The sequence below is a fragment of the Spermophilus citellus genome (assembly GCF_964194105.1).
Source record: "Spermophilus citellus genome assembly, chromosome: 3".
In the NCBI taxonomy this organism is placed as follows: domain Eukaryota; kingdom Metazoa; phylum Chordata; class Mammalia; order Rodentia; family Sciuridae; genus Spermophilus; species Spermophilus citellus.
The window spans coordinates 119,207,477-119,279,565 of NC_138184.1; the positions used below are offsets into that span (position 1 = coordinate 119,207,477).

At 35.8% G+C, this 72,089-nt stretch overlaps 1 pseudogene across 1 annotated transcript; it reads left to right on the forward strand.

Moving 5' to 3' along the window:
- The first annotated feature begins 30,216 nt into the window (after positions 1–30,216).
- LOC308643420 (small ribosomal subunit protein uS2-like) lies at positions 30,217–30,900 on the forward strand (annotated as a pseudogene). Its single transcript has one exon. The product of its transcript is annotated as a small ribosomal subunit protein uS2-like (transcript).
- The last annotated feature ends 41,189 nt before the right edge of the window (positions 30,901–72,089 follow it).

A 72,089-nucleotide genomic window follows, 5' to 3' on the forward strand; every position in this document is an offset into this window, starting at 1 on the left:
GCTTTTTTTAAAGGAAACTCATTGTATTGCTTTTTATTGGATGTATGTTTCATTTCAAATTAAATTCCTATTAGTGAAATTGTGGTGCAACTTAAAAATATTTAAGGCATTTAATGTACATTTCCAATTTCCCTCTATGTTATGTGCATCAACTTATATTTCCCAATATCATGATTTCTGTACCTTTTTAGTAATAGTGTTAGTGGAAAGTTGCAATTAAAATGCTAATATCAGAATGACTTAGCATATACCAGTGATTAGAGCACTACTTGCACTTTTAGTTTCTTTGTTACTTCAACAGAAACCTATTTTGGAAATTACTATTTATTAATCATTAAACTATTGACCATCTTCTCTCTTTTAATCAGCTTTTTCATCACTGTGACAAAATACCTGACAAGAATAATTTTAGAAGAAGAAGAGTTTATTTGATGCTTGCAGTTTCAAAGGTCTCAGTCCACAGACAGCAAATTTCATTCTCTGGGTCATGAGACGAGGCAGAATATCATTGCATAAGAGTGTAACAGAGGAAAACTGGTCAGGACATGGCACGAGGAAGCAGTGGGAAAGAGAGAGCTCCCCTCACCATGGACAAAATACAAACTTCAAAGGCACACCTTCAGTGACCTCTCTCCTCCAGCTACACCTTACCTGCCTGTAGTTACCACCCAGTTAATTTTTATAAGGGAACTGCTGCACTAATAAGGCTAAGGCTTTTATAACCCAATTATTTCACCTCTAACCTTTCTTGCAGTGTCTCAACATAAAAGCTTTTGGGGGACACCTCATATCTAAATCATAATATTATTTATCAAATTTTAAGAAAAAAAACAAGAAATACCTATTTTGAACAAAGGCACCCATCAGAGGGCATATTTCTTATTCATTGTATTACCTTGAAATTTAGATTTTTATTTTATTTGTTTTTAGGCGCCAATTATTCCATTAGCCTTTTAAAGTTTTGTTTTCACTTGTGTTTTGGTCATTAGCTAACAGCTCTGCCTTTCACATAGAGGCATGAGGTGTTCTCTGCTCTATGACTGGTGCTTTAGGCTGTAAGTCCTTGAATTCTAGGGACTGGCCCTTCAAAAATCCCCAAATTCCATTCGAATCAATCTTTCAGTATGTAGAACTCAGAATTAACTGTGAATTGGCTCCATCCCACTTCTTGTACCAGAAAACCCCTGACCCCCAAAGGAAGATTTCCGGGCTCTTCAGCACTGTTTTTGAGGTTTGGCTAAGATACCATGACAGGAAAAGTAGTGGGACATCACATATCGACACAAGTCTGCTTATGGGTGTAGAAGGAGCCAGGCCACGGCAAGAACAAAGGGCCCAGGACTGAGCTGGCATAAAGAAAAACTCTTAGTGTCTGTCTGAACTTGTCTCTACATAAAAATCACCTTCACACTAGAATCCAATAACATTGTCACTTCTTTTCAGTATTTATGTCATTTTCTCAACATCTTAGAGGGATGTATGTAAAGGATGCACAATCTGGTGCTGAAAGTATATGCAATTACATATCTTACTTTTTCCTTTATTTTCAATGTCAGGAACATACATAGTGATGCTATAAAAGTCAATATTTAATAAAATATTGGAAAAAGACAAAATTTGCTAGAAAATTGAAAGAGAAATAAAGCAAAGGTGTCAATATTAATATCCGATAGAGAAAAATTCAAGGCCAACGTAAATGAAAGAGGACAAAAGGGTTATTTCACATTGATAAGAAAAACCCACAATGAAATTTTTATCATGTTCAAGCAGAATATTAAACATGCATCTTTTTTTCCCTGATAGAAATAGTGACTCAAATTTCAATAGTAAAGTTAGATGCTAATATTTTTATAATGTTCCCAGTATATCATGAAACAAACCCTTAGCTAATTAATTCTGTTAATTACTACTAGTTACTTATATAAAGATACATTCTAAACTGAGATATAAAATTTTATTTAAATTTTCAAAAGGATTATAAAACTCAAATTTTAAAAGAATAATAATATATTTCAAGCATTTCAAACATAAAAAGTGTTCAACTCAATATACCTAAGTATGATGAGTAAAAATGGATGTTATTACTACAAAGATATAAGCAATTTATATGATAATCTAAAAGATAATACTTTTAAAAAAATTCACCCTCCTAAATAATTTTTGTTTCATTTTTAAAAAATAATAGTTGGAGCTAATACAAAACTCTGATGCATCTGAGGACAGGAATAGAACTATATAAAATAAACTCTTTTCAAACAAATGATGTTAAATTTGAACACATATATTATACTTAAAATTTCTCTTCAACTACATCTTTTTTAAATTGATAAGCATCCTTATGTGGGTTCATAATGTTGGACTTAAGTAAAATATTAATATCTATGGCATAGACTCAAATATTCTAGATGTTTCCCTGAATACATAGTGTTTTGTGCTCTTCAGACTACGGCAAGTGTTATTTAAACTGTTGACTGACTGTGTCACTAACATGGTTTCCTTCCAGAGTTGATATTTACAGAATATAAGATATTAAAATCATTTTTTGTTTGTTTTTACTCTTTTTTTAGATATAAGTTCTAGGAGAAAGGGAAAGTACTGGGGAATGAAATTAATCAAATTATGTTATGTACATGTACAAATATGGAAAAACAAATCCCACCATCATGTATATTATAATGTTCACTTCCCAGTACTGCAAAAAAAACCCAAAGAAAAGTGACAAAAAATATAGGAAAAAATATAAGAAAATTTCCATAGGGATTTGTATAGTTTTATACCTTTCCTACCTATAATATCTTTCATATAGAAAATTCTTTAAAAAAAAAAAACCTTCCTGACATTTAAGACAATACAAATGGGTAAAAGGGCATCTCAAAACTTTGCTAAAAATGGAAAAGAGAAACAGGAATCACTTTGATGTTCTCTTTACCATGATATTTCCCAACTCTGATGTTCAACATGTTGCCATAGAAGTGATTATTTTTTAACTTCAGTCTGTCCCACTACTCCCTTTCATAAACCCTTTAGGTGCTGGTAAATTATTTGCAAAATAAAGCTCAAAACCCAGGCAGTAACTCCAGTCCTCAGAATTTGTTTTCCATATTCCTTTCTGAGGAATATGGATTCTCTCCTCCCACATCAATATGAGCACATATTACCCAAGAGCACCATAATCCATGCTGAAATCTTCCTTCTTTCTGGTATCATCCAGCTTTTAAAAATAAATTTTCCTTCCTAAGGCCACTGCTCATATTCTGCTCGGCAAACATCTATTCATACCTCAAGTCTCAGTGCAAGCGACATTTTTCATAAGGTTTCTGTGATCCATCCTAACTGAAAAGAGACCCTTTAAAAAAATAGATAGATAAATAAATAAATAAATCATAGAGTCCTGTGTGCCCTATGTGCCATGTGTGCCAATGTTACCATGAGATTTCACATATTATCTACCTATTTACATCAGATTTTTCTGCTGCTATGTCTAAAAGGCCTGACAAGAACAATTAGAGGAGGAAAAGTTTATTTGAAGGATCTGGGTTTCAGAGTTCTACCTCCATAGAGAGCCGGTTCCATTCCTTGGGACTCCAGATGAGGCAGAAAATCATGGCAGAAGAGAGTGGTGGAGGGAAGCAGTTCACATGATGATCAGAGGGCAGGGACTCCACTCAACAGACATATTATATAAACTTCAAAGGCATTTTCTCAGGGATCTACCTCCTCCAGCCACATCCAACCTGCCTGCAGTTACCACTCAGATAATCCCCATGAGGGGTTTAATTCAATGATTAGGTGAAGGCTCTTATAACCCAATCATTTCTCCTCTAAGTCATCTTGCATTTTCTCACACATGAGCTTTTGGGGGACACCTAATGTCTGAACCTTACCACACCATATTAGTCCTCAACGTGAGACTGTCAAGTCTAGGTAATCAAGCCTGTAGGACATGTGCTTCCGAAATGTTGACTTTACTCAACGGTGCTCAGATACTTTAAAGGTCACCTCACACTATTTTAAGTAAATCTCTATTAAGGCTATCGATGCATGTTTTATTACATCTTCTTCCCCTTTGAAGTCCTTGATGCCTAGGTTTGGAGTGCCCTTATAATTCATCATGCACATCAGGTCAATTTTAATAGAGAAAGGGAAGATATTTCATTTAATAATTACATCAAGTTAACATTCAGAACATTCAGAACCTCCATGGGTAAGCTGGTATGCATGATCACTCCTCTGTCATGGCCTGAAGGTTTGTGTTCCCTTTATTAAATTCAAATGGTGAAGTCTTAAGCTGAGTACGATAGTATTTGGAGATGGGGCTTCCACAGAAATAATGATGTTATAGGGTGGATCTGATCCCACAGACCAGTGTCTTTGTAAGAAGAGAAAAAGACAAGAGAACTCATTTACCCTCTCCCTCTCTCTGCTAGTATCTCTCCCTTTTTTTTCTCAGTTCACATGTACATGCAGAGGAAGAGCCACAGGAGGACTCAGCAAGAAGGCAGATATCTTCAAGGAAGAAGAACATCTCCCCAGGGAACAAACTGATCTGCAGCTTGATCTTGGACTTTGGATCTTTGAATTGTGAGAAATAAATATTTGTTGTATAAGACACCCAGTTTGTGGTATTTCGTTATGGCAAACTGAGTAGACTAAGGCATCATGCTAAATTATTATTTATTATGTCTTTTTTATGCCAAAACATAATAGTCAATGCATACAACAAAATTAAATCATAAGAATTAAAATCATAAAAAGTGAAATGAAATTTAAGATAGCACTCTTGTCTAAACTTTAATATAAACATACTAAAAGATAAAATTATTTCTTTATCTATTGGAGATGGGGCTTCCTCAGAAATAATGATTTCTACTATTTCTTTTTTTTTGCGTGTTTATATTTTTTATTGGTTGTTCAAAACATTACATAGTTCTTGATATATCATATTTCACACTTTGATTCAAGTGGGTTATGAACTCCCATTTTTACCCCGTATACAGATTGCAGAGTCACATCACTGACACTTCCACTAATTTACATATTGACATACTTATGTCTGTTGTATTCTGCTGCCTTTCCTATCCTCTACTATCCCCCCTCCCCTCCCCTCCCCTCCCCTCTTCTCTCTCTACCCCCTCTACTGTAATTCATTTCTCCCCCTTGTATTATTTTTCCCTTTCCCCTCACTTCTTCTTGTATGTAATTTTGTATAACCCTAAGGGTCTCCTTCCATTTCCAAGCAAATTCCCTTCTCTCTCCCTGTCCCTCCCACCTCTCATCCCTGTTTAATGTTAGTCATCTTCTCATGCTCTTCTTCCCTACTCTGTTCTTAGTTACTCTCCTTATATCAAAGAAGACATTTGGCATTTGTTTTTTAGGGATTGGCTAGCTTCACTTAGCATAATCTGCTCTAATGCCATCCATTTCTCTCCAAATTCTATAATTTTGTCATTTTTTAATGCAGAGTAATACTCCATTGTGTATAAATGCCACATTTTTTTTATCCATTCGTCTATTGAAGGGCATCTAGGTTGCTTCCACAGTCTTGCTATTGTGAATTGTGCTGCTATGAACATCGATGTAGCAGTGTCCCTGTAGCATGCTCTTTTTAGGTCTTTAGGGAATAGACCCAGAAGGGGAATAGTTGGATGAAATGGTGGTTCCATTCCCAGCTTTCCAAGAAATCTCCATACTGCTTTCCAAATTGGCTGCACCAATTTGCAGTCCCACCAACAATGTACAAGTGTACCCTTTTCCCCACATCCTTGCCAGCACTTGTTGTTGTTGGACTTCACAGTGGCTGCCATTCTTACTGGAGTGAGATGATATCTTAGGGTGGTTTTGATTTGCATTTCTCTGACTGCTAGAGATGGTGAGCATTTTTTCATGTACTTGTTGATTGATTGTATGTCCTCCTCTGAGAAGTGTCTGCTTAGGTCCTTGGCCCATTTGTTGATTGGGTTATTTGTTATCTTATTGTCTAATTTTTTGAGTTCTTTGTATACTCTGGATATTAGGGCTCTATCTGAAGTGTGAGGAGTAAAGATTTGTTCCCATGATGTAGGCTCTCTATTTACCTCTCTTATTGTTTCTTTTGCTGAGAAAAAAACTTTTTAGTTTGAGCAATTCCCATTTGTTGATTCTAGATATTAACTCTTATGCTATGGGTGTCCTGTTGAGGAATTTGGAGCACAACCCCACAGTATGTAGGTCGTAGCCAACTTTTTCTTCTATCAGATGCCTTGTCTCTGATTTGATATCAATCTCCTTGATCCATTTTGAGTTAACTTTTGTGCATGGCGAGAGAAACGGATTCAGTTTCATTTTGTTGCATATGGATTTCCAGTTTTCCCAGCACCATTTGTTGAAGATGCTATCCTTCCTCCATTGCATGCTTTTAGCCCCTTTATCAAATATAAGAAAGTTGTAATTTTGTGGGTTGGTTTCTGTGTCCTCTATTCTGTACCATTGGTCCACCCGCCTGTTTTGGTACCAATACCATGCTGTTTTTGTTACTATTGCTCTGTAGTATAGTTTGAAGTCTGGTATCGCTATACCACCTGATTCACACTTCCTGCTTAGCATTGTTTTTGCTATTCTGGGTCTTTTATTTTTCCATATGAATTTCATGATTGCTTTCTCTATTTCTATGAGAAATGCCATTGGGATTTTGATTGGCATTGCATTAAACCTATAGAGAACTTTTGGTAATATCTCCATTTTGATGATGTTAGTTCTGCCTATCCATGAACAGGGTATATTTTTCCATCTTCTAAGATCTTCTTCAATTTCTATCTTTATGGTTCTGTAGTTTTCATTGTATAAGACTTTTACCTCTTTTGTTAGGTTGATTCCCAAGTATTTTATTATTTTTGAGGATATTGTGAATGGAGTGGTTGTCCTCATTTCCATTTCAGAGCATTTGTTGCTGATATACAGGAATGCCTTTGATTTATGCGTGTTGATTTTATATCCTGCCACTTTGCTGAATTCATTTATTAGCTCTAATAGTTTCTTTGTAGACTGTTTTGGGTCTGCTAGGTATAGAATCATGTCATCTGCAAATAGTGATAATTTAAGTTCTTCTTTTCCTATTTTTATGACTTTAATTTCTTTCGTCTGTCTAATTGCTCTGGCCAGTGTTTCGAGAACTATGTTGAACAGAAGTGAGAGAGGGCATCCCTGTCTTGTTCCAGATTTTAGAGGGAATGCCTTCAATTTTTCTCCATTCAGAATGATGCTAGCCTGAGGCTTAGCATAGATTGCTTTTACAATGTTGAGGTATGTTCCTGTTATCCCTATTTTTTCGAGAGTTTTGAACATAAAGGGATGCTGTACTTTGTCGAATGCTTTTTCCGCATCTATCGAGATGATCATATGGTTCTTATTTTTAAGTCTATTGATATGGTGAATAACATTTATTGATTTCCGCATATTGAACCAGCCTTGCATCCCAGGGATGAATCCTACTTGATCATGGTGTACAATTTTTTTGATATGATTTTGTATCCGATTTGCCAGAATTTTATTGAGGATTTTTGCATCTAGGTTCATTAGAGATATTGGTCTGTAGTTTTCTTTCTTTGAAGTGTCTTTGTCTGGTTTAGGAATCAGGGTGATGTTGGCCTCATAGAATGAATTTGGAAGTTCTCCCTCTTTTTCTATTTCCTGAAATAGCTTGAAAAGTATTGGTATTAGTTCCTCTTTAAAGGTTTTGTAAAACTCTGCTGTATACCCATCCGGTCCGGGGCTTTTCTTAGTTGGTAATCTTTGGATGGTTTCTTCTATTTCCTCAATTGATATTGGTCTGTTTAGGTTGTCTATATCCTCCTGTCTCAATCTGGGCAGATCATATGACTTAAGAAATTTATCGATGCCTTCACTATCTTCTATTTTATTGGAGTATAAGGATTCAAAATATTTTCTGATTATCTTCTGTATTTCTGAAGTGTCTGTTGTGATATTGCCTTTTTCATCCTGTATGCTAGTAATTTGAGTTCTCTCTCTTCTTCTCTTTGTTAGCATGGCTAAGGGTCTGTCGATCTTATTTATTTTTTCAAAGAACCAACTTTTAGTTATATCAATTGTTTCAATTGATTCTTTTGTTTCGATTTCATTAATTTTAGCACTGATTTTAATTATTTCTTGCCTTCTACTTCTTTTGCTGTTATTTGCTCTTCTTTTTCTAGGATTTTGAGATGAAGTATGAGATCATTTATTTGCTGTTTTTTTCTTTTTTTAAGGAATTAACTCCATGCAATGAATTTTCCTCTTAGAACTGCTTTCAATGTGTCCCATAGATTCAGATATGTTGTGTCTGTGTTTTCATTTATCTCTAAGAATTTTTTAATTTTCTCCTTAATGTCTTCTATAACCCATTGATCATTCAGTAACCTATTGTTCATTCTCCAAGTGATGCATGATTTTTTCTTCCTTCTTTTATCATTGATTTTCAGTTTCATTCCATTATGATCAGATAAGATGCATGGGATTATCTCTACTCCTTTATATTGTCTAAGAGTTGCTCTGTGACATAATATATGATCTATTTTTGAGAAGGATTCATGTGCTGCTGAGAAAAAAAGTGTAACTGCTTGATGTTGGGTGGTATATTCTATATATGTCAATTAAGTCTAGGTTGTTAATTGTGTTATTGAGTTCTATAGTTTCCTTATTCAACTTTTGTTTGGAAGATCTGTCCAGTGGTGAGAGAGGTGTGTTGAAGTCTCCCATGATTATTGTATGGTGGTCTATTAGACTCTTGAACTTGAGAAGAGTTTGTTTGATGAACATAGCTACACCATTGTTTGGGGCATATATATTTATGATTGTTATGTCTTGTTGGTGTATGGTTCTCTTGAGCAGTGTGTAGTGTCCCTCTTTATCCCTTTTGATTAATTTTGGCTTGAAATCTATTTTACTTGATATGAGTATGGACACTCCTGCTTGTTTCCGAAGTCCATATGAGTGATATGATTTTTCCCAACCTTTCACCTTCAGTCTATGTATGTCTTTTCCTATCAAATGCGTCTCCTATAGGTAGCATATTGTTGGGTCATGTTTTGTGATCCATTCTACTAGCCTGTGTCTCTTAATTGGTGAGTTTAAGCCATTAACATTTAGGGTTATTATAGAGGTATGGGTTATCCTTCCAGCCATATTTGTTTATTTATGTTACTGAATATGGTTTGTTTTCCTCTTTGATTATTTCCCCCCCTTTACTGTCCTACCTCCCACTGTTGGTTTTCATTGTTATTTTCCATTTCCTCTTCCTGTAATGTTTTGCCGAGGATTTTTTGGCGAGATGGTTTTCTAGCAGCAAATGCTTTTAACTTTTGTTTATCGTGGAAGGTTTTAATTTCATCTTCCATCCTGAAGCTTAATTTTGCTGGATACACAATTCTTGGTTGGAACCCATTTTCTTTCAGTGTTTGAAATATGTTATTCCAGGATCTCCTAGCTTTCAAAGTCTGTGTTGAGAGATCAGCTGTTATCCTGATTGGTTTACCCCTAAATGTAATCTGCTTCCTTTCTCGTGTAGCTTTTAAAATTCTCTCCTTATTTTGTATGTTGGGCATCTTCATTATAATGTGTCTAGGTGTGGATCTCTTATGATTTTGCACATTCGGCGTCCTGTAGGCTTCTAGTATTTGGGATTCTGTCTCGTTCTTCAAGTCTGGGAAGTTTTCTCTAATTATTTCATTGAATAGATTGCTCATTCCTTTGGTTTGGTCCTCTATACCTTCCTGTATCCCAATGACTCTTAATTTTGGTCTCTTTATGTTATCCCATATTTCTTGGATGTTCTGCTCATGGTTTCTTAACAGTCTTGCTGAGCTGTCTATGTTCTTTTCAAGTTGAAATACTTTGTCTTCATTGTCTGATGTTCTATCTTCTAAGTGTTCTACTCTGCTGGTAGTATTCTCAATTGAGTTTTTTAGTTGGTTTATTGCTTCCTGCCTTTTTAGGATTTCTGTTTGTTTGTTTTTTATAACCTCTATCTCCCTGTATAGTTGATCTTTTGCTTCCTGGATTTGTTTATGTAATTCATTGTTGAAGAGATCTTTCATTGTCTGATTTTGCTGTCTAATATCTTCCTTGAGACTCCAGATCGTCTGAAGCATGTATCTCCTGAATTCTTTATCTGACATTCCATCTGCTGCAGATATTACCTCTTCTAACGTTGAGTTGACCTGCATTGCTTGTGGTCCTTTCTTTCCTTTTCTCTTCATACTGTTCGCGTTTCTTTCTGCTTACTGAGACTGTTGCGTTGTTGAATTTTCCCCCTATATATTTGTATTACTCTTGTATAGTTGCAAAGTCTCCCACGCAGGTGCGGGCAGGGGCTCTGCTCGTCCTCCAATTGGGGCACTGTGCCTACCACATCGGCAGGCCGCTGGGCCTGTTCTGCTGGTTGGTAGCAGGTGTGCCTACCTTGCAGGCGTGTGGGGCGACTCTGCCACTCCCAGGTTGCTGGGCCTGACCTGCTGGTGGGTTGCAGGTCTGGCTACCTTGCAGGCGCGGGGGGAGGGCGCACACCTATTTGTATTTAGACAGTTACGCGAAATGGAGGACGTAATGCTTGGGATGAAAGTTGGGGGGAAGGGGAAGGTAGGTGCTCTTGAAAAGAAAGAAGGAGAGGGATATAGATAGCATAGAGGAGAATGGAAAGAGCAGTAAAACTTGGAAGGGGAGAGAGAGAGGGAAAAGGGAGAGAAAAAATTAAAATCAAATACGAAATAAAATTAGGTCTTAGTGATCCATTTTCTTCTCTTCCCGTAGGCAAAGCTGAGTTTTGCCCTCAATGTGTCAACAGCAATCCCTGTAAGGCAGTTCCTGGGAGTCTCTCAGTCCTGTTGGTCCAGAGTCGTTTCACTTCTACGGCCCCTCCTCCCTTTTCTCCTGCCAGCCAGCCAGGTCCTGCTCACCGGAGGCAGTTCCCCAAGGATTTGGTTACACTTTCAGCCCCACCGAGTGCTCTATTTCCCTAACTACTGAGCACTCTCGCTGTCATTCATCTAAGCCCCAGTGCTGTGGAGCTGTGGTCTGGGAGTCAATTGTTTAATTTTTCCGGACCCCTTTGGTGGGCACACCTTCGGAATCTGGCAGCTAAGACCATTGGTGTCGCTGCTGGTGGTAATAGGAGTTGGGGGTCGAGGATCCCCTCTACTTCCCTCCGCCCCTACAGTCACAACCACACTGCTGGTGGTCGGAGGAGTTGGGGGTCTGGAGTGTCCTCTGTTTCCCTCCGCCCCTACCGTCACACCCTCTCAGTTGGCGGTTGGGGGATTTGGGGATGGGGAGTCTTCTCTGCTTCCCTCTGCCCCTACAGTCACGCCCATGTCACTGGCAGTAGGGGGAGTTGGGCGTCAAGAGTCCTTTGGCCCTTATGGTAACGCCCATGGAGAGATTTTGAAGTTTCCCGGTTGTTTGTATCTGGTGTGGGTGGGAGTCACACACCTGCTAAAGTAGATTCCGCTGGGAAGGAATCTCTTTGGACGAACTTTGGTGACTTCCCCTCTCTGCTATGGCGGGCCCCTGGCTCCTTGCCGGAGTGTCCGAAGGGAGGGGTGGAACTGGCTTGTCTCTGGTCTGACACAATCTCTGGTTTTAGTTCCCAGTTCACTATTTCCTAAAGGGTTGGTTAGATTCCCTTCACGCTGTCTCAGGGGGGGGAGCCGTTAACCGGGTGGGCGGGGCTGTTAGTAGAGCCAAGAGGGCACGGGCTGTCTGCTGGGCCAGGCGGGGACACTTCTCGCTGCGCCGGGCCGCCGGGGGCTGCCTGTAGAGCCGGGCAGCTGCGGACGCGTGGCTAAGATCTGGGCGGGCGGGGTTGCCTTTCGCTGAGCGAGAGCGGGGCCTCCTGGGACAGCGAGATGGCGGGTGCCGTCTGCGGGTTCGGGCGGGCCGCGCCGCTCGGGGCCGCCGGCCGCTTTCTGAAGCGGCTGGTGGCCGCGGGATTGTACCTCTGCACCCGCCGGGGGGCCGCCTATAGAGCCGGGCAGCTGTGGCCGAGTAGCTACGAGCCTGGAGGGCGTGGTGGCCGTTCGCAGAGCAAGAGCAGGGCCTCCCCGGGATGGCGGGATCGTGGGTTCCGTCTGCGGGTTCGGGTGGGCCGCGCCGCTCTGGGCCGCTGGCTGCTTGCAGAAGCAGCTGGTGGCTGCGGGACTGGACCTCCGCTCCCGTGTGGCCGGCCAAGATCCACTTGTCTGGGACAAACTGACACTTCTAGTAAACCTACCAATTCCCGGAAGGTCCCCTCTTAACGGAATTTTGCTAGAAGTTCCTCAGTAGGTAGACTGCCGCTGTTCCAATGGCTCTTTCTGATCCCGTTTATGTGGAGACATTGGAATCACTGCTTCCTCGCCGGCGGCCATGTTGGATCCCTCAGTATGCCTACTATTTCTTTCTTTGAGTTACAACTATGTTATTATAATTTCAAAAATATTTACTAAAATCTCAAGGTATTTTTAAATATTTTCAGTGCAACTTTATCTAAGTTGTGGAGTAAAGTTTGAATTGACAGCATATTTTTGGAATAAGATTATCTTATTAAATGAGATAAACACATATAGTTTACAAAAAACACTTGTTGGGATATTCTTTTCAGAATAGAAAAAAAAACCTCTTAGTTAACACATTTGAAGAATTTACAGAAACACTGAGAAAACAGAAAAGCAAAAAGATCACAGAGGAAGAGAAGCTGTGAATTACTGAAGAATGATCAATACTCCCAAGAGAGCAGAGGCTGAGATTCCTGTGGAGCCTGCTGGACCTTGATCCTCCCTCCTAAGGCCAGATAACTCCCACCTGCAGGAAGCTCCTGGAGACAAGACCAACATTATGCATTTTGTTTTCATTTTGTTCTCATTAATGTGTTTCCTTTTAGAAATTCTGTAACAATACCTGCTTTCTTCAGAAATTCACCATCTTAAATTTTAATCCATTGTGGACATTGGTTTTGTTTTCTTGAGACTGTGTCCTCATTTTGGCTTTGTTGCCACACTACACACCCTATACCCTGTTGCTGTTGACAGGAGATTATTTCCACCTTCCTGTCTGGGGCTTAAAGACTCATGGACAGATCAATGTTTATTCTTAGTAACCACTGCCTGTCTTGAGTTAGATTTTTTAGTGCTACTTGTGCTTGGGCCCAGATCCACCCATATTGAAATGCCATTTTGCCTCTGTGTTGAGACTCTGAGAACAATTACATGCCCATCTTTTCTGTACCTCTCCAGATACTGTTTGATGCCTTCCACTTCCTCCATCTTTAGCAAGGCCTATGACCACAGCCTTTTCCTATTACTGAGCCACTTTAAAATGCCTCCCCTTCCTACCTGTTCTGGAATTCACCTTCCCCAGATTACCATTAGCTCTCTCCCATTTCATGGTACTTAAGTGGCAAATCTTAGAGAAGGGCAAAAAAGAAAATCTAGCTTTTGTTTTATTTGGCTAAGGCACTGCTTATTTAGTGGTGCCTGAGATAATCAAGTAGCAAGGAAAGATAATACAAAGAAATCATTGAGATTAAGAAGGAATAACAAGTTTTAAAATACTAAAGGCACTAAATAGAAGTAAATTTTTTATTACATTAGTACTAAATAGAAGTAAATGTTTTGCCTTCTATACCTGCTGAATTATTTTCTGTTTTTTTTTTCCTTCACCAGCTAAGATCTAGCAATGTATCCTGAATTTTTAGCCCCAACATCCATAATGTGACATAATTAAATTATACTTTAAAATTATCAACCTGATTTATTGTGAATGCTTTATAAGCTATATAAATTTTAAAATTGAACCAATTTAATAATTTAAAATACTACTGTGCTAAACAACAACAAAAAATAGATCTATATAAAACTATAGAAAAGGTGAGAGAAAAGATTGGACCTGAGATACTATCAAGGTTCATAAATTTCTATAATATTGCATAGTGAAAAACAGTGATATTCCTCTATGAGTCTATGTGGCAACAATAACTGAAAATAAGTAAGTAATCAAACTCTAATGTTGAAAAGAAAGAGATTTAGCTATGCAGATCATACATCATTGGATGATGTTTCTTTGGTTTGCAAACTGACATTAAAATAGATTTTAAAAATATGATGTCAATTGATATCTTCTGAAAATACTTTTAAAGGCACATAAATTCTGAAATTTTATGTGGCAAATATAAAACATTGCTGTTTTATCATTACATATTAAATGCATTATATATTTCAAAATTACTAAAAGAATAGTTTTTTAATGTTCTCACTCAAAAAAAAAATGGTAAGGTAACAGATATACTAATTAACTTTACTGAATCTTCCTACAATGTATACACAATGGAAACATCATATTATCTGTCAATTAAAAGTAAAGAAAAAAATGAAACAAAGTTGGATATGAGTTATTTTCTGATTCCAAATTATATTACAAAGTGGCAGTAATCAAGATTATGGTACTGGCATAAGCAGAAACACATAGCCCAGTGAAACAGAACAGAGACCGGAAACTCTCCTTTCTTGGTACAATATTACCAAGAAAAAAAATGATTCAAAATCTCTTCAGTAAATACTGTTGGGCAAACTAATGTGAACATACAAAAGAATTAAATCCAACACATCTTACATCATATGCAAAAGTCAGCTGAAATGAATTAAAGATCTAAATATAAGACCTAAAACTTTAAAATTCCTTGAAGAAAACAGGAGAGTTTTTTTGAAAGATTTCTATGTTTCACACCCAAATCTCAGGTAATAGGAGTAAAAATAAAGTATAAATGGCATGTAAAATAATCTAAACATCAAATTAAAAAGATTCCATACTGCTAAGGAAACTATAAATAAAAGAACTACTCAGCATATTAAAAGAGAGAAAACACATGCAAACTTTATTGCTGAAAAGGCATTAATAACTAAAATTTATATGAAATTTGTACACTCTAATAACCAAAAAAATGTTAAAGAATTAAAAATGATCAAAGCTCTCAATCATTATTTTCAAAGAAGACATAAAAATGTCCAATAGTGATATTAAAAGGTGCTAAACAAAACTATTCATCAGGAAAATGGCAATCAAAGCCACAGTGAAATATCACCTCATACTTGTTAGGATGACTACTATAAGAGCAAAGAACTCAAAACACTTAACACCAAAAATAAATAAATACATAACCCAATAAAAAATGGGCAAAGGGACTAACCAGACACTTCTCAAAAGGAGAAATATGATTGGTCAATAAATATATGAAAAAATCTTCAATATTTATAGCAATTATAGAAATGCAAATTGAAATTACAATGAGATTACATCTCACTCCTGTCACAGTGGCAAATATCGAGAAAACAAGTAACAATAAATTTTGGTGAGGATGTGGGGAAAAGGTACAGTCATACATTGCTGATAGGACTGCAAGTTGATGCAATCACTCTGGAAAGCAGTATGGACACTCCTCAAAAATTGGAATGGAACCACCATTTGACCCAATATATCTCACTCCTTGGTATATATACAAAGGACTTAAAATCAGAATACTACAGTGACACAGTCACATCAATTTATAGTATCTCAACTCACAATAGCTAAGCTATGGAACCAACATAAGTGCCCTTCAACAGATGAATGGATAAAGAAAATGTGGTATATATACACAATGTAGTATTACTCAGCCATAAAGAAGAATGACTTCATGACATTCACCAGCAAAAAAGCACACAAAGTTTATGTTAGGAGGAATAAAGTTTGGTTCCCATGGTATATATATGCAGTAAGGTTATCATAGTTAATAATAATGTATTACATATTTCACAATCATTTAAAGGCACAAATAAATAAGTTTGTGAGGTTATAGATGCAATAATTAGACTTATTTGCACATTTCAAATGCCTACATGATTTAAAATATCACTTGCACCTTATAAATATGACAATTGTTATTTGTCATTTAAAACAAAAATTAAATTAAAATAAGAATAAAAAAGAATAAGATATTGTTCTAGCCATGGAGTAAAAAACTTAAACCTAACAATAACCTGATGATATAGGTTTTATTTCTCTAATTTTCTGGAGGTTAAGTAGTTAGTAGTTAGGTAAGTTGAATAAGGTTGAACTGCTTTATGGCAGATGCAATCTAATTTCAGTAATGAAGGATATTTGGCAGCTACTCTCTGGAGCTGAATAAGTGTGCAGTTTCATAAGGTCAAAGGAGAGAGAGAGAGAGAGAGAGAGAGAGAGAGAAACAAAGGAGATATGAAGTTGTCCTGTAGTCAATATGCAGACAAAGGAAGGTAGAGAATTTTCTGATCCCAGGAAAAGAGGCTTCCAGGCAGCAGTGGAATAATGGGTAAGAGCCAGAGTGTAGAAGAGCTGATTCAGATCCCACAAACAGAACTCTGTGAGGATTTGGAAAGGAGAGCTTTGTTCAGGGTGAAGAGCAGTCTGGTGAAAGCACTAAGGGTGAAGAATGAAGCCCAGACTGGATATCAGCCACATCCTCTTCTTCCTTCCCCACAGCTGAGTACCTTCATGCAGCAAAGCACCTTCAGAACTTTTGCTGTAGTCTGGCTTGGGTGCTAGTTCAGAGTCAGAATTTGAGCAGAGTCCCTAGAATCAAAGAGAAGTCAGTGAAATATCAGACTGATGATCCCTATTGTAGGTAGGCGATGCTACTCTGTGTGGGCTGGTGCTTAACACAGCTTTCCTCAGCTTCAGAGCAGCCAGTTATTTCCAACATCCAGTGTAATTGGGCTGTGATGTCATCCTCTAGTGTGAGAAGGGGGAGAGGGAGAGGGGTAGGGTTAGGCTGGGAAAAGAGGAGAGCATTGTGATAAGAGGGTGTGTTCTCAACTGGGGCTTACTGCTTTTCCACATTTCTATCTCCTCTTTTACCTAAATGTCAATCTCCTCATTCACAATTTGTGTGTCTAGATATTGCTAATGTCCCTTCACTTCTTTTCAACTACCTCATAAAAGCTATCTAAGATAATTTATCCTTATGTCTTTTGACATTCCAATTTAGAAGAGTGACTGTCCTTCAAGTTTGTAGATTAAAACATACCTTTGCCATTATTGAAACTAGAAATCTGATTTTCAATGACTTTAGATGACTTGTTAGAAGATTCTGATTTCCTCTGATGCAAAAATTAGCCTGACACTAATCAAAAACCCGTGTTTGTTGTCTCTTAATGAAGCTAGCACTTTATTTCTAATGACAATATTATTCTAAGAACAATGCAATTACAAAACTTTTACAGATCTCTCTGAAATATATTATACATAAAAACCTAATAAATAAATGCAACACATTCCATTATCAAGCTAAACCCAATATTTCAAAATTATTTCATGATTAGCTTTCTGAAACAAACTAATTGGGGGCATGTTTGTTTTGAGGTAGGGAGACCCATAACAGAACAAGCTCTGACTTACTGCTGGAACAAATCCAATTCAATATATTGTTGATTTCAAAGAATAATTGTATACTCTAATTAAATTCATGATTTTAAACTAAAAGTTGGTACAAACAACACCAAGGAGGTTAATAATGCAAAAGAGAGAAAGGAAATTCTAAAAATTGGGGAAATTAAGAATCTTACTGAAGAAAAGAGAATCACTTTAGTATTTATTGTTGCAAATGTTAATTTACTGAAAGGAAGAAAAATATTAATGAATTAAATATACAGACACATTCTAATCATGTGAAGAAAGTGAAGAATTATCTTAAACATCCTTCAACAAATTATAAATGTACATAAGAATTATTTAAATAGTTATCCTTTAAAAATGAGAATTCACTTTTGTAATAAAGCACACATTATTTTTGCCTTCATTGAGAATTTTGTTTGATTCTAGATTTGAAAGTTCACTGCCAATTCTATTTTTTATTTGTTCTAATTAGTTATACATGACAGTAGAATGCATTTTGACACATCATACATAAATGGAGCATAACTTCTCAATCTCCTGGTTGTACATAATGTCAAGTTACACCGTTTGTGTAATCATATATGCACAGAAGGTAATGATGTAAGATTCAATCTATTATCCTCCCTTCCCCCATACCTCCACCTCTCCCTTTATTCACCTCTTTCTAATTCAATAGAACACTTATTTAAAGATAACTAAAACCTTGAAAAACAATGTATTTACCTGTTCTGAAAAGAAATATCAGTGTAAGTTAAAACTTGCCCAAAACAAATAAAATAATTGTAAAGTTTTCTTTTGATTAACAAAATGCTAAGATTTAGATCATAGTTCTCCAATCTTCAGAATTACTTAAGCTATTTAGAAAATTCTTAAAGAGAGAATTTTGGGAGTCTCCATTAAGTAGCCACACAGGATAGCACTGAGTCTGACCAAGGCAACCAAAATAACTGTTTTTGCTATAGACTAAAAATTTATGTCCCTCCTTTATTGCTATGTTGATACTTGATCCCCAATGTGATGGTATTTGGAAGTAGGGCCTTTGGGATGTAATTGGGTCATGATGGTCTAGCCCTGATGAATAGGAGTAGACCACTATAAAAGAGTTCAGAGAGCAGCCTTGCCTTCTGATCAAGTGAGGACACAGCGAAAAGGCTAAATCAAAAAGCTATGAAGAGACCCCTCACAAGACACTGAATCTGCTTTTGATGTATCTTGGACATCTAACCTTCAGATCAACAGAAAAATAAATAAATTTCTGTTGTTTCTGGATCACTCAATCCATGTAATTTTGTTACAACAATGTGAATTGGCTACAATATCTCTTAGGCACTATTTGAGCAGAAGGGAATTGGGCTTGGTTTGGTGATTTTTCTCTATGAAATTCTCAAGGAGTGAGGGTCCCATATTTCTTTGTGACTCCATGTTCACTTATCAATGTAGGCCACATTTTACCAGTTCTTTGTGGAGCTTAAGCCTTCTTATCCACATTCTAAACAACTTTAATACCACTCCCTGGAAGCTGGCCACACAACTTCTCCTTCCAGGTAACACAAAACCGTAAGAAAGCTGAGAAAATGCAAATTTTGCAAGGGCACAAAGGATGTAGGGGCAAGAGCCACCTCAACTTATGATTTGATAAGCAAAGAGGAATACCTAGTGAATTAAGAAGTCAGTAAATATTCAAATATTTTACCTGATCTTCCTTTTCTTTAATGCATATAAAAAACATTCAACTCACAGGGTGAACATTCAGTTTAGAAAGTCAGAAAAGAAAGATATCACTAAAATCTTCACTTACCTGCTATTTCTACTGTAGAGAATTCACAAATATAAAATGACATTTTTTTTTATCTCATGGTTCAATCTAGAACTATTTCTTTTATCATAGGGATGACTTTTTGAGTAAATATAATTTAGTTATAATACTGCTTTTAAAATTTAATCATGACCTCAGATTTAAAGTAATACTGTTAGGATTTAATTAATCGAATTTGGTGAGATTATGCCGATGTGACAATTATGTGTAATGATTTGATAATTGAAAGTTTATCCTTAAGAAAGTGAAAAGCAAGCTGGAATTACTTTTCCTAGAAGGCTCTTTCTGGCTTGGTTGCACTTAGATAGAGGCCCTCATTGACAGAGATGGAAGGGGTGAAGTCTCATTTTACCATTCGCTTTTCCATTCTTCCCTTCCAACTCTTTCTTATTTTGACCCTGATTCTAACAAGAAGGAGAAGCCATAATAGCCCCTGGGACATGCCACTAGAGCAAGGGTGGTGAGTTTCAACTAGCTCTTCTTCATCAAGGATGGTGCCTGTCTTATCTCTGATCCTTTGTAGATCTTTATTTCATCCTTCACAACTATGTCAGGTTTAGTTTCCTTATAAATTTTTACCACATAATATTTTCAACTTTCAGCTTCTACCAATTTTCACTATATTTAATAGAAAAGTTTATGTGTCACATAGGTAATAATAATTTTTAAATTAAATAATTTTTAAATTTTTTTTGCATATTAAGTGAATTCAGCAGACTTATCTATTCCTAATAATAGGCAACAAAACATAATCTTACAGAAGAACATTACTTCGACATGTTGTAAATTAGCAAATACTTGTTATCTGATCTTAATATTTCCCTTATTTTTCAAACTAGACAAAATATTCAGCTGCCTTACTTGATCAGAGTAATGCATCTTATAGCTAGTATTGGAGTGTGTGCATGTGTATGTGTATGTGTGTGTGTGTGTGTGTGTGTGTACTTGTTTGTGTGTAAAAGATCTCCTTCACAGTTTTTGTTCAATTGAAGCAAGCCACCTTCTTAATAAAAGATTCTTCTTTCCAGCAGATTGTAATGATCAAGATTGTCTTTGTTAAAATGAGATATTAAGCAACTAACTAAAAAATGTAGTTAACTTCTTTTAACAGAACATTGTTTCTTACTCATACTACCTATATATAACAGATTGGACACAACACTGTTCTAAAGCGTTTAGACACCAGCCTGGGCTAGAAAGACACCTTTTTTTACTATAGAGGAAAAAGAAAACTATTGTAAATTTTATTCCAGAAAGAAAACATGTTATTTCCATTTCTTTTCACTGAGCAGAGCAAGGCAAAAGCCTCAGCCTGATGCATTGAGATAGGAAAAATATATTTCTTTCCCACTGAAGGATAAGGAATAATTTTGGTGTAATACTACATTGAAGTCTGTCTTTATGGACATTCAGATTATTTCTGAAAACTCACCGAGCCAATATGGTGAGAATCTCCTATCCCTAGGATAGGAAAGCTTTTACACTCTAATTGTATACCCTGGAAATAGACATGATGCTTCCAGTATGTATTTCCCATCAGGACCCTTGACCCCACTTTTTGAGGATGATCTTACTTTCTCATCATCTTACCTTGTTAAACTTGAGAACAATATGGAGAAAATGCTCTTCCTGGGGACTAGTCATTCTTCTCAATCTGTTCCTCTTATTCTCAAAAGTTTGTCAAACAAATGACCATTTAAATTCTGAATAGTCAATCTCTTGACTGAAACTGAGGACAATTGGAAATACAACTCTAACAAAAACTTCATTATTTCCTCAATCTTTCCTAGAAAAAGAGTCAAATTATTTAAGATACTAATAATATTGTGTACCTTGGAGAGGTATTTGCAAATATGAGTTTACCAACATGCTTTCAAAGGTATTTGAGGAAACTTGGCATAATTTGGAAGTTCTGAAAGTTTATTGAAGTTTGACAAATAATCATTACACTTTGAAAAGTTAGACAAAGATTCTGTTTACTGCTGATGTGTAGTAAAATAGAGCCTTGTTTTCAAAAAGGGTTACATAGAACCCTTTATGCACTCAGCTAATAGCTGTTCTATCTGTCTTTTATATTTCATTTTTATATGTGAGGTGGCTTTGCATCTAGAAATAACATGAAAAGCCCTCAGAAATTCAATCTTGTATCTGATGTTCTCTGTAGATACCATTTCTGACCTGAATGGACATTTGGCATATGTTTGAACATAACCATGCATGCTGCTATAGCCTCCTGAATCTGCTAACTCACTTCAATACTCATCGACGCTGAAATATATATCTGCCTTCCAGTAGTTTCCACAGACTGTTCTTCCTCTACCTATCCATCAGCACACAATAAATATAAACCATAACCAATCAGTCCACATACTTCCTTACTGTAAGCCAATTATACTACTTGGGAAAAAATGCAGTTATTATCTGTATTTTCACACATTCCCACTTGGCTTTTCTTTCAATGTGTTGTAATTTGACATTTTCTTTCAAAGTGTGAATCGTTAACTAAATGCAGATTTCTAAGTATCCTTGGTCACTATAAGATTCTCAGTATTCTTCTCATTTTAAATAACTGTTCTTCCATTTTTTGTTGATTATGCATTCTCTTCTGTTTTGCTGTTATCCTTGTTTTGTTTCATTTGCCAGCTGTGTTCTTGAGCTGATTTTTAAAAGGCGCTATCTAAATACCCTATTGTTTAATTGGCCATTTAACATAATTGCTATACATGATAGCTACTAGTCGTGGACAGATAAGAAGTACTGCCTTTTGTATTTTTATTCTAAAAGACTGATAAAATTTTGAAAAGGACACAACCAAGAATAAAGCCAGTGGCCCCCTACTAGACACCACCTTTGCACATTGACATCTATTCATTAATCACCTCTTTGGGTTGAGTTTTTCAATCAGCTACTAATCCATCATTTTGATCATGCACTTTTCTAAATCTCATCCACAAATGCCTAGTCTGACATGATTTGTTCTTTGCAGGTCTATATTCACCTCCTCCTCTAAGGAACCATCTTTCAACTTTAATGATGTTCCTTTGAAAACAAGGCTCTATTTTGCTACACATCAGCAGTAAACAGTATCTTTGTCTAACTTTTCAAAGTGTAATGATTATTTGTCAAACTTCAATAAACTTTCAGAACTTCCAAATTATGCCAAGTTTCCTCAAATACCTTTGAAAGCATGTTGGTAAACTCATTTGCAAATTACTGAGTAATATGGACTGTAATCATTTTGCTGTATTCAGAATAGCTATTGTGCTGTTAGAATTTCCTTCAGCTCTCCTGGGTTTCAAGCTCTTTCATACTGGTGTCCATTCTATTTACCTCCATCTGAGAATAATTCCAGAAACTGCATTCTCATTTTCTCATTGTCAGTCATCAACATAAGAAAGTCCAAGCTGTGTTTTTCCAATCAGTGCTGAGAATATCTGGAAAATAGCCATTATTTCACATTGTCATTCTTGTGGTCAGTTTATTTGGTATATACAGGTTAGACTAGAAAAACAGTGTTGAAGTAAACATATTACAAGGCTTTCATTAAAGTTTTAAGAGAAGACACAGGTCCTGTCATGGAAAGAACACCCAGTATGGGTCCAGACACTCAGAGCCCAAAGATGGCTCTAGATTTTTCTAGTTCTATGTTTGTAGATCAGAAGAGATTCATTGACCTACAACTTGTTTCCTAAAATTATGAAATAAATATGTGGAATATTTGATAAATGAGAAAAGCATATAAACTTATATCATAAAAGAAATACCATGTCAAGGGGCCGGGTGTGTTGACAGCCACCTATGATCCCAAGTAACTCATGGGGTTAGGCAAGAGGAGGAAAGATCAAGGCCAACCCAGGAAACTAGCAAGAATTTGTCTCAAAATAAAATAAAGGACTGGAGATGATAGCTCAGTGGTACAGCTCTCTGAATTCAATGCCCATTACCCTTCACATACATGTAAATGAGGAATATAAGACATGTTGCTATGTCATTATTTGGTATTATCAAGTAGATATAAAATGTAAGGACAGGGCAGAGGAAATAAAATCAGCATATCAAGAACTGAAGAGATAAAATAGATCATATATGCCCTGAGGCCTGAGGTTGTATGTCACTGATTGATTGAGTATATATATATATATATATATATATATATATATATATATATATATAGTATCTGGGAAGTGGACTATCAATACTCAGTAATGAAGATATGTTTATAATTAACAGTGATGTCACAGATTAAGTTAAAAATTATTATTATTTTTTTTTAGCATCAGAATGTCACTCATTGATGCTTTGAGAAAAATTCAGTAGGGTTGTTTTAGCTTTATAGGTCACATTTTAAATGTTTGATAGTTTTTCAAATTCAAAAAATTAATTTTGTTCAATGTTAAAATATATTATGATGTGAAACTGGGAATATATTTTGTTCAATCACTAGTTTTTGTACAATTGACATTGAATTACTTCATGATCAAAATTGTGGACCATTGAACTGGCTTGGGAACATATTTTATTAATGTCCTTTAAGTTGATTTTTAAATACTTAGAGCTATAGTTATAGATTATTTAAAATGTTTTCAATGTAAAGTCATTGAAAATAAATCAAGAAGTTTTTAATACATTAATTTGCAGCACAAGATGTATAAACCTTATTTTTTTCTTTTGTGGTACTGAGTGGTTGTTGGACTTAGGGCTTTGCACATGCTGGGCAAGTGCTCTATCACTGAGATTCATCCTCAGTCTTATGAACTGATTCTTTAGAAAGAGTTTTTTAGAAAGATTTTTACCTACAGAAATATTTCTTCTATTTGGTTGTGTGTGTGTGTGTGTGTGTATGCATATGCATGTACACATTATAATTTATATATATATATATATATATGAATATATATAATATATAAATTAATACACATATAATTATATATGTAATTGTTTTTTAACTGAACTCAGGAGTGCTTAACCACTGAGGCACAACTCCAGCTCTTTTTACTTTTTATTTTGAGACAGGATCTTTTTAAGTTGCTGATGCTGGCTATGAACTTTCGATCCTCCTGTCTCAGAGTCCCAGTATTTTTGATAATCCATTTGCAGTTCATGTCTTTCAAAAATGAGAAAAAATCACTGTTAACGATATTTCAACACATACTTAAACATCTAAAGATAAACAATAATAAAGATAATGACAGTATCTTTTATTGTTCATTTTTAAATTAATGGCTAGTTCATAATTACTAATATTTAAAGAACTAGTTACTTCATAAATAGAAAATGTCTTTTAATTTCAAAGACATTTAAACTATTTAACGAGAAGAGCTTTTTAATTGTATATTCATTACAAGCTAATCACTTTCCTGAAATATTGCAGCATAGTTGATTTTTAATTCTGAGATGTCTATAAATTTATTTAAATCAGCATCATGGCACTGTGCTACAATGATACTTAAGTCACTTCATCATGATTATTTGATTTAGCCAAATTAAAGTCTGTGTCATAAGTTTAAGTAACAGAGTTATATCTCAAGGAATGATCAGTGCACTTAATAAAACTCTACTCAGCATTAACTATTTGTTTCAGTTTTAAACATTTCCTCCAGAACAACCATTGAATTTCATAAGCAAGAGTGAGTGTACACTGTTTTGGGGTAAGATTATAGAAAGAATGAGATAAATGCTGAGAGTAATATGCATGTGTTAATCTAAGTACATGCAAATTTGTGTGTCCTTTAGCTGAGTTCAGATTTTGTATAGGTGCACTCATTTCTTTCTGTTTTTGATACTATTTTGGCAAACTACCAAAACTTAGAAAATAAAGGTCCAGTTGGTCCCCAACATATGATGGTGCAAATGGTCCCCAATATATGATGGTACAAAATGGCTACCCTTAAAATATAAATCAAATGATGCTTTGAGTTCTGAATTTTTACTCTCTCCTAAGATATTACTATGCTCTACCCATCTTAAATTGGGATGCTGGGTTATAGCATCTTCATAGAACTCCTACTCAGTAACAAGATCAGAAGGGTAGATAATAGATATTCTATGATATACTTTGCTGCTAAGCTATGAGTTTAAAGGTATTTTCTACTTACACACACTATTTTCAATTTATGATGAGTTTATCAGGATGTAATTCCAAAGTAGGTCAAGGAATATCTGTATAATTTGGTTATTTTGATTTTTTTCTTTTTCTATTTCTAAATTTTCCTCAAAAAAATGACCAGACTTATTGAAGGGGGAGCAGACACTCCAACATCTCCTTCTCAGCACAGTATGACTTCCTTTATCAAGTGGCAGAGGCTTCATATTCAATTATCATTCATCTGAGACAGAAATATGAAAGCATTTGACCATAGGTCCAAGTGCCCTTCTCCAATTAGCATTAATTTTAATTAAATCTACTTTTTTCTACTTTATGGTTTTTATAATTTGTTTATTAGTTTTCTGGGTGCTAATGATTAAACCCAGGACCTTATGCATGCTAAATACACAGTCTATCACTGAGCTATACCCCAGCTCTATTTTTATGATTTTTATGTCTTCTTAATTAATTTTAGCTACCCCTAGAGAAAAGTATTTCTCTCCTTTTAGTGATCTTCCTTTTTGCAACATGTTTAACATGAAGTTTACCATAAACAAGATAATTCTAGGCCATTTCATTGTCTCTCATTAGAAAACATGCTTATTCAAATCCTTTTTCTAATACTATTGATTATGTCTGGGGTGAGGGTACTAGGGATTGAACTCAGGGGCACTCAACCCCTGAGCCACATCCCCAGCCCTATTTTGTATTTTATTTAGAGACAGGGTCTCTCTGGGTTGCTTAGGACCTTGCTAAATTGCTGAGCTTGACTTCAAACTCATGGTCCTCATGTCTTAGCCTCTGGAGCTGCTGGGATTATACATGTGGACCACCTCACCTGGCCCTTTTTAAGATTTTTGATTGAGAAAATCAAAAGTAAGCAATCATATAAAGTCTTTCCAGGAACTTATTTACCAGAGCATTTGAGTAGAAAATAGTCTTTCCACTGTTACTGCCATGCCAGAGGTTAGGAATTGTGGTCTTCCAGTGGAGCAGAGCCTGCCCCAGAAAAAGCAAATTGGACAGAAAACCTGAAGAACCCTGATGGCAAGCCACATATACCTTTGTCTGTCTGTTTGTTTCACTTATGTATGCAGATGAATTTCTATGTTTCTTTAGCTCAGCTTTGAGTGGATTGGCAAAATCTGCAGTACAGTCCTATCTAAATAGAGGTTAACTATGAGTAAGAAATGCAAATGACAGAACATGAAATTGGCTGTGTTGAAGGAAATCCCTGACAATGAGGATGTCTCTATTTCTAGCTGAGTAATTGCAAATGTCTGTTATGCAGTGGCAAAATATCTACATAAGTTGTTACCTACTTGTTCAGTACTATGAGCCTATTGAGAACTATGTGCCATTGTGAAATAGCTTCTTTAACAATTCTACTAAGGAATAATTCACATAATATACAATTCACCCATTTAAGTGTAAGATCCACGGTATAACAAGTATATTTCACATTTGCTCAACTATAACCATAGCGTACTTATCCTTCCAAAATCTTTCTGTGTATAATCAATCAAGCCATATCTCTCTAACATTCCACAGGCACAGACCTGGGCACTAACTTCCCATTTCCAAACTTGCTACTTTTGAAATTTCATATAAGAGGAAAATAGTGTATATTTGCACTTTATTTCTTTTAGGTACCTAATATTTTATTATGTGTATACTACATTCTGGTCATTTTCCTATCAACTGGTGGCCATTTAAGCCATTTCCCTATTTGGCTGTTACAAATAATACTGTTATGAACATTCAGTTACAAATCCTTGTGGAGATAAAGTGTTCCATTTCTCTTGAGTATATAATTTTTTTTTTTTTTTTTTACCTTTTGAAAAATCTGCCAAGCTGATTTTCAAAAAATGCTACAATATGTTACTTTTCCACCAGGAATATACAATGTTTTCAGTTTTTCCACATTCATTTCAACCTTAATTGGAGAAAAGAGGGGAAGAAAATTTTAAAAAGTGGAACTATTTTAGTATGTTGAATTTTAGCATCTCACTAATGAACATGTGGATAAGCAGTCACTGTTATCTCTATTTTGTGCATTTTTAATTGGGGGGGGGGTGTAATAAAATGCTTGCAATGCATAACTATCATTTACAATTTTTTTTGCAGTGTCACAAATTGTAAAATATTTCTCACAAACTAAGATAAATTCCAGTGAGTGCAAGAGGAGACCCTACAGCAAAGCTAGGATTCAAGTGGGATTTTGATGGAGGTAGAGAACTGAGGGATCCTACTATTCTAGGACTTTCCCTGATTATAAAGCTAATAATTATCCAGGCCTACAGCACACCATTGAGGAGTAGCCATGAGATTGGCTTCTTAAGCCAGAGTTCCAAAGGTCAAAACCAATATGGAGGTGCTGATAAGTAATATAGAGGGCCACACCCAAACACCAACATTATGGATGAGTAGGCACACCTGGATGTGTATTAAAGAACCATACCACTTAAATATGAAATACAAATTGACAACTCATAAAATTTAAATTTAAAGGAAGTTTCATTGCTAGAGATGATTGAAGCCTGGCATTTTCTAAATCAAACTTTGGGCCATCAGATTGAAGGGAGCCAAAGAATGGCATTTTCCCAGAAGTGGAGACCCCTCCACATTTATCAAATTCGAATGTGACCAAGTATGTCAATTTGAAAGTTCATTTTTTTTTTCTAGAATGTGGTTGCAAAGACTTCATCTGCCATGTATCTGTAACATGATGTGCAGACAAGATCCTTCTGCGTTACAGAAGCTGAATGTGTTTGGATCAGCATAATCCTATATTATTTGCTTCATGAATTGACTATGGACAGGGACAACCAAGTGTCTGCACACAGTATTTCCCAAATTGTTTGGGTTGGAAATAGCATGCAACTTGGGTTTAACAAGTCAGAAAGAATTTCAGAATTTTCTTATGATACTAGCAAACATCAGCCTTACTCTGTCTCAGAGAGGAAAGTTCTTCAAATTAGTTGTGGGGCAGCTTTAGAATAAGGCTGACCCTCCAAAAGGTAAAGTAGAGCCAATGATCAAATGGATTATTTATTAGCCTTATACATTTCAACTTTCCTAATAAGGTATCTAGAAAGATCATAAAAGCTGATTTTTCACTAAGTCTGAGCAGAATTTCTCATTGCTTGCAAAGAAAATCTCCTTAGTGCTCCATTTGCAGGGCACAGTTCTGGGGGAAGCCAGACTGACTGGTCAAGAGAGCTTTTACAATGTTTGCTCAGGAACTCATGGATTTATGTAGAAGGGCGAGTGCTGTGTCTTGATTTCTCTTTCTGCATTTTACAAGTGGCAATTTTTGTTCATTATTTTCTTTTAGTCTTAATTGCTGCTTCTCTGTTCTCTTTTTGTGCTTTGAGTAATAGTAAATTTATTGTTATCTCTAATTGGTGGACTGTGAGGCATGACATTTGAAACTAAGGAATACCTAAAACCCAAAAGGAATGCACCCACATACCACACATATCCACATACATATAAAGTTTCTTTCTCTGAGCAAGATATGTGGCTGTAATTTCAAATATGTAAAAGGGACATTCATAAGGACTTTATAGTGACTTTAATAGTGATGAGGATTAATACATGCCATGAAAAGTGGATGTTTAAAAATTATATGTAGGAGAGTCAAGAACTCTGGAGATGGGATCCTTTTCTTGTGAAAATTGGTAATCTGATAGAACACAGTTTTGACTCCTGGTACCATAATACCATGTCTGCTATAGAGAAACAACACATGTGAATGAGGCAGAGACTGGATTCTTAGGACAATATAGGAACTTCTGTGTCACCCATTTGTCACTTGGGAGTCTATTTGGATGTTTTGGTTCATTTTTTGGATTATTACCATTTAAACTGGAATTGCCACTTGCCACAAACTAATATTTAAATTACACAGGAATTTTCTGGAAAGATTTGAGGAAGAATCTCTGGAATGAGAAAGAGCTGAGTGTATTAGTGAGATGAAATGCTACAAAACTTGGAGGTTGAAAGAGATCTTCCTCACTCTGTTGTCTTCATTGTTACCAAAATGCTAGCAGTCAGTATTTTTATCCCAGGTTATTTTCTGAGGAAACTAACCAGGTCAAAATGAAGATCCACAAATACTCATTCTGTAGGTTTCCATAATGTCTGGCTCTATCCCAATATGCTTTATCAAATCAATGAAAGCACAAGCTCTAATAAGATTTAAAAGTTTATCACTTCTTAAATACTAATGGAAAAATAAATATTCATAACTATTTAAGAAATATGTTTTATGTAAGAAAAAAATGGTCCTCCAAGGGGAGAGAGAGAGAATCACTCATAAGAAATAAAAATAGAATATTCAAGGATAATTTAATTTGTTTCCTTTTTAACCCAAAATCATTAGTAGAATTTGGATGTCTATAAAAGTTGTTTGTTAGGAAAAAGGATTAAAAATGTGAAAGTTCATGAAAAAGATGATAGTGTAAGAGGATAAGAAATTTGGATGTTTATATATCTTACAAATAGAGATCATTCAAATTGAAAAAAAAATAAATAAAAAGAGGCAGGAATGAAAAAAAAATTCCAGAAGTGAAAAGAAATGAGTTATCAGATAGGAAGAGTGTCCAACTAATACAAAAAGATACATACATTAGGAATTTTCAGAGAAAATGTGTCAGAGAAAAATAGCACAGCCAGGATGAGGAAGGAAATGGAGCAACACCAGTAGTTCAGCAGCAGCATAGCACATTAGATGAAATTCATCAGTCTTTCAACAATTTAAAGAAAAGTATTTTCAAACTACCAATCAAGAGTGAGACTAGTCTTTTCATGCTACCCAGGGAGAAATCCATACGGCATTATTCATGATTCCCATTGTAACTTAAAAGGAAACTGTCACAATGCCCAGAGCCCTCGATGTCAAATGCAGGAAAAGAATGTCCTCAAATTCCTTGCAGCAGAAACCCACTTAGGTAACACCAATCTTGATTTCCAGATGAAACAATATATCTACAAAAGGAAAAGTGATGGCATCTACATCATAAATCTGAAGAGGATTTGTGAGGAGTTTCTGCTTCTGGAGGAAGCTCATGCCAGTGTTGCCATTGAAAATCCTGCTGATGTGGTCTTCAAGGAATAATGGCCAGGGAGTTGTGCTGAAGTTTGTTGCTGCCGCTGGGGCCACTCCTATTTCTGGCTGCTTCACTCCTGGGAACTGGACTAACCAGATCCAGGCAGCCTTCCAGGAGATACATCTTCTGATGGTTACTGATCTGAGGGCTGACCATCATCAGCTCACAGAAGCATCTTATGCCGACCTGCCCACCATTGCTCTGTGTATCACAGATTCTCCTCTGCACCATGAGGATTTTGCCATTCCATGCAACAAGGGAACTTACTCTGTAGGTCCGACGTGGTCAATGCTGGCTCAGAGAAGGTTTGTGCATATGTGATACTATTTTCTGTTAACATCCATGGGAGGTCATGCCTGATCTCTATTTCTAAAGAGATTGAAAAGAACGAGCAGGGTGCTGCTAAGAAAACTGTGACCAAGGAGGAATTTCAGGGCAAATATGTGAAATGGAACCAAAATTCCAATTCTCCATAGAACATTAATTTTAATATGTGCAACTTACCACTCTGATAATATTTTTATATGCATATTATTTAGGTAAAGTCACATTTAAAAAAAAAGTTGGAGGTGGCTGTGGAGAGTAGTCTTAGCTATGGTATGGAGTGAGGGTACAAAAAAAGTGACAGGTATGCAGGTAACTCTGTAGGACGAAAGGGGGTGTGAGTCACTGATACAGTGGGAACAAATAGGGAAAGTGTGGAACTGAATGACTAGGTCTGTAATTGGAGAAAGTGGATTTTGGCAACTTGATTAATAGAGACAGAAAAGGAGAAGAAATTAAGTAATTGATGTGGTAACAACTTAAAATACTTTTTAAAATATCATAGTACTTTGAAGTTAAGAATAAAGAGTTTGAAAATGTTTCAGTAGATCAGGAGAGCAGTTTGTTCTACTGTTATGAATGTGGAAGTCATGTGTGACCAGATTATAGTTAAAAACTGAGTTGATGGATATAATCTAATGAATGGGATCATGGGAGAGGATATATGGATTAAAGGGAAAGTTGAAGAAAGTGTCTAAAAATAATATCAACTTTTAATGGATAAGCCCAAGAACAGTAGCAATCCAGTTAAGGCATCTAGAATGGTCACAATGCAGAAAAATAAGATGTTGGTGTCACAAAGTTAAAAGCAATACAAATAACAATTTTGATTTCTTTTTGTTGTTGTTCCAAGAAGATATTAGGGACTTGTCAGGTGTCTAGTGAGTATTCTTATAAGGACTGAAGTAATGAGTCAATAAAATCAACAAACAACTGTAGATTGGCAAATGATGCAGACAAACCAAGGAGGAAAGCAATTGTGGAATCATCCGGGACCTCTATGCTTGTAATGCCAGTGGGGTGCTTTATTCACAAGGCAAACTGTAGATGAGACTGAAATATGAAAGTGAAAAGGAATGGCTTGTCATGCTCAGCAGGCCTCATAGTGTAAAACATCAAAACTGAAAAATGATCCATTGTGTACAGGAGGGAAGAATTTAATCCTCAATTTATTGAAAATGTCCTAAGGTCCTAAATGTCTTGTCACCTTGCAAGTTATGGGATGTTTATATACTAAAAGCATATTAAAAATCCATTACCAAAAGTCAATAAGTTTACATATTTCCTAATAAACAAGGAAAATATCACCCTGTATAGAGAGGCAAAATTTCCCCTATGACATTACTGGCATAGACAGATATCTAATCCCTTGGACTTTTCTTTCTGCAGAAAACAAAGCTTTGAGAGAAAAAATCACAACTAAGAATTACTTGGCAATATACTGTGAAAAAAAAGGAGTTATAATAAAGAAAATTGGCACATGGTCTCCACTGATATCAGAAAGCACAGTTTTAACACTTGTGGTACATGAAACTAAATTGCTTAAAAATTAATGGAACGTGATACCATGAATGAATCAAACTGAAATCTCGATCTCATTGTCATATTTTTGTGCTGGTTATATGCTTTAAAATGTGTTGGTAGACATTTAAAATAAAACTACATAGTTAAAAGTATACATTTCAAGATTGAAAATTTGTATACATGCTAACCCAAAGTACCACAGTTGACAACCTTTTAAAGTCCATATATTTAAACCAAAATAGACCATAGAAGAACAAAGTTTCTGGTTTATCTTCAGCACTCAGATTCAATTGTAAAACCCAAAGGAAAGATCAAATTCTCTTTATTATCTGACAATAGTAAGGGCTTTATTCTCCTCAGGGAAATCAGTCATTCAGAAGAAAGACCAGTATACTAATGTCAGCAAACTAACAGATCAACCACACTGCTTAAACAAGAAGCATGTTTTAAGTAAGATTTTAACTCTATTCTGCCAAGAGAGAGAGTTCACTGAACATAACCCCTGTACTTGTAGAGTTGGAATGGAATTGTTATGAACAATCATGACCATAGCAGCCATTTCTATGATATTTGTATTAATATTTAGGTAAGAACTGATTACTGGAAGATGAACCTATGAAGTTTCATTTTATATTTAGTTATCCAAGATAATTCCTTAGCTTACATCAGGCCTATCTCCTGACACTACCCTTTCAATCCCTTCACATCACTTATCACAAACTGGAATTGTATAGTTGGGGTATGAATTTAATAAATATCTAGCACTGAAAGTTAAATTTCATGAGTCTCTAGATTTCTATCCATCTTTTAAGCAGAGGTATTGGCTATCCTTACTCCAGATTATCTTTACAAGGACATTTGTAAAGGTTAGAGATAATACCTCCCATAGGAAAAGAAGTCAGGCAGGCCTAGAGTTACCAATTTAACCAAGCAAAAACAGGTATCCAGACAAGTTTGAATTTCAGGTGAATCATGTCTCATGCAATATTTACACTAAAAACTTACCCATTTTTATTGGAAATTCTCATTTAACTGAACATGCTGCATTTTTATCTGCAAGTCTACTTATTGCCCTTTATAAACAATTTGTTTTCCCTAAATTCAATTCCTCTCTTGTAACATAATCAATGGTGCATGCAAGCAGCACCTGGCCCTCTTACCTTGTCTTAGAAAACCAAGGAAGTGCTGATACTCCAGCTGTTGCTCTTTCTGTATGAATATCTTTCATTTGGATCCACAAGTCTCCAGTCTTCTTCCAGCATCCATAAATTGGTAAGCTCTGTTAGGTCACATATAGAGTAAAATCTGACACATGATGGCTCCTGATATCTAACTACCTCAGTAAAATAGAAACATCTTTGACAGCAGGGACCCTTTTTATTTTGTTTTGTTTTGTTTAACACTGTGTCTGGCATATTGCCCAGTACCTCTCACAGGATGAATAATTGTTATAAAGGTGAGTAGAAGAATAATTGAATGAGCTGTCAATTGACTTTCTGCTAAACTCTGGGAACCTTTGTTATGTAAATTAACTGTATCCTTTATGTTGAATTCCTTTGTGACCTTCTCTTTATCCCTATCTTCCCCCATCTTTCTCTCCATTGTTATTTGCACTTTATATTCATTCCCATCTCTTTCTGAAGTCTTTAGTGTTACCTCCAACCCAGTTCTTGAACTACCACTGAGACATTCTTGCATTAGAAACTTATCAGGGCTTCCATGGGCCCAAGGGAATTGCCAATTTGGTAGCAACTGGTGAGAAACCTTGGTGTCTGAACTCTGAAGTTACACTTCAGCATCTCCAACCCAACTCGAATGTCTGATGCTTCATTAGGGTATTTTAAGAACACCTGGAACTTAAAAGTGACTGGTTAATTTGAAAATGAATAACTGACTGTGCAATCACTCAGACCAGAAATGAGAGCTAAGTTTCCTTGAAGGTATCCTGATCTTGATTCCTCATTACACAAAGGAAGAAATGTGCCTGGGAATATAGGCTGTCCTCACATTTATTAACCTGAAGTTAATGCTGACTTAATTCTATAAGAGTTTTTAAAAAATATTTAAAATCATGGTATATAAATACATACATGCATTAAAGTATAAATATGGTCTATTTGTTCAACTCAAGATGTATCTACATTTATATTCTTATATATCTCTATGTGTTCAGCCTATCCATCCATCTATCTACTGTCAAAATAACTAAGATGTAAAATCTATACGATTATTCAAATAAGCATAAAATTCCAAAGAAATTATTTTACTTATTGTATTCGTCAACAAGCTAACCTCCTTGACTTCCCAGGGATGTCATCTTTCCTTTAAAGTTGAAGGTGATTATGCTACCCCAAAGTATGCCAAGTATACCACTTTGATACAGTGACTACATAGAACAAGAGGTGATTGAGAATCAGCAAGTGCAGAATAAAATCTTCCTGGAGCTTCCTGTGATATGATTAAAGCAAAAAACTTCTGAGAAATGAAGACTGCTGTACATTCCCACTTCCAAGGCACATTTTTTTTGGCCTTGAAGAAGAGAAATTTGGCACCAAGATGGACCTGCATAATCATCATTACTAAAATAATCCTTTTCTCCCATTATCTTCCCTATACACTTACCTCCCCACAGTTGGCTCAAAATTGAAGCCCAAACATAATTTTCAACTTTTGGAATAAAAAACATTTAATGTCTAATGTCTATTTACTTTTGGGGTCTTCATATCTTTTATATGAAAGTCTCTTTTTACAAATAAAAGTATTAACATCAAATAAAATTTGTATGTCCTTTCTCTGTCTAAACTGTCTTTTTCAGTCCAATTGGTCAGGCTGTACTCTCTGAAACTAGCAGAATCAAGGAAAAGTATTTCTCCTTCCCTATGAAGTCTACTCCAGGATAAAAAGAAAGCTTGATAAAGACCGATTTAATTCTTTATTTCTCATTCTTTGTAGAAGTTGTCCTCATTCCATTTATCTTCTGCCCCCTTACACCAAATCTGCTTCATTTCTAAGAATATGAATTCTGGGGTCAGAATGTTCAGTTCATTTTTGTAGCAAACCATGAACTTTAGAGTCAAACAGCCAAGGTTTGAATCTTTGTTATGCTACCCATGAGTTGTGATCTTAGACAGTCAAGTTACTTAGGCCTTCAAGTCTGAGTTTGCTTGACTTTAAACAAGAATAATAACATAATAATTATAAAGATTAACCAAGTTAATACTTGTGAATACTTTTTCCAGTATGTGGTACAAAAAAGAAGTAAAATGAGGGAGAGAACATATTCTTGTGAGGGTTAAGGTTATACTGGTATGTTATAGCATAGTGACTAGATACCACTTTAAACTTTAATGGAATTGTCAATTTATGTACTGGGAAGTTTCACTTCGAAAGCCAACAAGCCTGAAATCACAGATAAGGAAGAGTCCTTGGGTCAGCTCTAGAGAAGTGGTATTAGGGACTGGAAACCCAGGATAAGTACAGTGTTGGATACAAGATTCAGTTCAAGAAGTCAAGGCTTACCAGCATATGTAACTGTCAGAGAATAAAGCTGAATGTGAGGTAATTGTTAAAGCTGTAAACAGACAGGGATTCCAAGGGCTGGCTCTTAGAGGCTGTCAGGTGTGACATGTTTCATGATGGAGAGACAGGAATAAGACCAAACTTGCCAGGAGAATAACACCATTGACTCTTCTTGATTTCAGGAAACAGACAGAAAGCAAATAGTTTTAACAATCTCCCTGCTGAGTTTAACTCCAATGAAGCATTTTAGCCTTTAAAATCCAAGACAGAGTTGGGGATGTAGCTCCAGTGGCAGAATACTAGCCTGTTGAAGCCCTAGGCTTGATACTCAGCACTGACAAAACAAAAAAAACAAAACAAAACCAAACAGCAAAGCAAAACCCCAACAGCAAAAAAGCAAAATACCAAGGCAATTCTGGATGTAGCTGTTTCATTTTCAACCTGTGTTCCTTAGAATCCCAGGATTCAACATCAAGGACAGATATAAGCACAAGGCATGACCCTCACATATTTTAAAACTAGCACTTACATTACACATCTGGATAAGCACATACAAATAGAAACCAGACTTCCAACAGGTGGCTTATACTTGCATCAAGCTCCTGCTAGGTTATCACATTTCTGATTGTTTTGTTTGCATTTGAGAACATGATATGATAAAATTTGCTGGCCCTAACACAGATGGTCATAATGAAACTTCTTTCCTTCAGAAATGCTGAGTAAAGCTCACATTGCAACTCAATCTCTATTATGACACATATAATATTTTTTATAATATAATGTTTGAGAACTAAATATAATATTGTGTTTTTTTCCAAAAATTGTAAGTCCTTAATGAGCTATAAATTTTAAATGTGCTGCTATCCTATGGATTTATTTTTTAGCCTCTTCTAATGTTTGCAATATACCTATTATATAAATTTATTTATTTATTTATTTATTTATTCTAATTAGTTATACATGACAGCAGAATGCATTTCGATTCATAGTACACAAATAGAGCACAATTTTTCATTTCTCTGGTTGTACACAAAGTAGTTTCACACCATTCATGTCTTCATGCATGTACCTAGGGTAATGATGTCCATCTTATTCCACCATCCTTCCTACTCCCATACTCCCTTCCCTTCTTCTCCCTCCCATTTTCCCTATCCAAAGTTCATCCATTTCTCCCATACTCCCCCTCCCCTCATTAGGGATCAGCATCCACTTACCATAGAAAACATTTGGCCTTTGATTTCGGGGATTGGTTTACTTCACTTAGCATTATGTTCTCCAAATCCATCCATTTACCTGAAAATGCCATGATTTTACTCTCTTTCAATGCTGAGTAATATTCCATTGTGTATATATACCAAAGTTTCTTTATCAATTCTTCTATTAAATAGCATCTAGGTTGGTTCCACAATTTAGTTATTGTGAATTGTGCTGCTATAAACATTGAGGCTTCTGTGTCAGTGTACTATGCTGATTTTAAGTCCTTTGGGTCTAAATTGAGGAGTGGGATAGCTGGGTCAAATGATAGTTCCATTCCAAATTTTCTAGGGAATCTCCATACTGCTTTCCAGATTGGTTACACCAATTTGCAATCCCACCAACAATGGAAGAGTGTGCCTTTTCCCCCCACAACCTCATCAACATATATTTTTTCTCATATTCTTAATAACTGACATTCTTACTGGAGTGAGCCGAAATCTTAGAGTAGTTTTGTTTTGTATTTCTCTGATCGCTAGAGACATTGAAGATTTTTTTCATATATTTGTTGATTGATTGTATATCTTCTAAGAAGTGTCTGTTCAGTTCCTTAGCCCATTTAATTGTTGGCTTATTTGCTTTTCTGGTGTTAAGTTTTTTAGAGTTCTTTATATATCCTAGAATTTAGTATTCTCTGTAGCTGATGTACATGTGGTAAAGATTTCTTCCCATTCTGTGTAAGCTCTCTCTTCACCTAACTGATTGTTTCTTAAGCAGAGAAGAAGCCTTTTGTTTGAATCCATGTCATTTGTTGATTTTTGCTTTTATTTCTTGCTCTTTAGGAGTCTTGTTAAGGAAGTTGAGGCCTAATCCAACATGATAAAGATTCGAGAGTTGAGGTTGTGGCTCAGTGGTAGAGTGCTCGCCTAGCAAGTGTGAGGCCATGGGTTCGATTCTCAGCACCACACATAAATAAATAAATTAAATAAAGATGTTGTGTCCAACTACAACTAAAAAATAAATATTAAAAAAAAAGATTCGAGCCTACTTTTTCTTCTATTAGGTGCATAGTCTCTGATCTAATTCCTAGGTCCTTGATCTACTTTGAGTTGAGTTTTGTGCATGGTGAGAGATAAGGGCTTAATTTCATTTTGCATCATATGGATTTTCAGTTTTCCCTGCACCATTTGTTGAAGAGGCTATCTTTTCTCCAATATATGTTTTTGGCACCTTTGTCTAGAATGAGATAACTGTATTTATATCAGCTTGTTTCTGTGTCCTCTATTCTGTACCATTGGTCTACAAGTCTATTTGGGTGCCAATACCATTCTGTTTTTGTTACTATTAGACTGTCTTATAGTTTAAGTTCTGGTATTGTGCCACCACCTGCTTTACTCTTCTTGCTAAGGATTGCTTTGGCTATTCTGGGTCTCTTAAAATTCTGGCAAATTGAATACAAAAGCATATTATAAAGATAGTGCACCATGATCAAGTGGGGTTCACCCCAGGTATTCAAGGTTGTTTCAACATACAGAAATCAATAAATGTAATTCATCACATCAATTGACTTAATGATAAAAATCATATGATCATCTCAATAAATGCAGAGAAAACATTTAAGAAAATACACCACCTCTTCATGTTCAAAACAGTAAAAAATCTAGGGCTAATAGTAACATATCTCAACATTGTAAAAGCTACCTATGTTAAGCCCAAGGCTAGCATCATTGTAAATGGAGAAAAATTGAAAGCATTCCCTCTAAAAACTGGAAAAAAAAAGTCAGGGATCCCCTCTTTCACCTCTTCTAGTTAACATAGTCCTTGAAACTCTGGCTAGAGCAATTAGACAGATGCAAGAAATTAAAGAGATACAAAATAGGAAAAGCACTCAAACTATCATTATTTGCTGATGACATGATTCTATACTTAGAGGATCAAAAAATTCCACCAGAAAACTTCTAGAACTAATAAATGAATTCAGAAAAGTAGAAGGTTATAAAATAAACACCCATACATCACTGATGAATATTGTGAAAGAGATTAGGAAAACTACCCCAGTCTCAGAAAAAAAAATAATAACATACTTGGGAATCAACTTAACAAAAGAGGTGAAAGACCTCTACAATGAAAACTACAGAATGCTAAAGAAAGAAGACCTTAGAAATGGAAAGATCTCCCTTGTTCTTGGATAGGCAGTGCCAATATTGTCAAAATGACCATACTACCAAAAGCACCATACAGATTTAATGCAATTCCAATAAAAATCCCAATGATAGTACTCATAGAAATAGAAAAAGCAATCATAAAATTTATCTGCAATATACCTTTAAAAAGATATCTAATTGAATATTTTCACTCTGACAATAATAGTATTTGTTGTTTATTATTTTGTTAACATTGAGATATCATTTGTCTTTAATTATCACTATGATATTAATATTTACTTAATAATCTTACAACACAATAGAGAAATAGCAATTACTCATAAACTACATTAATATATTTAACTCATTTCCTAAATTATTTTAAAATAATGATACTGTTTTTCAAGAGGTAGGAAATTAAATTAAATTTATAGAGGTAGGATGGATGAAAATAAGACCTACTAATTAAAAATGTTTCAACTCCAAAATAGATGTCACATCAAAATCATAGAATTTGCAGGGAAATGGATGGCATTAGAGCAGATTATGCTAAGTGAAGCTAGCCAAGCCCTAAAAAACAAATGCCAAATGTCTGCTTTGATATAAAGAGAACAACTAAGAACAGAACAGGAAGGAAGAGCATGTGGAAAAGACTACAGTAAACAAAGATGAATGGGGGGAGAGAAACGGAGAGAGAAGGGAAAGCATATGGAAATGGTAGGAGACCTTCAAGGATACATAAAATTATAAGAGGCTATGAGGGGCAAGGGGGAGGGAAAAAAAAGGGAGAGAATTGAACAACAGCAGGGGAGATAGAGAGGGAAGATGGGAGGGGAGGGGAGGGGAGGGGGGATAGTAGGGGTTAGGAAAGGTAGCAGAATACAACAGACACTAATATGGCATTATGTAAAAATGTGAATATGTAACAGATGTGATTCTGCAATCTATATTTGGGGTGAAAATGGGAGTTCAAAACACAATTTGAGTCTAATGTATGAAAGATGATATATCATGAGCTATGTAATGCTTTAAATAATCAATAAAAAATTAAAAAAAAAATAGATGTCACATTTTCCATAAAAGCAAACAGAAATCATGGCATTATAGTGCCTCTGAATCTCTTTCCCCATGTTTTTCAATTGTGTTAAATCATAGTGCAGTTTTTTAATGAAAAATATATTTATTCATTCAAAACCTGTGTGTGTTTGCATGTATAAATATGAGTATATACATATGATTTTGAATAATGTAAAGAAAATATAATTTAAGAAAAAAATAGAGACAATACCATTTTCTTAACTTTAGTATAAATAAGCCCTCAAACTGTGTTTCTTAAAATTGCCTTGAAGGTGACTTTTCTTCATTCACTGTGGATTCTGAGAGAACAAACTTATTTACCAACAATGTTAATGTTCAAACCTGTCACTTCTCCGGCTTTCCCTAGGATCAAACTTAGAAATACCATGCAAGCACAGAACTCTAAAAGTCATAGAGTGTACTTGGGGACTGATAGTACCTAATTATATTATAGCATTTACAAAATATTTTCCTCAGGAATTTTGTGGTTGATTTATCATGAGCATTTAAAGTATTTAAATCTCTTATTTTTATGTAATATAGCTAATATGGAGCCATGTTTAATGTATTTCTTATGTGATAATGAATGACTTTGACTTAGAAATTAAAAATTGTAAAAAGCTATCCTCATCTAGGGTTTGGGATGATCATGAGTATTATTATTATTATTATTATTATTATTATTAATATTATTATTATTATTATTATTATTTGAGTTTCAGAGACTTTGAATGGATTGCAAAACACAATGCTTCTGATTTTTTATGCATAGTTTAGTAAAATGATTTTGCAATTAGGCTAAATATATTTTCCTCAAGAATATATCTTTAAACATTGAAGCATACCATACTTATTTTTATTGTTTCAAGTCTTGGTATAAGTTCTGGAGTAATTATTTTTAGTTTAAAAATTTTATTTTGAGCTATTTAATAAAACACTAATTTTGGAGATAAAATTTTAAATAACAAAAATAGATAATATCAAAATAGATAATTTGCAAAATATAGCAGTCATAAGATATGTCAATCTTTGTAAGTTTTATATTTTATTTTTGAATCATTGTCTTCCAAAACAAGCACAAATTCATTGTTGTACCCATATCTGATTTTTTTTTTGAAGTTATAAATGACTCAGTCAAGATTTGTCAAAGAGAATCTGGGCATTTTTCAAGGAAGAGAATAATCTGAGAAGAATCTTATGCCCTAGATGACCTGGCTCTTCTATAATAGAGTAGATGAACCATTCAGGGGGAAAACAATAAGTGACAAAATGCTTTGTTTATAAGAAGGCAGGCATTGCTGACTATATTATTACCTAGTTAGAAGTTTTCACATTCCTGGACACATCAAGATTTCTGTTTGTCAGAACTTCCTGTGGAACATCATTCCTGGTAAACTGGAATTCTTTTACTTTGACCATCAACGAACCTCACTCTATTAGACTTGGTGGGTTCTAAGGTCTTTAAATTGGCCTTTGTCTAGATTTGAGGCATGCCTCACATTAGAGACAACTATGACAAAGTTGGTTTCCACTTTTTTTTTTTTAAACGGATTTAATTCTACTACTTGTGATATGTGGCCCACCAATTTGTAGTATTGGTTGTTCTAGTTCATGAGTGGTGAAGTTGTAGTTTGAAATGTTTAGGGAGGCTTTTATAATTTTCAAATATCTTATCAGTATTATTATTCTCTTCTGAAATTTGTAATACCAACATTCTAACAAAAAAAGAAGCAAATGAAAGTATAAAATAGAGTGGGCTCATTTTCTTCTTAAATATTAGGAAACAATATTATTCTTTTAACAGTATTTTGTGAAATCATCAATTGCATGCTGGTTTTGGTCATTGTTATTAAGGATATTGACACTTCATGGGAAGCTGGAGTGGAAAGACTCACAAGGAACTAAAATATGTCTGCTAGTTATAACTCACCAAGCAAAGTGCAGCTCTGACCCTGCTGCCCTGAGCACTGCTTCAAAGAGAATATGCAGAACTATGAACTGTTCTGGCACATTGGTTTCACCCATTAAATACGATAGCTTAAAAGTAAATGAAAACATAGCTTTTCATTATAATCTTATATTTTCCAATATATTCAGTATAACAAAATAGCTCTGGTTATTTATTATTTGTTAATAATACCTCTTAGAAGAATTAATTTTCTGATGTTCTCCAATTAGGATTCCAGAAATACAGGATGCCAAGTTAAATTTGATTGTCATAACAATTATGATTTTTTCTTCTTTTTAGTATAAATATGTCTCAAATGTCTGTGCCATACTTATAACAAAAAAGAGTGTTTTTTATCTGTTACCTATTACTTTCTAAATTTGACAACACAATTCAAACAGATATGAGGAAGAAAAAACTTTTCCTCTATCCATGTAAGTCCAAGTGGCTGGGAGTCCATGGATGTAACTGACAATAGTTGATTTAAAAGGAGAAAAATCTCTTATGCATGTAGGCTTATTTTGATTAACATACTCTACACAATTAGAGTTAAAGGTTTATATAGCAACTTCAAAGAGGAAAGACATAAGATTTCCACAGCAGATAAACTGACTTTCAAAGGAGCAGATGAAAGTATGACAGTTTATGATAATGTTTTCTTTCTGGCTTTAATGCAATTTCTCATGTCTGAACTAATGCAGGGTCCCCATACTGGCTAGACGCTCCCCTGGAAACAGAAATTGATAGCAGCTTCATTCTCAGGCAGTCCTGCCTTTAGTCAGATAAGGGAAGCTCTGAAAAGCCTTCTCTGTGTATCTGCTCTATCTCAACTGTCTTCATGTTAAGTTGTCTTTAATTTGTTGTGAGAAGGTTCCTTCATTTACATCCCCTGACAAAGCATCATGGCTAGTGCATATGGGTGTGATATTTTTAGAAGGTAATTTGGCATCATCTATACCATTATCTATTGATTACAGTAAAATCCATGGTATTTATTTATGTACACACAGACTTTACAAAGATACATTTTGTTTTGAAGAACACATAATGTTGAATTTTGTTTTGTGATAATAATAACAAAAGTAAATAAATAAAAACCTAATTATCAATCAAACTGAGAACTGAAAATGAGGGCTGAGTAGTCCTTTAAAAAGCTTGACTAATCAGAGAAATGCAAATTGAAACTACCATGACATACTAACTGATACCAGTTCGAATGGTTATTATAAAAATAGTAATAATAAGAAATAGTGAGGGTGAGGAGAAAAATAAACTTTTATACACTGTTGGTGAAAATGTAAACTAGCATAGCCATTATGAGAATAGTATGGAAGTTTCTCAAAAACAAAAATCAGATCTACCATATGATTCAGCTATCCCATTTCTGGGTAAATATCTAAAGGAGACAAAATCAGTATACAGAAAAGATATTGCATGTCCTTATTTGTTGTAGTATTACCCATAATACATAAAATATAGAATCAAACTAGGTGCTCATCAACAAATATATGAATACCGGAAATGTGGTATACATACACAATGGTGTATTATTCAGTCATAAAGAAGAATGAAATCCCATCATTGCAGCAAAATGAATAGAACTAGAAGAATTCATACTAAGATAAATAAGCAGGACATAGAAAGACAAGTACTGCATGTTCTCTCTTGTATGTTGGATCTAAAACAAGTCAAAAGTAAAATAGTGATTACTAGAGATTGGGAATGGTGTTGGGGGAGAAGGTGTAAAAGGCAGGTTGAATTTGATATGTATTGTGATTTTCATGTATTGAAATATTACAATAACTCCCATTAATATGAACAAATAATATATGAAAAAATGTAAATGTAGACTAGATTTATATAAGCAATCTAAACAAAATAAGCAGTACTATGATGCTGTGATTCTTTCTGCATATGTTTGTTCCTGATATTCACATACAATAATAATGAATAGTGATAAGAGGAATGTGTACTGATCAAATTCTATGTTACAGGCCCTGTTGGAAGAACTTGTAATTGGTTTATAAGTTCTCTCTCTCTCTCTCTCTCTCTCTCACACACACACACACACACACACACACACACACACACACACATTACCAGGTAGATAGATAGATAGATAGATAGATAGATAGATAGATACTCTAATGCTGGGGATCAAAGCCAGGGCCTCAGGCATACTAGGAAAAATCCACCACTGAGTCACACTACTAGCCCCTAAGAAGTGTATAGTTCCAATATTTGCATTATTTGCAAAATATTGAAGCACAGAAAGGCTTAGTCACTTACTTAAGATCACAGCCCTATTGGATGAGTAGAACTACATAAAACCATAGGCCTGGGCTGGGGATGTGGCTCAAGTGGTAGCGCGCTCGCCTGGAATGCGTGCGGCCCGGGTTCGATCCTCAGCACCACATACCAACAAAGATGTTGTGTCCGCCGAGAACTAAATAAATAAATAAATATTAAAAAATCTCTCTCTCTCTCTCCTCTCTCACTCTCTCTAAAAAAAAAAAAAACATAGGCCTCTTGGAAACTGAGGTTCTTAGCATAGAGACAATATGTAAATACAAATAAGAAATATTAACTGCTGTCATTCATTACAGGCACTGAAAATGTTTGCTCAAACAAGAACACACAAGTGTACACACACTTTTACATACATGCACTTTGAGAAATGATGCTTGGGTTTAGGGCATGCAATGTAAACATTGATTTCATTTTCTTATTTGACTGATCTCTTGACTATTTTACTTATTAAAAGATTGTTGGTTTTAAAACATAGCCATTTTTTACCAATTCTGAATATTACTTCTTCCTCCAAAGATGATACAATGAAGAAAATTGAGATACTCATCTTCATTAGTTGAAATATTAATCTATCTGGAGAGACAAACTACCTAACCTAAGCCTCACAAATGGAATTATTGGAGTGTGTGTGTGTGTGTGTGTGTGTGTGTGTGTGCAATTGTGTGATGAGCATGGGTGCTTAATGAAAGCATAACAAAACAAAACAAAAACTTGCTCATGACATTACTGTCTCTCCCATTAACCACTGGGATGATAGAAAGTAAAGACTCAGAGAAATATAGAGATAGTTCCAAGGTAGTTCCAGGACTCCCACAAAAGGTTACATCAGGCATTGTGCTTCTCCATCATGACCAGAATTTTCCCCCTCTTCAGATCTGCTATTAGATCAGAATTTCTAACTCCAAGGATTTCATTGATGGGGAGGGTGGAGGTGGGTGCTGGGTATTAAACTCAGGGACTCACTCTAAGGATTTTTGTGAAATTCTTCAAACATCTTCTCTAATATATGTAGCTCAGTCATTGAAGTTCATGATTTCTAAATTTCTTTTTGCTTTTAGTAGATGGATCCCATTTTTATCCCAATAGAATATGCTTTTCTATGTGTGTCTCTATTTCTTCTGAAAGTACACATAAGACAAATCTGTTGTAGGGTTGGATAACTCAGTCATATACCGTATTTACTTTGATCACTAGCTATTCTTTTTGAATTGACATCATTACAACTATAAATAAATCACAATAAAGTGCTTTTGCTATATATGACAAGTAGCAATTCTCATGTTTCATGGTGTTTCCTTTGGTGTCTCAAAGTCAGGTAGTATTTGAGTGGATTACTACTCTCTAGAACTCTTTCTTGATGTCACATTCAACACAAATATACCTCAAGTGCTGTCTATATGCCAAAGCACAGAGTTGTTGACTTTCAGGTCCTTTAGCATACATGAGATTTCTGGCCTGGTCACTGCATCAATCATGTCTCATACCTAGACTTTTCCTTCTGTCCTTTGTCCCTTTTCCTCCTAACTGACCTATCACTTATTATGCCATGGACTCTAAAGTGGATGCTATGATACACTTCTCAGATATTCTTGTTCATGTTATATACAAAATATTTTATAAATATATGCAACTGAGTAATTGGTATTCATAATTTGTAAATTTCTTCTTATTTTCTGTATATAGCTACTGTATGACACATGGAAGGTTTTCCTGTTTTAACTAAAAAAAGGAGAACCCAAAGACCCACCAACTACCTCAAACTTTGGCTTCTGATCTGGGGACTTCTCTAGGAGCTGAAATGAATCCAGAGATTCACTTTGCCCACAGACATTCCTCCTGCTGGGGATGGCTCACCTTCGAGAAAAGGATGATTCCGAAGTAAGAGGTCTCCAGCCAAGACTTGTTTCTGGAAGCCATCTTGTGTTCAGAGCTCTCAAGGATCAGATTATTTATTTCAGGTGCTCAATCCTACCTTTTACTCCCCCACAGTCATTGTTCCCAAGGGTTGTTTTCAACAAACTCACTGCTTATAATTCTTCATCTGAGTCAGCTCCAGTAGCTTAGAACAGTTGAAGAATACTTCTAATCCAGTTTCAGACACCCGCTAGACGGTTATATAATCTCTTAAGTGTGCTGTCTTATTCTTTGTAAGATTCTGTTCAAAATAAATGAAATTAAGTCTCCAAACAATCTGAAACTCCTTGATGGGAACATACTTGATTGAGAAGAATTATGGCTCAGATGCAAAGATGATTCAACTGATTTCCTCACAGGATGTGTGCTTTCAGGAATAAGTATGGATTCTTTCCAAATAATTTGGATGGTATCTTCTGTCTTGCATCAGGAATAGACATTTCAAGACCTTTGTCAAAGGCAAGGAAAGCCTGGTCCCTGTGACACACCTCATATTCAGAGATGCTCCTCCATTTTGGACTTGTTTCTCCCACATGATAATGATGACTATAGATTCCAAATAAATGTTCTTCAAGAGAAGCAGTCACAATTCTTCTTTATTTGTGTGTTTTTCATTTTTACTGAGGATGATGGTTACCTCCTGCTGCTTTGGTTTAAGGAAGCTTGAGATTACAACCCAAGTATACGTATTCTCACTCTTGCTTTCTAGCCTGATTTTGTACCCTTTGTCCCTAATGATGAGTTGTTCCTCTCTATTGGGCTTTATCAAAGGAAAACTGTACGTTCATACTGTTATTTTAGATCTGAGTTGAAAGACTTCAAAGTAGGCATGTTGGATGTGTTTGTCATGATCTAATGCAGCTACCTCAGCCTTGCCAACATTTCTTTGCTGGTTTGGTTCCTGGGGCATGTTTCTGGTTAGTTTGAATTGAGCAGTAAGGAACAGAAAAATCCTCCCTGAGTCCCCTTAATTAATAAGAAAAATGGAGCATTTCATATAAGAAGAAGTCTCAAGGTACAGCAATGCCAATTTAACATAATTCAGCAGTCTCATATGTCATCAAGGACCGTATTCTACTAATCATTAATTCTGCCCCTTTGCCTTTCTGCATCTGGATGGTTTCCAGGCCAGCTACCTTTTTGACTGTAAGTGTCAATACATTTCTGAATCTAATGGAAGAAGATGATCTTTCTTCTAGTTTAGAACATTTAAAGATCGCAAAACATTTTACATTAAGAGGAAACTCCCTTTCCAAGAATGTGCTACCTGCTTATTTCTAAATCAGTCCTCCAAAAGGAAAAGGCAATTTCCATCTTAGGCTTGGTGAAGCATGTGACTGTGCAGAAAAAAGTGTGTGAAAGGGGAAAAGGTGTTTAGATAGTTACTGAGTAGACAACCAAAACTGAGAATTTATGGTAATTACAGGATTTATTTTCCAAAGTATATTTAATGTTAAATTAAATTTTGTAGTAGCAATGAAGAGAATACAGAAAACTAATATAGTGCAAATTTCAATGTGTAAAATGAATATTAATATCTAAATTATAGATGATTTTGCAATCATAAAAATAACCCCATAATCAATGTACATTTTTTCATGAAACAGTAGAATAAGTATTGTTTTAATATATTGTTTTAGTATATCCTAATATTAATTAATGTTTTAATTTTGAGTGTCTAATTTGTTTATGTTTGTGGATAATGGATCAAACAATCTATAACACATTATATACCCATAATAGTTCAGAAATAGGATATTTCTTATACAAATTAATTTCCTTGGTAGTTTCTCATATACCATTATATTATATATGCAAAATCACAGCTTTTAAAAGCCACTAAGTTCACAATATTTAAATTTGTGTACCTTAAATTTAATGCTATTTTCCTCACTTCTGATTATTTAGATTTTCCTTTCTTCTTTAAAATAAATCTTACTGAAGTAATACTTTGCATGTAAATCCTGTTCACATCTTTTTACTATTATATTTGATGAATTTCTAGAAGTGAAATTATACAAAATAAGAGTATGAATTCTTAAACAATATTTCATGTATAATATCAAATTGCTTTCCTTGAAAAGTTGGAATTAATCTTTATTCCCTTAGATTACTCTGACTCTGCAGTATTTCATTTGTTTTTTGGATAATTTTTTATATATTTATACATTTATATGTGTGATTTATAAAGATGTATATTTTTATATAATTAGATAAATATATTTATCTTTATACATGTATATGAACATGGACAGAGAGAGAGGAAGAGAGGGAAAGGTTTATTATGGAAGTTGGTGATTGGACAGGTGTATATTTTAGTCTCATAATTAGACAACAGGTTTTTTGTAAGCTGTATAGTTGAGATGTTGGTTTTAACTTGTTCTGTAGTCAGAACCCTAAAATTTAAGTTTGTCCTTCCTATTCTCTTCTTTAATTTTCCTCTTCCTTCTTTTTCTTTTCATTTTTGTTTCACAGGATCTCAGATTTAGTAATTTGGTCTTGAGGAAAAAAAAATATATTTCATGCCTCTTTGGGGGCTTTGGATTCTCCTCTCTTGGTTCAAACAGGAAAGTCTGTATCTGACATAAAAATATACCTCAATGAACTTTGTATATAGAGAAGTTAATGACAATTCTGCAGAACACTTGCATTGTGCATTATAGTTATGTCAATTTTAGAATAATATTTCTATTTCTTTAAGTTTTTTCAATTTTTTAAGAAAAAATCTAAAAATAGCTCAAAATTCTCAAGAAATCTTTCATGGTTCTTTCAGAAGAGACTCCTGTTTACCACTCCAGCCTCATTCTTGCTACTCCTCCCTCAAACACAGAATACTTCTGTGCTAAATTACTTAGCATTCTGCTAAATTCAAGTCCTCTTTCATTTCTAGGCATATATTATTCACATCCCCTTGAGTATTCCTTCTCTACTCTTCCCATTATGTTTCAGTGTATATGTCCACAAAATTTAAAAAAAAAGAATGTTTTTTATTTCAAAGACTTTTAGTCTACCTTCTTGTGTGTTTCAAGACCACCAAATTTTTACTAAGTACTTAAAGTTTTCTTAAAAAAAGAATCTTTTTCTCCTTCTATAGCTTATATTCTTTCTCTTTCAATTAGACTGTAAGCATCTTAGAGAAACAGACTCTGTGGTCTATTCATCATTGGGGTACAATCAAATCTAGGCTTACCAGGTATTAATTTTTCAGTGTCAGCTGGTTCTGATACATATGGCCTCATGGCTTAAGGAAGGGATAATCTTGTATAGTGTATTTAAAATCTTGAAGTAATTTAAAAAGACTTAGAACACATGAGGGACCTAGTTCTCCATGTCTCCATGTCAGAATCATTTAGAAACTTAAAAAAATGCTGATGCAAATTACTATATACCCTAAAATTCAGATGTAACTGGTGTGAGGTACCACCTGAAAAATGTACATATCAAGCTTCCCTGTTATTTGTAGTTGCAGACAAGTTAAAGGAAACTTTACAATAGAATGGAAGTATAGATCTACATAATTTATAACCAACATTCTAAAAATGGTTTATCCATCCAGCTGCTGATTCAGTGAGGTCAGTATCTCTAGTAAGTCAACTTACCTTTTAAGTCAAGACAATGACAACAACATGACAAATTAGGAGTATTTATTGATGAATACCTAATATACTAAATACATAGCTTCACCAATTACCAATATTTTTTTAATAAGTTAGAATGTTTTGAAAAATTTTCTCTCTGATGAAATAGTCACAGGTCATTTAATATTTTTGGAATAATATTTTGCCTCTGATTTAACTTATTTTTGTTTGTTTTAAACATCTTAAGCTTGATGAATAAGACATATTTCAACTTAAAAGTTATAAATGTGTCATTCATATGGATTTACACATTCATAAAACAAAATAATACAACCTCAATAAAATTGACATGGGAAAAAAACATTTCCAAGAGCAAAAAGAATAAAATATGACCTCTATGCCTTAATTTAAATTAAAAAAGTAGAGTCAGAGGAAATTCTGCTGCTCTTAGTTTCTTCTTGTTGAGAAAAAGAAGAGGACCATGTATCCAATGTCCTAATTTTTCTAGATGTATCCAAAGACTGACTTCTCTACACCTCATCTTGCAGTACTGACATGACCCAGCATTTCCAGCTATCTAGGACAATGTTTGGACTGGAAATCTTATGGCTTCAAAACATCTTACCCTGGCCTAGTAAAGAGTCAAAAAAAAAAAAAAAAACAAACCAAAAGAAAACAAAACAAAAACAAAAACCAAAAACAACAACAACAACAAAAAAAACAGATTCTGATTCTTCCTGGGTAGGAAAAGAGTTGGACCACATGTCATACATCCTAACTTTCTAAGGGACTGGCTTATGTCTAACCTGTTTCAGAGCACCAATATAATCTACTTTGCAGAGGTCAATGAGAAAGAGATGGTTGTTTGATTTAACAGACCACAGTCCCATCCCTGTCTCAGCAAATTACCAGTAATAATACCTAGCAATAAATCTAAGCAAGGAGGTGAAAGACCTCCACAATGAAAACTATAGAACATTGAAGAAAGAAATTGAAGACGTCAGAAGATAAAAAAAAATACTCCCATGTTCATAGATAGACTTAAATAATATTGTTATAAAAGGGCCATACTATCAAAAGCAATATACAGATTGAATGCGACTCCCATTAACATATCAATGATATTCTTTAGAGAACAAGAAAACTAGGGGGGGGAAAGTCCTAAAATTCATTGGAAAAATAAAAGACCTAGAATGGCCAAAGAAGTTCTAAGCCAAAATAGCAATGCTGAAGTCATCACAATACCTGAACTCAAATTCTTTTTTTTTTTTTTATTGGTTGTTCACAACGTTACAAAGCTCTTGACATATCATACTTCATACATTAGACGGAAGTGGGTTATGAACTCCCAATTTTACCCCAAATGCAGATTGCAGAGTCACATCGGTTACACATCCACAATTTTACATAATGCCCTATTGGTAATTGTTGTACTCTGCTCCCTTTCCTATCCCCCACTATCCTCCCTCCCCTCCCCTCCCTTTTACTCTCTCTACCCCATCTACTGTAATCCATCTCCCTCCTTATTTATTTTCCCATTCCCCACCCAGCCTCTTATATGTAATTTTGTATAGCAATGAGGGTCTCCCTTCATTTCCATGCAATTTTCCTCATCTCTCCCTTTCCCTCCCCTCTCATGTCACTGATTAATGTTACTCTTTTCTTCCTACTCTTCCTCCCTGCTCTGTTCATATTTGCTCTCATTATATCAAGGAAGACATTTGGCACTTGTTTTTTAGGGATTGGCTAGCTTCACTAAGCATAATCTGCTCTAGTGCCATCCATTTCCCTGCAAATTCTATGATTTTGTCATTTTTTATTACTGCATAGTACTCCATTGTGTATAGAGGCCACATTTTTTTTATCCATTCATCTATTGAAGGGCATCTGGGTTGGATCCATAGTCTAGCTATTGTGAATTGTGCTGCTATGAACATCCATGTGGCAGTATCCCTGTAGCATGCTCTTTTAAGGTCTTCAGGGAATAGTCCGAGAAGGACAATAGCAGGGTGAAACGGTGGTTCCATTCCCATCTTTCCCAGGAATCTCCAAACTGCTTTCCAAATTGGCCACACCAATTTGCAGTCCCACCAGCAATGTACAAGAGTACCCTTTTCTCCACATCCTCGCCAGCACTTGTTGTTGTTTGACTTCATAGTGGCTGCCAATCTTACTGGAGTGAGATGGTATCTTAGGGTGGTTTTGATTTGCATTTCTCTGACTGCTAGCGATGGTGAGCATTTTTTCATGTACTTGTTGATTGATTGTATGTCCTCCTCTGAGAAGTGTCTGTTCAGGTCCTTGGCCCATTTGTTGATTGGGTTATTTGTTATCTTATTGTCTAATTTTTTGAGTTCTTTGTATACTCTGGATATTGGGGCTCTATCTGAAGTGTGAGGAGTCAAAATTTGTTCCCAGGATGTAGGCTCCCTATTTACCTCTCTTATTGTTTCTCTTACTGAGAAAAAACTTTTTAGTTTAAGAAAGTCCCATTTGTTGATTCTTGTTATTAACTCTTGTGCTATGGGTGTCCTATTAAGGAATTTGGAGCCCGACCCCACAATATGTAGATCGTAGCCAACTTTTTCTTCTATCAGACGCAGAGTCTCTGATTTGATATCAAGCTCCTTGATCCATTTTGAGTTCACTTTTGTGCATGGCGAGAGAAAGGGATTCAGTTTCATTTTGTTGCATATGGATTTCCAGTTTTCCAAACATAATTTGTTGAAGATGCTATCCTTCCTCCATTGCATGCTTTTAGCCCCTTTATCAAATATAAGATAGTTGTAACTTTGTGGATTAGTCTCTGTGTCCTCTATTCTATACCATTGGTCCACACGCCTGTTTTGGTACCAGTACCATGCTGTTTTTGTCACTATTGCTCTGTAATATAGCTTGAAATCTGGTATCGCTATACCGCCTGATTCACACTTCCTGTTTAGAATTGCTTTTGCTATTCTGGGTCTTTTATTTTTCCATATGAATTTAATGATTGCTTTATCTATTTCTACAAGAAATGCCTTTGGGATTTTGATTGGCATTGCATTAAACCTATAGAGAACTTTTGGTAATATCGCCACTTTGATGATGTTAGTTCTGCCTATCCATGAACAGGGTATATTTTTCCATCTTCTAAGATCTTCTTCTACTTCTCTCTTTAGGGTTCTGTAGTTTTCATTGTATAAATCTTTCACCTCTTTTGTTAGGTTGATTCCCAAGTATTTTATTTTTTTTGAGGATATTGTGAATGGAGTGTTTTTCCTCATTTCCGTTTCAGAAGTTTTGTCGCTGATATACAGAAATGCCTTTGATTTATGCGTGTTGATTTTATATCCTGCCACTTTGCTGAATTCATTTATTAGTTCTAGTAGTTTCTTTGTAGACCCTTTTGGGTCTTCTAGGTATAGAATCATGTCATCTGCAAATAGTGATAATTTAAGTTCTTCTTTTCCTATTTTTATGCCTTTAATTTCTTTCGTCTGTCTAATTGCTCTGGCCAGTGTTTCGAGAACTATATTGAATAGAAGTGGTGAGAGAGGGCATCCCTGTGTTGTTCCAGATTTTAGAGGGAATGCCTTTAACTTTTCTCCATTCAGAATGACGCTAGCCTGAGGCTTAGCATAGATAGCTTTTACAATGTCAAGGTAAGTTCCTGTTATCCCTAGTTTTTCTAATGTATTGAACATAAAGGGATGCTGTACTTTGTTGAATGCTTTCTCTGCATCTATCGAGATGATCATATGGTTCTTATATTTAAGTCTATTGATGTGGTGAATAACATTTATTGATTTCCGTATATTGAACCATCCTTGCATCCCAGGGATGAATCCTACTTGATCATGGTGCACAATTTTTTTGATGTGTTTTTGTATTCAATTCACCAGAATTTTATTGAGGATTTTTGCATCTAGGTTCATTAGAGATATTGGTCTGTAGTTTTCTTTCTTTGAGGTGTCTTTGTCTGGTTTCGGAATCAGGGTGATGTTGGCCTCATAGAATGAATTTGGAAGAGCTCCCTCTTTTTCTATTTCCTGAAATAACTTGAAAAGTATTGGTATTAATTCTTCTTTAAAGGTTTTGTAAAACTCCGCTGTATACCCATCTGGTCCTGGGATTTTCTTGGTTGGTAGTCTTTTGATGGCTTCTTCAATTTCATCCATTGATATTGGTCTGTTCAAATTGTGTGTATCCTCCTGACTCAGTCTGGGCAAATCATATGACTTAAGAAATTTATCAATATCTTCACTATCTTCTATTTTATTGGAATATAGATTTTCAAAATAATTTCTAATTGTCTTCTGTATTTCTGTAGCATCTGTTGTGATATTGCCTTTTTAATCCCATATGTTAGTAATTTGAGTTCTCTCTCTTCTTCTCTTCGTTAGCATGGCTAAAGGTCTGTCGATCTTATTTATTTTTTCGAAGAACCAACTTTTTGTTTTGTTAATTTTTTCAATAGTTTCTTTTGTTTCAATTTCATTGATTTCCGCTCTGATTTTAATTATTTCTTGCCTTCTGCTACATTTGCTGTTGTTTTGCTCTTCCTTTTCTAGGGCTTTGAGATAAAGTGTGAGCTCATTTATTTGTTGTTTTTTTCTTTTATTGAGGAATGACCGCAAGGCGATGAATTTTCCTCTTAAAACTGCTTTCATTGTGTCCCATAGATTCCGATATGTTGTGTCTGTATTTTCATTTATCTCTAAGAATTTTTTGATGTCTTCCTTTACGTCTTCTGTAACCCATTGATCATTCAGTAACATATTGTTCATTTTCCATGTGATGTAGGATTTTTCCTTCCTTCTTTTATCATTGATTTCCAGTTTCATTCCATTATGATCAGATAAAATGCATGGTATTATCTCCACCCCTTTATATTTACTGAGGGTTGCCCTATGGCATAATATATGGTCTATTTTTGAGAAGGATCCATGTGCTGCTGAGAAAAAAGTATATCCATTTGATGATGGTTGATATAGTCTATATATGTCAGTTAAGTCTAGGTTATTGATTGTGGTATTGAGTTCTACAGTTTCTTTATTCAACTTTTGTTTGGAGGATCTGTCCAATGGTGAGAGAGGTGTGTTGAAGTCACCCATAATTATTGTGTTGTGGTCTATTTGATTCTTGAACTTGAGGAGAATTTGTTTTATGAATGTCGCAGCACCATTATTTGGTGCATAAATATTGATAATTGTTATGTCTTGTTGGTGAATGGTTCCTTTTAACAGTATATAATGCCCTTGTTTATCCCTTTTGTTTAACTTAGTCTTGAAGTCGATTTTATTCTGTATGAGGATGGCCACTCCTGCTTGCTTACGAGAACTGTGTGCGTGGTATATTTTTTCCCATCCTTTCACCTTCAGCCTGTGTATGTCTTTTCCAATCAGGTGTGTCTCCTGGAGGCAGCATATTGTTGGATTTGTTTTTTTAATCCATGATACCAGCCTATGTCGCTTTATTGGAGAGTTTAGGCCATTAACATTCAGAGTTACTATTGACATATGGTTTGAACTTCCATCCATGTTTGATTGTTTATCCTTTTTTTTTTTTTAAATATTTAGTTTGTTTCTCCGTGATTATCTTTCCCCTCGCCCTCTGTCTTTACTGAGGCACTTCCCACTGATGGTTTTGGTTATTGTTTTTCATTTCTTCCTCGTGTAGTGTTTTGCTCAAAATGCTTTGCAATGCAGGTTTTCTGGCTGCAAATTCTTTTAACTTTTGTTTATCATGAAAGATCTTTATTTCGTTGTCATACCTGAAGCTTAATTTTGCTGGATACAGAATTCTTGGTTGGCATCCATTGTCTTTCAGAAATTGAAATACATTGTTCCATGACCTTCTTGCTTTCAGTGTCTGTGATGAAAAGTCCTTTGTTAACCGTATTGGTTTACCCCTAAATGTAATCTGTCTCCTTTCTCTTGTAGCTTTTAATATTTTCTCTTTGTTCTGTATATTGGATATCTTCATAACAATGTGTCTTGGCTTTGTTCTACTGTGATTTTGTGTGCTCGGTGTCCTGTATGCATCTTCAATTTGTATATCTGTTTCCTTTTTTATTTCTGGAAAGTTTTCTGTAATTATTTCATTCAGCAGGTTTCTCATTCCCTTGGTGTGAATCTCTGTACCTTCTTCTATCCCGATGACTCATAAGTTTGGTTTCTTCATGTTATCCCAAATCTCTTGGATGTTTTTCTCGTGATTTTTTACCAGCCTTTCTGAGTTGGCTAGACTCTTTTCAAGATGGTATATTTTGTCTTCATTATCTGACGTTCTGGTTTCTACTTGTTCCACTCTGTTAGTGATACTCTCAATTGAGTTTTTAATCTGGTTTATCGTTTCCTTCATTTCTAGAATTATTGTTTGATTATTCTTTATAATCTCTATCTCCTGATAAAGATGCTTAACTTCTTCTTTTAGGTGTTTATGTAACTCATTCTCAATGTGTCTTGTATCCTCTTTGATGTTCCATTCCATCTGTCTAAGGTGTTCCTTGAGGTCTTTATATGACCATTTTTCTGATGACTCTAGGTCCTCCTGAATATTTAGGCTATCCTGCATTGTTTGTACTCCTTTTATTCCTTGTTTCTTGAAGCTGCTCATGTTGCTTCTTGTTCTCATTGACTGCTGAGTTACTGTTTATTCCTATAAATTTATTTGATGCTAGGGAGGAAAGGTATTAGAAGGGAAGGGAAGAAGTCACTAAGGAGAATGAGAGTAGGCAGGTAGAATTCAAGGAAGGGGGATAAGAAAAATGAACAGACAAAAGAAGAAAGAAATAGGAACTAAAAAAGAACAAAAATTTAAAAAAAATATTAATAATAATTAAAAAAATTAAAATTAAGATTAGAAGAGAAAGAAGAAAAAAAAGAGACAGGAAAAAAAAACAAGATAGAAAAATGAAGATGAAAGAAAAACCCCAGTCAAGAAAAAAAAAAAAACCCTAATAAATGCCGTCTTAGAGTTTGATTAACTTCTCTTCCACTAGGTGGCGCTGTGCCCACCAGGTCAAGTCTTTCCCGTCAGTACGCGGGAACCAATCGCTGTGCAGCAGCTCCTCCCAGACTGGGCGAGTCTCCAAACCTGAGTGCCTAGGGCCTCCTCTTGTGTCCAATCCCTTCCACTTTTCTTCTAGCCAGGCCCCTCTCACCACAGTACTGGCTACAGGCCAGGTCTGCTGCTCCCGGGAGCCCTGTTTTCATGAACGACTGGGCTTACTCCTCCAGATTGCCATTCCCTCAGACCCTAATTTTGTAGAGCTTAGTGCTGAGAATCCTCAGCGAATTTTACTTGCCCTCCGGTAGCCACACCCCCGTAGCTGGTGCAAGAGACCTCAGCAGTCAGCCCTGGCGGGAGCGGCAATCCCGCACCACCTCTGACTCCCTCGGGCTGGCTGTAGCACTCACGGGAGAGCTGGGAGGGGCTCTTAAGTTTTCCCCGATGCGTGGAGAGGGAAAGCCAGGTGTCCACACACCTGTAGCAGCAGGCTTCAATGAAGTTATCTCCTGCGCTGCAGCCCTGCGACTCCAGCCCTCTGCCACAGTGGTGTCCTCCGCAAACGGCGACAATTCGCCTCCCCTTGCCGGGCGACCAACGCCACAGGCGGGTCCCCACTGTCTCCCAAGCCCCGACTGGACCCTGCGGCCACTACCCACTAAGGCCCGGCAGGCATCCACCTCCACAGGATGAGAAGGGCTGACCAGCCTCCTCGGCTGGATGGCTTAATGCTGAGTCGCAGCTGTCAGTCTCAGCTTTTCAGACGCGGCGGTGCGGGGCGCGGAACACGGAGAGGCTTACTCACTTCCCGCCGCCATCTTCCTCTTCTTGCTATTTCGGGATGATGGCGGGGTGCTGGCTCGCTCTCTCTGGTGTGTCTCTGCCTCGAGCTTCCACGCCTCTCTCCTCCACGGCCTCCACAGCCAGCGCTGCCCTGGTCGCTCTCTCCGCCCCCGGCGTTCCCGGCTTCTAGCCAGCCGCGCCGCATCCCGGTCCGTGTTTTTCTGGCTAGCACTCCAGCGGTGCCCGGGGCCGGGGAGGCGACGGCCGGCAAGTACCACAGTCCCCGGGCCCCGAGTCCCAGCGGCCACAAACCGACACTTCTAATAGACCTACCAGATCCCGGCAGGACCCCTTTTCATGGAATTTTACTAGGAGTTCCTCAGTGTGAAGACTGCCGCTGTTCCAAAGGGTCTTTTTGATCTCGTTAATGTGGAGACATTAGAGTCACTGCTTCCTCGTCAGCGGCCATGTTCCCTCCCTGAACTCAAATTCTATTATAAAGTTATAGTAACAAAAGCTGCTTGGTACTAACATGGAAACAGACACATAGAACAATGGTACAGAAGATACAGAGACAAACCCACACATCTAGAGTCATCTGATCTTTGACGAAGGGGCCAAAAACATACATTGGAGAAAATACAAGCCTCTTTACAGATGGTGATGGGAAAACTGGTTATTCATATGTAGAAGAATAAAACTAGACCCTTATCTCTCTCAGCCTGCACAGAAACAGTGAATTTTGAAAGCAGTAGAATAGTGATTCATCACATATGAAGGTGTCTTTCCACTACCATAAGATGATCAGTAGATTCTTCAGCATAATCTGCAGGCAAGAAGAAAATGGGAAATGGTAAAAATGGTAAAACAAAGCCCCCCAAATACAAAAATCTGTCAAACAAGAATACTATGCTTAGAAAAATTGTCATTGAAAAAGAAGTGAAGATGTTCAAGGACAAACAAAAACTCAGGGAGTCTTCAAACTAAAGCTGAACACACTTGATAACCTAATATGTTTAAAACTCATTGAAAAGGGCAATTTTATAAACAAATATGGAATAATGTATTATCAGTATTATAATGGTTTTGAATAAATAATCATAACTCTAGAAAACAGTCAAAAATTAAAAATATTAATAGTAACTATAACACTATGTCAATAGATACACAGCATAAGTGGGTGTAAATACTGAAATTAATAGCCTAAAGTGAGGGGAATATGCAATGAATATTAAGCTGTTAGCTTAAAAAAAATTTATATTTCACATAAGACACTTGATAATCACGGAGAACCTACTTATATATGTTATGCAAAAGACAACGGGAAAGGAAATGAAGCATATCAACACATACACACAGACACACAAATACACACACACAAGAAGATAATGAGAAAGAAAATTGGGACAAAGAGTCCAGAAAACAAACATAAACCAATTAATATAATGACAATGATAATTTCCTCCCTATCAATAACTACTTTCAAAATAAATGGATTAAACTCCCCAGTCAAAAAACATGCAATGAATGAACAGATAAAAAGCAAGATCTACCTATATGCTACTTACAGAAAGCCCTCTTAGATTTAAGAATGCATAGGTGGTAAGTGATGGATGGAAAAAGATATTCCACATAAAGCCATAAAAAGAGAATAAGAGGTAGATATAAATATATCAGATGAAATAAACTTTAAGTAAAAAATTTATTACAACAGGAAAAGGGTGCAATGATGTGTAATGCATTAATTATATTTTCAACAATTACTGATGAGCTATTTTATAATTATGCAATAATGGCAATATGATAAACTACATTACTTAATATTACTTATGTTATATAATAAGTAAAATGATTAATATTATTCTGATTATCAATTTTAAAAATCGTAGCAATTGTTTGAGCTGTAGTTTTTGTTACTGTGACCAAAACATCTGAGAAAAACAAGTTAGAGAAAAACTTTATTTGGAACTCACAGTTTCAAAGGTCTGAATCCACAAGTAGCCAATTCCATTGTTCAGGATCAAAGGAGAGGCAGCATATCTTGGGGGATGGGCCCAGCATAGGTAACTTGTTAAATAAATAATAGGGTGAAAAAGCAGAGGGGGTGAGTGGGAAATAGGAATAGGAAAGACAGTGGAATGATTGGACAAAACTCTCTATGTGCATATATGAATAGAATCTCCACTTCATGTGCAACAAGAAGAATGGGATCCCATTTAGAATAAGATGTACTCCATGTTTGTATAAATATGTCAAAATATACTCTACTCTCATGTATATCTAAAAAGAATAAATAAGTAAGCAAAGTAAAAAAAAGAGATGACTACACTCATTAAATCTATGAAACATTTAAGGCACAATAAATGTAGAGACTTCTAGAATTTTAATTCAAAATTGAAGAGGGAAGACCTTCAAACTCGTAAGGTCAACACTCTTCCAATACCAAACTCTGGCAAGGCCACCCAAAGAGAAGAAAACCATAGGGCAATACCCTGACAGATATGAATGCAAAATCCTCAACCAAACACTAGTACACATTTTAAAAGCATGTTAAAGCTATCATACATTGTGATCAAGTGAAATTTATCTACAGGATGTAAACATGTTTCAATGTAGAGAAACCAATGAACGTAATACAGCACATTAACAGAATGGATGTTAAAAATTACATGGTTTATTCCACTGTTTTTCCCTTATTCTGTCTCTCCTCTCTTACCCACCATACCCTTTGACTTTTTACTGATATTGCTTCTGTTTTAATGGAATACTTTTTTATTCTCTTGCTCTCTTTCCCCCTTATTTTGGACTAACTTCAGCATATCAGAGAAAATATTTGACCTTTGAAGTTTTGAATCTGACTTATTTCAGTTAACATGATAGCCTCTAGTTCCATCCATTTACCACAAAATGCCATAATTTCCCTCTTTGTGGCTATGCAATATTCCACTGTGTATGTATACCATGTTTCCTTTATGTGTTTATCTTTTCTTTATTTTAAAGAGAGAGAGAGAGAGAGAGAGAGAGAGAGAGAGAGAGAGAGAATTTTTTAATATTTATTTTTTAGTTTTTTCGGCAGACACAACATCTTTGTTTTTGTACGTGATGCTGAGGATCGAACCTGGGCCGCATGCATGCCAGGCGAGCTCGCTACCACATGAGCCACATTCCCAGCCCCATATGCATTTATCTTTTCAAGAGCACCTATTCTTGGCTATTGTGATTGTGCTTCTATATACATTTATATGGCTGTATCTGAATAGTCTGCCAATTTTAGAATTTTTGGATACATGCTAAAGAATAAGATAGCTGGGATCATCTAGATGGCTCCATTATTAGTTTTTTAAGGAAGCTACATACTGTTTCTTCAGAGTGGTTACACTAATTTTTAGTCCCAACAACAATGTGTGAGTATAGTTTTTCCCTACACACTTACCAACACATTATTATTTATATTCTTGATAATTGCCATTCTGGCTGGAATGAGATAAATTTTAGTGTAGTTTTTATTTGCATTTCCCTCATTGCTAGAGATGTTGAAAATTTTTTTTCATTTATTTGTTGTCAATTTTATTTCTTCTTTGGAAAAGTGTCTGTTTATTTCTTTTGCCTTAATACACCACAGTGAATCTATCTTCATGTATATCCATAAGACACTAAAAAAACAAAAGCAAAAACAAACAAAGAAAAAAACTATAAGATCAGTAGAGGAAAGGGAATGGGTTATTTGGAGGGGAGGAAAACAGGAGGTACTAGGGATTAAATTAAAACAAACTGTATCCATTGCTTTTATAATATATCAACCTGAATATTAATGTTATGTAAAATTAAAAAACCAATAGCCAGGCATGGTGGCACACACCTGTGATCCTAATGGCTAGGGAGGCTGAGGCAGGAGGATGGAGAGTTCAATGCCAGCCACAGCCAAAGCGAGGTGTTAAGCAACTCAGTGAGGCCCTCTCTCTAAATAAAATACAAAATAGGGCTGTGAATGTGGCTTTGTGGTTTAGTGCCCCTGAGTTCAATCCCTGGTACCCTACAATAAACAAATAGAAAATAAAATTTTAAAAAATCAATAAAAATCATATGATTATCCAGTATATACATAAAATTTGGTTGACAGCTTTCAACATCATTTTGTGATTAAAAATCACTGTAAAGTGATATTAAATTACTTTAACACAACAAAGACCACATACCAAAAATCCACAGATAATGTCATACTAATCCCTGAAAAACTTAAGATCTGGAAGAAAGTGAATGATACCCACCTTTGCCTCTTCTGCTCAACATAGAAAGAAAATTTTAGCCAGAGAAATTTGGTGTCAAGAAGAATTAAAAGACAACTAATTGAAAGAATATATTAAATTGTTCATATTTTTAGATGACATGATCTTATATCCAAAAATCTTAAAGATTCCATGAATAAGCTATCAAAACCAGTAAATAAATTCATTGAATTTCAGCTGGTTGTGGTGGGGTATGCCTGTAATACCAGTGGCTTCTGAGGCTGAGGCAGGAGGATGACTAGTTTTAAGCCAATGTCAGCAACAGCGAGGCCGTAAGAAACTCAGTGAGACCCTGTCTCTAAATAATATACACAAATAGGGCTGTGGATGTGGCTCAGAGGTTGAGTGCCCCTGAGTTCAATCCCCAGTACAAAAAACACAAACAAAAACATTGAATTTCAAGATGCAAAATCAATACAAAAATCAGTTGATTTTTCATTCTCTAAAAAGAAAGTATCGGAGAGAGTAAAAAAACAATACTAAGAGTAACAAAAGAGTAGAATTAAGTTTAAAGAATTGAAAGACTTGCATGTTGAAAACTACAAAACTAAAATCCAAATACAGTTTCAATATACTTTTAAAAATTTATTTATTTATTTATTTATTATAATTAGCAGAATGCATTTTGATTCACTGTACACAATTGCAGCACAACTTTTCATTTTTCTGGTTGTACACAATATAGCTTAGCACCATATGTAGGGTCACACATGTACCTAGGTTAATGATGCCTATCTCATTCCACCATCATACCTGCCCTCATATCTCCCTTCACCTCCCTCTCCTTTGCCCAGTCACAGTTTCTCCATTTTTCCCATGCCTCACCTCCCATTATAAATCAACATTCACTTGTCAGAGAGAACATGCAGCCTTTGATTTGTTTTTAAATTGGCTTACATTAGCATGATATTCCCCAACTCCATCCACTTACCTGCAAATGCCATATTCTTTTTTAATGCTGAGTAATATTCCATTGTGTATATACTCCACAATTTCTTTATCCATCTATCTATTGTAGGGCATCTAGGTTGTTTCCACAATTTAGCTATTGTGCATTGTGCTGCTACAAACATTGATGTGGCTGTATCTCTGAAGTTTGCTGATTTTAAGTCCTTTGTGTATAAATTGAATAGCTGGGTCAAATGGTTTTTCTGTTCCAAATATTCCAAGGAATCGCCATATTGCTTTCCAGGATGGTTGCACCAATTTTCAGTCCCACCAGCAATGTTTAAGTGTGCCTTTTCTCCCACATCCTAGCTAAAACTTATTGTTTTTTGTATTCTTGAGACCCTGCATCTAATAGAGAAAAAAGTAGACCCAAATCTCCATCACGTCGTATTAGGCCCTGAATTCCTTAACAAGATTCCTAAAGTGCAAGAAATAAAATCAAGAATTAATAAATGAGATGGACTCAAACTAAAAAGCTTCTTCTCAGCAAAAGAAACAATCAACGTGGTGTATAGAGAACCTACATTTTGGGGGCAAATTTTTGCCACACGCATTTCAGATAGAGCACTAATCTCCATGATATATAAAAAACTCAAAAAACTTAACACCAAAAGAACAAATAACCGACAGAAGGCGTGGCGCCGCAGAGAAGGGATTAGCTGGTTGGCAAGAGATAAGTGGCTGCCACATGGTGGTATCCCACCAGCCAAGCCCCCACTGACCCCCAGGCTGAGTTCGAGATTGCAGAGGGGGAAGGAAGCGGTACAGCCCCATCCCCCACAAGGGACACTCCACTAAGGCAACCAGCGGCCACCATCTTGGAGAGCTGAAGTATCCACCGCCACTCTCAGACAGATTGCAACAACAAAACAGGTGTGTGTCACTCAGTTCAGCCCCCATACATAGGGGGATTTCGCATAAAATCTCTCCTAGACTTTCAGGGGAAGGGAGTATCACAGTGAGCTTGCATAAAGACTAAAGGAGAACTAGAGGCACCTGACCTTCAAACCCCCCTCCCATCAGCAGCCAAAACAAAACCTGTCTAGCCAGCGCTGGGGGAGGGGCAAGCAGAAAAAATCAAAACCACAGAGTGCCAGGGATCCCAAAAGCCAACAGTGTGACCCTGGAGATTCAGGCTGTCTGATTCGTGCGGCCTGCCACGCGGCTACAGAAGGCGTGGCGCCGCAGAGAAGGGATTAGCTGGTAAGCAAGAGATAAGTGGCTGCCACACGGTGGTATCCCACCAGCCAAGCCCGCACTGACCCCGGGCTGAGTTCGGGATTGCAGAGGGGGAAGGAAGCGGTACAGCCCCATCCCCCACAAGGGACACTCCACTAAGGCAACCAGCGGCCACCATCTTGGAGAGCTGAAGTATCCACGGCCACTCTCCGACAGATTGCAACAACAAAACCGGAGAAACCATGACTAGCAGGAGAAACCAGGAGACTAGAGGCAAGGCCCTCGCGACTGGGCAGCTGTAAACTGCAGGCCCGCCGGCGACAGTTCACCCACTGCCCGCGTAACTGGGTGGTAGGAGAACACCCACCCGCTGGCTACTGATCACCTGCCCGCGGCCTGTGATACTGGGTGGCTGGAGACTGCCCGCCTGCCGTGACCGGGAGCTGAAACCAAACAGAGACAGTCCAGTCACATCCCCCCATTACGGCACCCCGGCAAGGAGACTGGGGCCCGTCATAGCAGAGTAGTGTCGTCACTGGAGCTCGGACGTCGGAATTCCTTCCCAGCGGAATCCACGTTAGCAGGCATAGTTTAACAACACAAAGGAGAGACATCAGAGTAATACAGAAACAAAACAAATCTATAGAAGAGAGCAGAAACACGACAATCAAAAAGAGCTGGAAAGTAACGTGGACAACATGAGAAAACAAGGGAAAAAAGGATTACAAACAATGCAAGACAACTCAATTCTACAGGAGGACATAGAAACATCAGAAACAGGGATAGGGAAAGAACTCAAGGCATACCTAACTCAAATGGAAAGGAATATTAGAGAAGACATGAGACAGCAAGTCCAAGAAATAAAAGTATATTTTGAAAATGAATTAACAAACAAATTCAAATGGCAAAGAACGAGCTCTACCAGGAGATAGAGATCTTAAAAAAAATCAAACAATAATCCTAGAATTGCAGGAAACTATAAACCAAATTAAAAACTCAAACGAGAATATTACAAATAGACTTGATCAAGTAGAAGTCAGAACATCAGATAATGAAGACAAGGTTTATCAACTTGAAAAGAATATAGTCAACACAGAAAAGATGCTTAAATCCCACGAGCAATCTATTCAAGAGATATAGGATGTCATAAAAAAAACCAAATCTGAGAGTCATAGGGATAGAAGAAGGCACAGAGATTCAAACCAAAGGAATGGACAGCATATTAAATGAAATAATTCTAGAAAACTTTCCAGAGATGAAAGATGGAATGGATTGCCAAATCCTGGAAGCCTACAGGACCCCAAACATTCAAAACCATAATAGACCAACTCCAAGACATATAATTATGAAGATAGCCAACGTACAGAACAAGGAGAGAATAGTAAAAGCTACGAGAGAAAAGAGGCAGATTACATTCAGGGGTAAACCAATTAGGTTAACGACTGATTTCTCATCACAAACTTTGAAAGCAAGAAGATCCTGGAATAATGTATTTCAAACGCTGAAAAATAATGGATTCCAACCAAGAATACTATATCCAGCAAAATTGAGCTTCAAATTTGACAATGAAATTAAAATCTTTCATGATAAACAAAAGCTAAAAGAATTTGCAGCAAGAAAACCAGCTCTGCAAAGCATTTTGAACAAAACACTACAAGAAGAGGAATTGAAAAATAGTGCCCAAAACTAACAGCAGGAGGTATCTCAGTAAAGGGGGAGGAAAATAACCAAAAAAGCAAAACTATCCAAACTAAAATAAATAAATAAAGAAGCATGACTGGAAGTACAAATCATATCTCAATTGTAACCTTAAATGTTAATGGCCTAAACTCACCAATCAAGAGACATAGGCTAGTAACCTGGATCTAAAAAACAAATCCAACAATATGCTGCCTTCAGGAGACTCATATGATAGGAAAAGACATACACAGGCTGAAGGTAAAAGGTTGGGAAAAATCATACCACTCACATGGCCCTCGGAAGCAAGCAGGAGTGGCCATACTCATATCGAATAAAATCAACTTCAAACCTAAGTTAATCAAGAAGGATAAAGAAGGTCACTATATACTGTTAAAAGGAACCATCCACCAACAAGACATAACAATCATCAATTTGTATGCACCAAACAATGGAGCTGCAACGTTCATAAAACAAACTCTCCTCAAGTTCAAGAGTCAAATAGACCACAACACAATAATTATGGGTGACTTCAACACACCGCTCTCGCCATTAGACAGATCCTCTAGACAAAAGCTGAATAAAGAAACTATAGAACTCAACAGCACAATCAATAACCTAGACTTAACCGACATATATAGAATATATCAACCATCATCAAGTGGATACACGTTCTTTCCAGCAGCACATGGATCCTACTCAAAGATAGACCATATATTATGCCATAAGGCAACTCTTAGTAAATATAAAGGCATGGAGATAATACCATGCACCATATCTGATCATAATGGAATGAAATTGGAAATCAATGATAAAAGAAGGAAGGAAAAATCCTACATCACATGGAAAATGAACAATATGTTATTGAATGATCAATGGGTTATAGAAGACATAAAGGAGGAGATGAAAAAATTCTTAGAATCAAATGATAACACAGACACAACATACTGGAATCTATGGGACACAATGAAAGCAGTTTTAAGAGGGAAATTCATTTCTTGGAGTTCTTACCTCAAAAAAAGAAAAAACCAACAAATAAATGAACTCACACAACACCTCAAAAACCTAGAAAAGGAAGAGCAAAACAACAGCAAATATAGTAGAAGACAAGAAATAATTAAAATTAGAGCAGAAATCAACGAAATTGAAACAAAAGAAACCATTGAAAAAATTGATAAAACTAAAAGTTGGTTCTTTGAAAAAATAAATAAGATAGACAAGCCCTTAGCCATGCTAACGAAAAGAAGAAGAGAGAGAACTCCAATTACTAACATACAGGATGAAAAAGGCAATATCACAACAGACACTACAGAAATACAGAAGATAATTAGAAAGTATTTTGAAACCCTCTATTCCAATAAAATAGAAGATAATGAAGATATTGATAAATTTCTTAAGGCATATGATTTGCCCAGATTGAGACAGGAAGACACACACAATTTAAACAGACCAATAACAAAAGAAGAAATAGAAGAAGTCATCAAAAGACTACCAACCAAGAAAAGCCCTGGACCGGATGGGTATACAGCGGAGTTCTACAAAACCTTCAAAGAAGAATTAATACCAATACTTTTCAAGCTATTTCAAGAAGTAGAAAAAGAAGGAGCTCTTCCAAATTCATTCTATGAGCCCAACATCACTTTGATCCCAAAACCAGACAAAGATACTTCAAAGAAAGAAAACTACAGACCAATATCTCTAATGAACTTGGATGCAAAAATTCTCAATAAAATTCTAGCGAATCGAATACAAAAACATATCAGAAAACTTGTGCACCATGATCAAGTAGGATTCATTCCTGGGATGCAAGGATGGTTCAATATACGGAAATCAATAAATGCTATTCACCACATCAATAGACTGAAAGACAAGAACCACATGATCATCTCGATGGATGCAGAAAAAGCATTTGACAAAGTACAGCATCCCTTTATGTTCAAAACACTAGAAAAACTAGGGATAACAGGAACTTACCTCAACATTGTAAAAGCTATATATGCTAAACCTCAGGCTAGCATCATCCTAAACGGAGAAAAACTGAAGGCATTTCCTCTAAAATATGGAACAAGACAGGGATGCCCTCTATCACCACTTCTATTCAATTTAGTTCTCGAAGTACTAGCCAGAGCAATTAGACAGACAAAAGAAATTAAAGGCATAAAAATAGGAAAAGAAGAAATTAAACTATCGCTATTTGCGGATGACATGATAATATACTTAACAGACCCAAAAGAGTCTACAAAGAAGCTGATAGAGTTAATAAATGAATTCAGCAAAGTGGCAGGTTATAAAATCAACACGCATAAATCAAAGGCATTCCTGTATATCAGCAACAAAACCTCTGAAATGGAAATAAGGAAAACCACTCCATTCACAATATCCTCAAAGAAAATAAGATACTTGGGAATCAACCTAACAAAAGAGGTGAAAGATTTATATAATGAAAACTACAGAACCCTAAAGAGAGAGATAGAAGAAGATCTCAGAAGATGGAAAAATGTACCCTGTTCATGGATAGGCAGAACTAACATCATCAAAATGGCGATATTACCCAAAGTTCTCTACAGGTTTAATGCGATGCCAATCAAAATCCCAACGGCATTTCTTGTAGAAATAGACAAAGCAATCATGAAATTCATATGGAAAAACAAAAGACCCAGAATAGCAAAAGCAATTCTAAGCAGGAAGTGTGAATCTGGAGGTATAGCGATACCAGAGGTCAAACTGTACTACAAAGCAATAGTAACAAAAACAGCATGGTACTGGTACCAAAACAGGCGGGTGGACCAATGGTACAGAATAGAAGACACAGAGACTAATCCACAAAGTTACAACTATCTTATATTTGATAAAGGGGCTAAAAGCATGCAATGGAGGAAGGATAGCATCTTCAACAAATGGTGTTGGGAAAATTGGAAATCCATAAGCAACAAAATGAAATTGAATCCCTTTCTCTCGCCATCCACAAAAATTAACTCAAAGTGGATCAGGGAGCTAGATATCAAATCAGAGACACTGCGTCTGATAGAAGAAAAAGTTGGCTATGATCTACATATTGTGAGGTCGGGCTCCAAATTCCTTAATAGGACACCCATAGCACAAGAGTTAACAACAAGAATAAACAAATGGGACTTACTTAAACTAAAAAGTTTTTTCTCAGCAAGAGAAACAATAAAAGAGGTAAACAGAGAGCCTACAACCTGGGAACAAATTTTTACCCCCCACACCTCCGATAGAGCCCTAATATCCAGAATGTACAAAGAACTCAAAAAATTAAACAATAAGATAACAAATAACCCAATTAACAAATGGGCCAAGGACCTGAACAGACACTTCTCAGAGGAGGACATACAATCAATCAACAAGTACATGAAAAGTACATGCTCACCATCTCTAGCAATCAGAGAAATGCAAATCAAAACCACCCTAAGATACCATCTCACTCCAGTAAGATTGGCAGCCATTATGAAGTCAAACAACAATAAGTGTTGGCGGGGATGTGGGGAAAAGGGTACACTTGTACACTGCTGGTGGGGCTGCAAAATGGTGAGGCCAATTTGGAAAGCAGTATGGAGATTCCTGGGAAAGCTGGGAATGGATCCACCATTTGACCCAGCTATCGCACTTCTCGGACTATTCCCTGAGGACCTTAAAAAAAAAAAAAGCACTCTATAGGGATATGGCTGCATCAATGATTATAGCGGCACAATTCACAATAGCTAGACTGTGGAACCAATCTAGATGCCCCTCAATAGATGAATGGATAAAAAAAATGTGGCATCTATACACAATGGAGTATTATGCAGCACTAAGAAATGACAAAATCATAGAATTTGCAGGGAAATGGATGGCATTAGAGCAGATTATGCTAAGCGAAGCTAGCCAAGCCCTAAAAAACAAATGCCAAATGTCTGCTTTGATATAAAGAGAACAACTAAGAACAGAACAGGAAGGAAGAGCATGAGGAAAAGACTACAGTAAACAAAGACGAATGGGGGGAGAGAAACGGAGAGAGAAGGGAAAGCACATGGAAATAGTAGGAGACCTTCAATGATACATAGAATTATAAGAGGTTATGAGGGGCAAGGGGGAGGGAAAAAAAGGGAGAGAATTGAACAACAGCAGGGGAGGTAGAGAGGGAAGATGGGAGGGGAGGGGAGGGGAGGGGGGATAGTAGGGGATAGGAAAGGTAGCAGAATACAACAGTCACTAATATGGCATTATGTAAAATGTGAATATGTAACAGATGTGATTCTGCAATCTGTATTTGGGGTGAAAATGGGAGTTCAAAACACAATTTGAGTCAAATGTATGAAAGATGATATATCATGAGCTATGTAATGCTTTAAATAAACAATAAAAAAAACTTTATCTTAGATATGAATGTATAGAAAAAAAATAAAAATAAAAAAATAAAAAGGGCTGGGGATGTGGCTCAGTGGTTAAGCACCCCTGGGATTGATCCTCAGGACCAGGAAAATAAATAAATAAATATCTGACAAATCCAAGCAGAGGAACAGTCTGTAAAATTCCTGCTCAGTACTCCTTGAACTTGTCAAAGACCTCAAAAACAAGGAGAAAAGTGAGATTATCATAGTTGAGGGGAACCTAAGGAGAGGGGTCAACTATACCCAGTATGCTATTCTGAGGGGGACCTAGGACCCAAAAGGACATTGATTAAAACTAAGAGATTCTGAATACAACGTGGACCTTGGTTAATAACAATGCCTCAATATTTGTTCCTTAGTTAAAATAAATGCACCATATAATGGTAATACTCTGCCTGTAAGTGAAGCCGAGGATTCTCTGTACCGCTGTCACATCTGGTTACTCTAGAACCACTTTTAAAAGCAAAGTCTGTTTTCAAACATTGCCAATCAGATATAAATGAAAAATGGTCTTTCAGCTTTTTAAAAAAAAAAAAAAAAGAACAAATAACCCAATCAATACATGGGCTAAAGAATTGAACAGACTCTTCTCAAAAGAAGATATACAAAATAATATGAAAAAATTTTCAACATCTTTAGTAATTAGAGAAATGCAAATAAAAACTACTGTAAGATTTCATCTCATGCCAGTCAGAATGGCAGCTACCAAGAATACAAACAATACACCTGTTTCAAAATTCCACTAATTATTTGTAGAAGAAAAACAGTATTAAATGCATATGGAAACACCCACTCACTTTACACACTCACCTGGGTAACCTTAATAATCTGGAGATAGAGGACCACAGATGGAGCCCTTACATCTTCTGATTTCAAAATATATTACAAAGTGAGACTAGTTAAAGCAATTTGGTGATGATAGAAACATAGACCAATGGAATGGAATAAAGAGCTTGAAAATCAATTCAGGTATATGTGACCAACTCTAAGGACATTCCATACTATGCGGAATTAGCCAGTAACAGAATTCTACTTACATCAAGTATTTGAAACATTCAAACTCATAGAATCAGAAAGTAAAGGTGATTTTTAGGGGCTGAAATGAGGAGGAGAAAGTAACTGCCCATCAGCAGGCATGGCATCTCATTCGTACAAGATTAATATGTTCTAAAGAAATGCCATATAAGATTATCATGTTCACTAAGTTTCCACAATAAAATAAGTTTTTCACCATAATTTTTATTGGTGCATATTAATTATACAGGATTGTGGGTATTATTACATTGTGGTTAATCATACATAAAAATTTACTTTTGATCAACTTCACTTTCCAAAATTTCTATCCACCCCTTCTCTCCCATTAATTCCCTTCCTCTGTCATACTTTTCACTCCTCCAATTTTGTGAAGTCACTTTGTTTATTTTCTTGTTTTTGATTTATCCTTAAATTTTCTACATATAAGAGAAAAACATGCAAATTTTCCTTTTGAATGACTTATCTTACTCAAAATTATGGTACTAATTCCATATGTTTTCCTGAAAATGACAAAATTTTGTTCTTTATGGTCAAATAAAACTCCATTGTATATACCTACCACATTTTCTTTATATATTCATTTGTTGACAGATACCTATGCTGATTCTATAAGTTGGTTTTTATGAACTGTGCTACAATCAATATGGGTAGGACAGTATATCTAAAATATGCTGGTTTAAATTCTTTTGAATAAATACCAATGAGTGGCTTCTATTAGTTTTTTCCTGTTTTTCTAAGGCCATAAGCAGAATCATTACTTTGCTTGAGATCCTTTGGTTTTGCTTTATAATGTAGGCAGTCTCCTTTGCTGGAAAGAAACTTTTGAGTTTGAATTCATCCCATT